Source organism: Zingiber officinale, chromosome 11B (genome assembly GCF_018446385.1).
Source record: "Zingiber officinale cultivar Zhangliang chromosome 11B, Zo_v1.1, whole genome shotgun sequence".
Taxonomy (NCBI): Eukaryota; Viridiplantae; Streptophyta; class Magnoliopsida; order Zingiberales; family Zingiberaceae; genus Zingiber; species Zingiber officinale.
The window spans coordinates 87083785-87152709 of record NC_056007.1 but is presented as its reverse complement, the minus strand read 5'-3'; the positions used below and the strand labels follow the sequence as shown (position 1 = coordinate 87152709).

General features: G+C 41.4%; 7 protein-coding genes across 14 annotated transcripts; 2 read left to right on the top strand and 5 right to left on the bottom strand.

Moving 5' to 3' along the window:
* The first annotated feature begins 3294 nt into the window (after positions 1–3294).
* LOC122035056 (E3 ubiquitin ligase PARAQUAT TOLERANCE 3-like) lies at positions 3295–10539 on the top strand. Of its 2 annotated transcripts, XM_042594425.1 has the most exons (16): positions 3295–3938; positions 4083–4274; positions 4538–4637; positions 4933–5014; positions 5191–5357; positions 5502–5581; positions 5823–5888; positions 5970–6126; positions 6202–6350; positions 6464–6628; positions 6715–7011; positions 7259–7300; positions 7469–7724; positions 7928–8056; positions 9193–9247; positions 9803–10539. In XM_042594425.1, the coding sequence occupies exons 2-16, from the start codon at positions 4109–4111 to the stop codon at positions 10415–10417; spliced, it is 2526 nt and encodes an 841-aa protein (XP_042450359.1). In that variant the 5' UTR covers positions 3295–3938; positions 4083–4108; the 3' UTR covers positions 10418–10539. The 2 variants fall into 2 exon arrangements, with proteins under 2 accessions (XP_042450359.1, XP_042450358.1); XM_042594424.1 differs by having other exon boundaries at positions 3295–4274.
* Positions 10540–20136: 9597 nt separating this feature from the next.
* LOC122034294 (YTH domain-containing protein ECT2-like) lies at positions 20137–23649 on the top strand. Of its 3 annotated transcripts, none has more exons than XR_006126675.1 (10): positions 20137–20290; positions 20642–20718; positions 20808–20961; positions 21041–21105; positions 21307–21795; positions 21954–22457; positions 22535–22747; positions 22827–22970; positions 23048–23364; positions 23557–23649. XR_006126675.1 is itself a non-coding variant. In XM_042593480.1 (9 exons), the coding sequence occupies exons 1-9, from the start codon at positions 20263–20265 to the stop codon at positions 23117–23119; spliced, it is 1746 nt and encodes a 581-aa protein (XP_042449414.1). In that variant the 5' UTR covers positions 20137–20262; the 3' UTR covers positions 23120–23649. The 3 variants fall into 3 exon arrangements, 1 of the variants encoding a protein (XP_042449414.1); XR_006126674.1 differs by having other exon boundaries at positions 23048–23372; XM_042593480.1 differs by having other exon boundaries at positions 23048–23649.
* A 347-nt stretch (positions 23650–23996) lies between these two features.
* Positions 23997–26520, bottom strand: LOC122034295 (probable NAD(P)H dehydrogenase (quinone) FQR1-like 2). 2 transcript variants are annotated; one of them, XM_042593481.1, is made up of 3 exons: positions 25992–26520; positions 25179–25920; positions 23997–24400 (listed from the first exon to the last, which is right to left on the bottom strand). In XM_042593481.1, exons 2-3 carry the CDS (start codon positions 25700–25702, stop codon positions 24172–24174), a joined length of 753 nt encoding a protein of 250 aa, XP_042449415.1. In that variant the 5' UTR covers positions 25703–25920; positions 25992–26520; the 3' UTR covers positions 23997–24171. The 2 variants fall into 2 exon arrangements, with proteins under 2 accessions (XP_042449415.1, XP_042449416.1); XM_042593482.1 differs by having other exon boundaries at positions 25179–26520.
* A 411-nt stretch (positions 26521–26931) lies between these two features.
* LOC122034424 (protein RRP6-like 2) lies at positions 26932–32099 on the bottom strand. Of its 2 annotated transcripts, none has more exons than XR_006126706.1 (12): positions 31375–32099; positions 30790–30942; positions 29822–29980; positions 29656–29739; positions 29226–29305; positions 29078–29128; positions 28836–28935; positions 28600–28682; positions 28450–28495; positions 27902–27989; positions 27644–27805; positions 26932–27109 (listed from the first exon to the last, which is right to left on the bottom strand). XR_006126706.1 is itself a non-coding variant. In XM_042593674.1 (12 exons), exons 1-12 carry the CDS (start codon positions 31924–31926, stop codon positions 27035–27037), a joined length of 1641 nt encoding a protein of 546 aa, XP_042449608.1. In that variant the 5' UTR covers positions 31927–32096; the 3' UTR covers positions 26932–27034. The 2 variants fall into 2 exon arrangements, 1 of the variants encoding a protein (XP_042449608.1); XM_042593674.1 differs by having other exon boundaries at positions 27644–27813; positions 31375–32096.
* A 463-nt stretch (positions 32100–32562) lies between these two features.
* On the bottom strand, positions 32563–44506 carry LOC122033544 (DExH-box ATP-dependent RNA helicase DExH3-like). Of its 3 annotated transcripts, none has more exons than XM_042592585.1 (19): positions 44006–44500; positions 43599–43753; positions 43406–43493; positions 43077–43313; positions 40752–40847; positions 39423–39611; positions 39147–39306; positions 38915–39045; positions 38179–38349; positions 37829–38101; positions 36628–36822; positions 35888–36091; positions 35039–35108; positions 34816–34964; positions 34209–34517; positions 34059–34118; positions 33645–33797; positions 33446–33556; positions 32563–33262 (listed from the first exon to the last, which is right to left on the bottom strand). In XM_042592585.1, exons 1-19 carry the CDS (start codon positions 44237–44239, stop codon positions 32777–32779), a joined length of 3471 nt encoding a protein of 1156 aa, XP_042448519.1. In that variant the 5' UTR covers positions 44240–44500; the 3' UTR covers positions 32563–32776. The 3 variants fall into 3 exon arrangements, 2 of the variants coding, with proteins under 2 accessions (XP_042448519.1, XP_042448520.1); XR_006126577.1 differs by having other exon boundaries at positions 33151–33262; positions 33446–33552; positions 44006–44506; XM_042592586.1 differs by lacking the exons at positions 34816–34964; positions 35039–35108.
* A 1681-nt stretch (positions 44507–46187) lies between these two features.
* LOC122035062 lies at positions 46188–46866 on the bottom strand. Its single transcript, XM_042594432.1, has 2 exons — positions 46686–46866; positions 46188–46598 (listed from the first exon to the last, which is right to left on the bottom strand). Exons 1-2 carry the CDS (start codon positions 46861–46863, stop codon positions 46261–46263), a joined length of 516 nt encoding a protein of 171 aa, XP_042450366.1. The 5' UTR covers positions 46864–46866; the 3' UTR covers positions 46188–46260.
* A 17860-nt stretch (positions 46867–64726) lies between these two features.
* LOC122034907 (inactive protein RESTRICTED TEV MOVEMENT 2-like) lies at positions 64727–65626 on the bottom strand. The gene is made up of 2 exons (XM_042594262.1): positions 65406–65626; positions 64727–65323 (listed from the first exon to the last, which is right to left on the bottom strand). The coding sequence occupies exons 1-2, from the start codon at positions 65515–65517 to the stop codon at positions 64830–64832; spliced, it is 606 nt and encodes a 201-aa protein (XP_042450196.1). The 5' UTR covers positions 65518–65626; the 3' UTR covers positions 64727–64829.
* Between the last annotated feature and the right edge of the window lie 3299 nt (positions 65627–68925).

Below are 68925 nucleotides of genomic sequence, written 5' to 3'. Positions count from 1 at the left end.
GAGGAACTTTTAAAATTAAAATTAGATGAATTATTTTATAAATTAGAGTTGTACGAACAAACTAACGCTACAAAGGTCGAGAAAGGAATTGCACTTCTTGTAAATACTTCAAAGGGAGCTAAATGTGAGGTGAAAATTGAGTCTGACTCGGAGTCAGATGAAGAAGAGCAACTAATAAACATGGTAAGAAAGATGTTCACCAGACGTAAGAAAAACTTCACTAAATGCGACATGAAGAAGATGCCCAAGTCTACATCCACCAACTCAAAGACGAACATCACATGTTACAGCTGCAACAAGAAGGGGTACTTCAAACATGAATGTTCGAATGAAGACAAAATCAAGAAGACAAAGCAAAAGAAAACACTAAAGACGACTTAGGAAGAGAAAAATAAAGTGCTAGAGGGGGGGGTGAATAGCGATTGATAAAAATCAAAAATTAAATCGAGTACGCAACGGAAAAGAAAAATAAGAACAATGCTAACAAACTAAGTTTTACTTGGTTCGGAGCCTTTGTCGACTCCTACTCCAAGACCCACACTTGTTGAGTGCTTTCGTTGGGCAATCCATTAATAGTTCGCAAAGAGGGTTACACAATAAGTACAAAAACTATAGTATAAAATTATTGACAACAAGGAAAATAAAAATCAGAATCGTAGGTGGTCGGAAAAGCTTCACATAGTCGCAGGAGCATCTTTGGAGCAGCGCACAAGAAGGCAATTGCATAAGAAAGTTGTGTTCTGTGCTCCTAGTGGAAGACTTCTTATATAGGTAGTTCTGGGCGCCTAGATCCCTTCCGGGCACCTAGACCGTGACATTAGCCAACCAATCAGTGTGCTCCAAGCTGGCGAGCATATAAGCCTTATTTGTCAACTTATTTGTTTGATATTATTTTCTATTTGTCTAACTCTATTTTGTAGGAAACTAACAATTCTACAGGGTCAGACTTAGCCTTGATCGGTTGACCGAACGGCTAGATCGGTCGACCAACCCCCAGTACAACAGGATCAAATTTTCAGATTGCAAACCGGGTCGATCGAGGGGTTGATCGACCGAACCGAGGATAAGAGTTGACTTGATCGAAGTCGGGGTGATCAGATCGGATGAGGAGGAGATCATCTGATCGGTCGACCGAACATGAGGATCGGTCGACTGATCCACTTTGGGTCAAACTTGATCTCGAGTTTCGAGGATCTGGATCATATCTAAAGAGGCTATAAAAGGAGCCTTGGGCAGTGCTTTGAAGACAACGAGAAACGGAACAACTTGTGCTCCTGTGCACTGCTCCGAACGCTCCAACTACGCTCTGCTGTTCCGACAATCGACGGCTACTTCCATCATCTTTGTATTTGTCGGTATAATTTTTTAAAGTTCAATACTTGTATTTACTTATTTGTAAAGATTCTCGAACTTATAGTGATTTTCCATCGAAAGCACTCTCACGTGCGGGCCTTAGAGTAGGAGTCGACATAGGCTCTGAACCAAGTAAAAGAAACTGTCTTAGCGTTTGTTTCTCTTTATTATTCTGCTGCATATTCTGTGTGTTTCATGAAACGAACATGAAAGTCACGAGCGTTATTCACCTCCCCCTACTAGCGCTTTCGATCCAACAGAACACCTGGTGAACCTAGTAAGAAATATATTCACCAAGAGAAAGAAGAACTTCACCAAAAGAGACCTGTAGAAGATCGACTCCACTTCAAACTCCAGCAACAACAAGACTAACGTCATGTGCTTTGGATGCAACAAGAAGGGATATTACAAGAACGACTATCCGAATCTTAAGAATAAGAAATCCCTTAAAGCAACGTGGGATGAATCATCCGCGGATCAATCGGACAGCGACAAACCAAAACACACCAACTACCTCACACTAATGGCATATGGACCAAGATCAGAAGGTAAACCTAGTGTACTTGTGAGATGCTCTGACTGAGAACTAGGGGTATATGCTTTCTAGGGGGTAAATACCTAGGCTAAGTCTAAATTTTGAAATACTAACAAACTTGGAATTTTGAAAATATTTTTCCTATAATTTTGAAACTTGTAACAGACTGAATTAGCATTTTGAAGAAGAATTAAGTTTGAAAGTAAACTCTATTATATCGAACACATTCTTATCTGTCTTCTAAGTGCACTGAACTCAAGTTCAAGTAAGAGTTTTGTGAAAATGTCAGCCAGGTTTGATTTAGACTTAACATAGTTAAGTACAATATCACCATTAGCTACATGATCCCTTACAAAGTGATGTTTTACTTCTATGTGTTTAATCCTTGAGTGGTGAATTGGATTTTTAGTTAAGTTAATTGATTAAATTAAATTAGATTAAATTAATTGATTTAATTAATTAATTAATTAAATTAAATTAAATTAAATTCAATTAATTGATTAAATTGGATTATTCTAATGGATTACCTGAAGTTCATCTCACTCCTTTTCTAAGTTATCAAGCAGGGAAGCTTATAGATTTTGTGAGATGATTTAATTTTATCTTTGATTTAGGTTATCATCTAAGGATTAATTTACATTTGAGTTAGACTTAGGTTTTACAATTAGTTAATTAAATATCTATTTCATGGATTTACTTCCAGGTTGTGGTGATGCACCATGACTTCTTGGGAATGAAATTATCCACCACTTCTAAACAAAGTCTTTTAAAGAAATTGGATATTTAATTTTCTTTTGAAACTCCTAGGTCTAACTAATCAAGTGTAAATCATGCCTTGATCCTTATATAACATAATCTAAGCATATATAATAAGGCCAAGGAAAAAAATATCAAATAATTATATTTATTAATAAAAATAGTCTTTCTATTGGCTCTCCTGGATCATAACCTCAATAAGATCTATTAAGGTAATGAATTTGATCCTTAAATACTCAATATTGTTTAAGTCCAATTTGATTAATCAAGTTTACTTGGAGATCCATGGACTATTTTTCTATAAAAGTTAATAATATTTTTATTTTTTTTAAAAAAAATATAAAACATAAAACAGTGTTCACGGATCAAACGAAACCACAAACATATATTATTCTATTTTAATTTGAATTTAATTTTTTTAGGCCTCAAGCGTCCACCCGTTGCCATGGCGAACCAACCCAATTACGCACCCAAATTGTTGGCCACCCTTCAATAATGACGCAGTATCCTCTCTGTGGGCCCAAGCGCTTCTTCCGGGACACCTTCCTGCGGTCCCACCAATTCATCTTCGACGGGGTGCGTCTTTTACGGTGCGTGTTTAGCCAACACCGATTCTTATCCCATACGATATAAAAATATCCCCCAAATCCAAAACCTATTCTCTCACTTTCCTTTTCTGCCCCTTCAACGCATTTCTTCTTCTCTTCCTCGCTCTTTCTCCGTTTCTCCATCGCTGCCCCCAAATCGCTGAGCCCGATCCAGTTCTCCAGAATCCCTACTTTTCTCCCAAGCGCTCCTCACCGCCCTAATTTCCCCCATCACCACCCGATTCCGGGAGGCAGATCTACGCGCTGCCTTCAACTCGTCCTGAGATTCGCCGGTCGAGGGGAACGATCTAGGGTTTTGTCTCCGCTGGAGTGGGGGGAACTTCGACCTACAAGGGCCCGACCTTCGAAATTTGCCGCCGATTCGACTAGAATTTAGCCGATCGATACCTTGCTGCCACCTCCCGCGTCCAGATTTTGGTTTGTTGGCGTCGGCCACTCGAGCGAAGGGGCTTTAGCTCGGCGAAGCTTGATTCGAAGCGGCGACCAGTGGAGATTGCGTCTTCCAGGAAGTGATATAGAGCTCTTCGCCATCATCTGCGAATAGTTGATTCTGCTGCGTCCACCATCCTGCCCGTACGAAGGAAGTCTTTTTGGGCTATTTTCCAGATGGATCTTGGAGATATTATTTAAAGACAGAGCCCGCCAGCCCTCCCTCTGGGAATCATTAGAAAGGAGATAAATCTACTGTATACAAGTCCATGATTTCTGTTGTTCTTGTTTAAAATCAGGCCTACTTCTTTATTCTGGCCTTTAATCAGTTTGCGGTTCATTTTTACTGCGAGAGTTTTGTTATTTTGGGAATTATTATTTTTTTTTTGATATTGGACCAGAAAGAAGAATAGAGAAAAAAAAAGTAATGGCCGTGTATTATAAGTTTAAAAGTGCCAAAGATTACGACTCAATTCCCATCGAGGGGCAATTTATATCTGTTGCCAATTTGAAAGAGAGAATTTTTGAAACCAAGCTATTTGGAAAGGGCACTGATTTCGACCTCATGATCTCTAATGCGCAGACTAATGAAGGTTGGTTCTTTTCCTGGAGTACTACTGTTGAATCTGGTTAATGAGTAGTCCGTTTTGGTAACTAGCAGTTAATAGATAAGGTGAAGCTATATCTTTTAGGTATAGGGAACATTGTCATTTAGTGACGTGGGTTGACTGTTTTCAGCCAGTTATGCTCAATTTAGTGGATATGCTTTTATTGGAATTTTCTCTGGGTTTGTGGAAGTTCAAATAATTTCTTTGGATTTTTATGAACTTTTTGTTCCTCCATTTTTCGGTTTCAGAATATGTAGATGAAGGAGCAATGATACCCAAAAACACTTCAGTTTTAATTCGTCGAGTGCCAGGACGACCTCGGAAGCCTATTCTTACTGAAAGAGACGAGTACTCTCTTGGACCTTATTACTTTAGTGCATCATCTCAGTGTTTTCCTTTATAGTATTAATCAGCAACAATTATTTTATGATGATAATGTTGTGATGATTAGTGTTTTGAAACTTGGACTGGCTAGTTAACCATTTTCCCTGCTGGTTCTCTGTTTTTCTGGTTGAACACGGGTGATAACAATAGAAGTTTTGAACTTTCCAAGTTTGCCCACGTTTAGATACAAGGCTTAAACTCATAATTATCCTTTCATGTCTAATTGGAAATGCTAAAAATATAATATACTAATATGCAGGCCTAAAGTTGTAGAGGACAAGGTAGAAGAGCTTCGACCAGCGAGCAGCATGCTGGTTGGGGATTCATCTACTAACAAATATGTAAGTTTATATATTTCTATGATGGACTAACAAGGTCACTGTAATATTTCTATCTCACTGAAACAGACTTTTAGGTTTTGTTTCATATGATTTTCTTGTGTTGGTTGTGGAGAGCTCAATAAAATATGTTTGGCCTCAAGGTAAAATGACTATAACATAATATTGGAATTTTGCAGCCTGATGAATATGAATGGGATGAGTTTGGAAATGATCTGTATGCCATTCCTGATGTAAACCAGTCACAAATCAGTATTCCTGTCGTCGATGTTCCTCCTGTAAACAATGTTGACGAGGAAAGCAAACTTAAGGCTTTAATTGATACACCAGCTCTTGACTGGAGTCGGTCAGTCATATTTCTTTGAAAATATTTATGTCCACTGGCTAAATCTTCTGATAGAGAATAGTAAAGTTACACTATATCCTTTGTTTAATCACAATTAGTATTCAGATTTCCCTTTCTAATTTATTTGATTTCTTTTTTTTTTAGCCAAACTCAAGAATCTTATGGCTCTGGAAGAGGTCATGGAAGAGGCATTGGTGGAAGGACTATGGGTGGCCGTGGTTTTGGTAAGTTGTACTTGTTATTTCCTTTAACCTTGAGAGGTTCTTGTTGCAATATTAATGATTACTTAATTGTATCAAATTAAGATAAAGAGACTCCAAATGGTAAACTCTGAGTCTCTTCCTGATATGCATATTTTGATTTGCAACAGAGAAGCCCTTCAGTTTATCTTGTTGTATCTAAATTATAGGTTTATATAGTTGATTAACATGTCCGCTGAAAATTTGTTTGTTTGGAAAAATAAAGGACGTGGTATGCTTGAACGAAAGACACCCCCAGCTGGTTATGTCTGTCATAGATGCAAAGTGCCAGGTACTATACAATTTCCTGGCTTTTGGTCTTCTTGGCAGTTAAAAACCACTTTCAAATTAAGCCAGTGACACTTGTGTGCAGGCCATTTTATCCAGCATTGCCCCACGAATGGAGACCCTAATTATGATATCAAGAGGGTGAGACCTCCAACAGGGATTCCAAAATCAATGTTGATGGCTACTCCTGATGGATCCTATGCTTTGCCAAGTGGTGCAGTTGCTGTTTTAAAGCCAAATGAGTAAGAAATTATTTGTACAGTATGTGTAGTTTGTCAAAATATATTGCATAACTCACAATAAATTTTGTTACCTAGAGCTGCATTTGAGAAAGAGATTGAGGGTTTACCGACCTCTCGTCCTGTTAGTGATCTTCCTCCTGAGCTGCGATGCCCATTATGTAAAGAGGTAATGAAAGATGCAGTGCTAACTAGCAAGTGCTGTTTCAGGAGTTTCTGTGATAAATGTGAGTCTCGTTGTTCCTGCACATTTGTTTTCTTATGTCATAATTTTTAGTTGAGATTTTTAACTAGTCAGCATATCATCGAGTAGTTTGAGTTTATTTGTTTTTGTAATAAGGTATTAGAGACTACATTATGTCAAAGTTGATGTGCATATGTGGTGCTACTAATATATTGGCGGATGACCTCCTTCCAAATAAAACACTCAGAGAAACAATTAATCGGATATTGGAATCAACAACCAGTAGCACAGAAAATGCCGGAAGCCTGGTTCATGTCCAAGGTATGTACTATAGACGAGCTCAATTTTTGGATTCACACTAGTTTTGTTGTATCGATCACAAAATGACAAAAAAATTGCATTTGCAGATATGGAATCAGCTCTTCCAGTACAGCCAAAAGTTCCGTCTCCTTCCCTTTCTGCTGCTTCAAAAGGCCAATGTAAGCACCCTCCTATGGATCAATCTTCCCATACGAAGGATGGGGAAGTTGCTAGTGAAATCAAAACAGCAGACAATGAGTTGAATTCTTTAGACAAGCAAGCTGCTGTAACTGCAAATGTATCTGAGGCAACACCAGAATCTCTTAGCAAGGGGCAAAAGTCACCAGAAAGTGCTCCAGTGGTGACTGAGGATGTCCAGGAAAAGCAACCTGCTGGAGAACAAGGTAAAAACATTTTTCTGACCATTAATTAGTCTATCTGTTCTTTTAGATACAATGTTGTTGTAGACTAGTAATTTAAATGGTTCAAAGTTTATTATCACCATCAAGCTGTTTATTCCTAACTATTTTGATCAGTTAAATGAATTTTATCACGTGCTATACATTTGTAATATTGGTTCTTTTGTTTGAGCATAAGTTGAATAGCAGAATTGATTTTTGATTTATTTTTCTACTGGTTTTGATTTTGCAGGAAAGAAGAAAAAGAAAAAGAAAGCTCGAGTACCTGCCCCAGGTTTGTCCTATTGCAGTGATGCGGTCCCTTAATTATATATTGCTTTTACTTCAAGGGTGACAACGTGAAATGCATTGCACTTTAGGCATTAGCTAACTACTGTTTTTTCAGGGGTCCAAACATCCTCAATGGTTTTCTTAACTCCATTCTTCTTCATCTAAACTGCAGTTACTGATATGCAATGGAGAGGCTACCCAGATGTTGGAGCTGAAAATTTTGGTATGCCTCTGGCAGCTTCAGGTTACAACCCTTACTGGGGAGGGGGGATGCCACTCGGAGTTGATGCCTCCTACATGGCTCCTTTTGGTGCTCCAATGCCATTCATGGGTTATCCACCTGGTCCCTTTGATGTTCCATACGGCGGAGGGATGTTTCCGCAAGATCCATTTGCAGCACAAGCTTATATGATGCCAACAATTCCAAGGTGCGCTATTGATTGTTGAAAGTTAATATAATGGTTGCTAGCATTCTTCTGTTGTTTTAGATCTAAAATGTTTGAAGTGCTATAACTAGATATGAAGAGTGAGTTCCATTGAAATTCTGTGTCCTTGTTTGCATGTTGTTATTTACTCTCCAGCGTGTTAATTATTTTAATAATGTGGTAGTCCGAATTTGGTCTTTGTGTAGGGATCTATCTGAGTTAGGCATGGGTAGCATGGGCATGGCTCAGGGGGCTCCAGGCATGAGCAGAGAAGAGATTGAGGCCAGGAAGGTTGATATAAAGCGCAAGCGAGAAATAGACCGACTCAATGAAAGGTAATTGTGCTCTGCGGTATCTATGTTTCAGTAGATACTCAGTTTGCCTTTTTTCCCTCTGTGATTAAAAAGTTTTCAGTTATTTAAGAAGGGGCAATTCTTTGTCTATTATAATACACCCAATCAGGCTGGGCAAGAGGGGATTAGACAAGTTGAACAGGCTGGAGGGATCAAATGGGTAGCTTCGACCATTGGCTGAGCGGTTGAGCGAGCCAGAGGAACCAATTAGGTCGAATGGGCTGAGCATGCCTTAGGGATTGGTTCAGTCAGGTTAGCTAGTTTTGGTCAGGTTAGCCAGTTGAGCTGGACAAGCAAGGAACGACAGGGACTGACTGATCAGGCTAGGCTGGTCAGGGCATGTGAGTTGGATGGGTTGGTTAGTTCGAACAGGATGGAAAAACTGATTTAGGCAGGCTTATTGGTCTGAATGGACAGACTAGGCTAAGTCGAGATGGGCTTTATTAACCAATCAATTGGGCTTGGTGTGTCATTCTAGTCGATTGGGTTAAGTTGATCGGATTGAACGGTGAGTCAATTGAGCCTAACAGACTTTTCGGACGGTCGAGTGAGTGGAGTGTGGATGGAGTTGAGTGGGTGGGCTGGGTCAAGTTGACTCCCCATCAAAGCTTGTAGACCAATTAGTGCAACTGAGTTGGGTGAGTTGCACAGGGCAAACAGGGGTTTGTGAGACCCAATAGGGCATTCAAAATTGGAGGTAGATTTGTAGCTTGGATTAGGTAGATTATGCGAGCTAGATGAGGCTGTCAAAATATTTGTTAACATATATTTTTTTTCCAATTACGAATATTATTTCTATACTTTTCTTTATAACATTCTCTGGAATCAAACATAAAATATTTATTTCATCAATCGAACAAATGGTTACCTTTTATATTCTGTTATTTCTATTCTGTTAATTTCTACTTCATTCCTCCAGAATAACTATTTGACTATTTCATTCCGTGGAATAGCTACGAGAAGCTAGTTTGATATACTACATGAAAGACAGGAAAATGCCCTCTTTAGTATATATCAAACTAGCTTCTCGTAGCTATATACTGCATGCTGCAAAGCACCTTTGTTTTTTTCTTATTGCTTTTGCTACCGTTGTCATTTAATGGTCCTCGATGAAACAGGGAGCCCAGGAGGGAGTCAAGCAGCATAAATGATGCTTCAATGAAACCAAAGCCTGTATGTTTCTTTCTGTCCATCATTGTTCGTACTCGTTTTTGGATCGATGGTTCTATTACCTTACCGTCATTAAACATAAACTATTGCAACGGCCTATCACAATACTAATAACAACCGATACACCACGTATTTATTTATTCCACTTTATGCATCCCCTCTACGAATGATGTAAACTTGTAACATCTTGGAGTTAAGATAGTGGCTGTGCCCTAGTCACTCCTCCATTCCGAGGGTGAATACTGGTACATAGCTATTGTTTATTGTTTATTTTTCTCATGTTTCAATTTGCTCCACAATTAAGAATTTTAATAATCAATTGGCATATTCATTGACAAGTAAATCAGTAATTAATTATTCTGATTAGTAAAAAGTGATAAGAAATTTCCGGTTGCCTGATAGGCCTGACCGTTAGATTAAAGGCCGCGAATAAAGGTAAAATGTCTTTAGTTATGGTGCCGGCTATGGACACGGTGGACCCCACTAACTAGTGGACTAAAACCGGTGTCACTTGTAGTCGAATTCTAAATTGTTTCCTTTCTTTGTTTTTTATTGCAGAGGCCGATGCCCCTCCCGCAGCGGTCTGACCGCGACCGTTCTGACCGTTCTGAGAAGTCTGCTGGCACGGACCGGCATGGATCGGTCCGCGAGCGCGAACCTACGCGGCATTCGCCGCCTCGCCCTCGCAAGAGGAAAGTCACAGACCACGAGCAGCCTTCCGAAGCCGCCGCCACGGCCGAGGCTGCTAAGGCGGACAGGAAACAGAAGGCCAGCGTTTTCTCCCGCATCAGCTTCCCCGAGCCTGGAGAGGGAAAGAAGAGGAAGGGCTCCTCCTCGTCCGACGCGGCGCCGAGGAACGGGGTGAAGGAGATTCCGGTGAGCCACAAGTCAGGCTCCGATGGGCACCGCGACGAGGTCAAGCGAACAGGGAGGAACTCGTCAGGGAGCGCGAGGAGGGGAAGCAGGGGGCACGACTGCGAGTCTAGCGAAGAGGACTACCATTTCAAGCGGAGGCCGTCGTCGAGGAGGGAAGCAACTGCGGACGCTGAGGAAGCGGCTACCAGGCCGCCGAGGCGTTCACGTGAGCGCGAGTCTCAGGAGCGGGGCGGAAGGGATCACGGTAACGACCACGGCCATGAGCGTGCTGCCAGCAAAAGAAGAAGAGAGAGATAGTACCTGGAATGAATCGGAGTCAATGGCGCTCTCCGGCCATCAGTCGATGTTATTACGTGATTATCGATGGATTAAGTCCACAATTTCATAAATGAGAATTCAATTATTAATACCCCTAAAAATTTTCTTTTTCTTTGCTGATGCTCATTAGTGCCGTGCCTTGGAATTTCGGTTTAGTATTGGAAAACAGCAGGTAGTTTGCTCGGCACCTCCATTTGCATTCCCGGCGCCATGCTACGAGTTGGCGCTACATGCGATCTTTTCTTCGCAACACCAGCCATTTATATCGTATTGCTATTCAAAACCTATTTTGTAAGAAAAAAAGAAAAAGTTCAAAATGCACAATATATAAAATCCGCTTATATCTACATCGAGTGCACAATGAATGAATTACAGTTACTGTACCAGTGCTTCACTGGAAACCGGCGCCGCACCTCTCGTTCCTCACCTCTACCGGCATTCGCCATCTCTTGTTCCTCCCCTGCCTCCCCCGTCGTCTTCAGGCACTTCAATTTCCTCTTCGATCCCGACGCGACAACGACGATGCTTCCGCTGTCCTGTTCAATTTCCTGCGACGGCGGGGGCGGCTGGGATCAACAGGGCACTGGCCACAGAAAATAGATTAGTGGAAGAAATAGTAGAATTGTCTCGGTTCACCAACAATGTTTAAAAATAATGAACAAAATAAAAAATTATAATTTTTAAACTAAATTGGCATTCCCCCAATCTTTTTTTAGTTTTTTTCGGATGAAGATAAATGCTTTACAAAATCAAAACGCAATCTTTTTTAGTGATTTGATACGTCATTGATGACGAAAACAGACTATTTTTCCCTCCCAGGTAATAATTATTTTTTTCACGATGATTAGTTTCCATAGAGCATCCACAGTCGAATATTTGGGGATATTTTTTTAAATATGTGAAATCACCCGTATAGAGTGAAAAAAATAATTGATTAAAATTACTATTCATGATCACAAACACATATCAAATCAATTGCTATATTATAGCAATTGATAAAAAAAATATAATTTATGTTTAAAAAATTATTATTACATTTGAAAATAATATTTGAGAAAATGAATATAATAGGAGAATTAGATGAATATATAAAATATTATTTTATGTAATTCTAAATTTTCTATGTTTATTTGTTTATCTATTAGGTTTATATTTATACTTTTAAACATCAATTCAATATATCAGAGCAACCAAATTTTTATTATAAAGACCTTTCAATCATAATTTTATTTTTTTAAACAAAAAATTATTGTTACAGTATAACAATAAATTAAATTTTTTTATCACATAAATGTACCAAATCGATTGCTACACTATAGCAATTTATTCAACGAAAGAAAGTAAATAAACGGACGAAATAAAGCAAATAAGCGGAGGGTTAAAATGGGAGTATCTAGTACGCAAGTTGGTTATTTTGAAAGTTGCCTAAGTGATTTAGATAATACTAAACTTAAACTAAGAAATCATGAAAAGGTTCATTATGCTAATCAATACATACTTAATTTTTTTCTAATCTGATTCTTATAACATCATAATTCAAATTATCTCATCTACTTGTAACAACCAAATGATTTATAAGAAATTAAAGTCCTATATATAACTGCTGCCGATATCATACATGCATGGTAACTCATAAAACTACGAAAATATTCATCGACCAAATCATATAATCTCAACTAAGAAATCAATTTTATTTTCAACTAACCTCCTTGTTTAATCCAAGCCATATTAATGTTAATTACTAAATGAGTTAAACTAACTACACCTATTTCTTGAATCAATTTCCAAAACATTAATGTTGGTGCAACATCCCTCAGGTCAAGGTTGACCTGGTTGACCAAGCTGAGTCTTGGTTTGAGTTTAGATGTTTGACAATAAGATATTGATTGAAGAAGAGTCAAGTAGGTCAAGGGAGTGACCGGATACTTGACTAGGAAGTCCTAGTGAGTGAAGCTAGGCAGATGGAAAGTCCTAGTGAGTGAAGCTAGGCAGATGGAAAGTCCTAGTGAGTGAAGCTAGGCAGATGGAAAATCCTAGTGAGTGAAATTAGGTGAAGTCCTAGTGAGTGAAGCTAGGCAGATGGAAAGTCCTAGTGAGTGAAGCTAGGCAGATGGAAAACCCTAGTGAGTAAAACTAGGTGAAAGTCCTGGTAAGTGAAGTCAGGCAAGGGAAAAACCAGATGGGTCAAGGTTGACCAGACATCTGGTGGAAGTCCAAGTAGGTCAAGGGAGTGACCGGATGCTTGGCACGACTAGAAAAGTCCAAGTGGGTCAAAGGGATTGACCAGACACTTGGTGGGAAGTCCTAGCAGGTCAAAGGAGTGACCAGATGCTAGGCATGATGTACCAACAGGTCAAGAATGACCGGATGTTGGTTTGGGAGTCTTGGAACTTGGTTTTGGGCAAAACCAAGTCTGGATCGATCGAGGATCGATCCAGGGATCGATCGTGGATCGATCCGCTTTTCAATCAGAAGCTCGGATCGATCCGTGGATCGATCCGGATGTCCCAATCGATCGATGGATCGATTGGGACGCGGCTTCTCGCGATAAGCGCCGGATCGATCCATGGATCGATCCGAGCTCTGAGCACGGCCGGATCGATCCGTGAATCGATCCAAAGCCTCCCCGATCGATTGGGAACATTCGAATCGATCGGGATCCGACCGTTGGCGTCGATAAAGGCCGCAGGCGCACGATTCCTTCGGTATCTCTTCACCGATTCACTCCAGATCTCTCGCCAACTCCTCCACAGCGCTCTCAAAGATCAGATCGCCAGTTCTTGAAGGATCTTGGAAGCTTTCCAAGTCAAGAGGCGGATCAAAGGCAAGAAGAGAAGCTAGGGTTAGGGTTTTCTGTACTCATTGTAAGCTTTGCGCTTGTATTTTGTTTCCCTTTCCTTTCTTCTTGTACTGAGAGTCTTGTAGGGCTTCTCCGCCCTCGGTAGTTACCGAAAAGGAGTGTTTTCATAGTGGAGGGTGCGTGCGTGGTGTGGATCCTTGGACTAGTCACCTCTTGTGAGGTGGATACCAAGTAAACCAACCTTGTTAGCGTTGTGTGATTTGTTTCTTTGTATTTTCCGCTGCACATCTTAGAAGAAACAAGCAACGCCGAGCAAAAGAGCACGCGACGAGCTATTCACCCCCTCTAGCTACTTGGCCGCTCTTCACCGGAATCATCGCCGGAAGGGTCAAGCATATCAAGAAAAGCTAGAGGGTGAAGAAGTTGGAGCAAATTCTTCAAGTTCAAGACTTTATCAAGCTCAACTTCAAGATGCAATTCCAAGATGGGCTTGGATTTGACACAAGGGTGGCTCCACCATACACTTCTACGAGTTTCGATTCTTGGAAATCAAGAATCGAAAATTTTCTTATGATGGAGATAGAGCAATGGTTTGCTCTAATGGAAGGCTTCAAGGCTCCAATAAATTCAAAGGGAAAAGTTTTAAAGAAAAGCAAATGGAGCCCGGAGCAAGTCCAAAGGTGCGAGGCAAATGACAAAGTGACCAAGCTTTTGGTCAATTTATTGCCAAGCACCATCCTTTGCAAAATTGGAGAATTTGAAGATGCAAAGGAATTATGGAGCAAATTGGCCAAGCTTCATGAAGAGATCCCCTCCACTGTACAAGAGCAAGAAGTATCCAGAGAGGGTGACTCTTTGGAGCAAGACCAAGAGGAGGACTCCGAGGTTGAGAGATGCTCAACCTCCGAAGAAGAGGAAATCCAAGAAGCTTCATCCTCAAAGGAATGCAACGAAGGGAACAAGGAGGGAGCATACTCCTTGTTTCATATTCAAGATGATGAAGCCTCCACCTCTAGGATTGAGGGGGAGCAATCCTTGGTGATGCCGGATCAAGAAGAAGGAGAAGTTTCTACATCCGGGTCAAGAGACGAAGAGGAGGAAGAAGATTCTACCTCCACAAGTCAAGAAAAATCAAATGGAGGAGAATCAAGGTCCGATCAAGAGGAAGCTTCTACCTCCGGATCCAAAGGAAAAGATGCCACCCCTACAAGCAAAGGTATAAATATTTCAATTAATAATAAAAGTCATATTATATGCTTTGAGTGTAGGGAACATGGGCACTACAAGAGCAAGTGCCCTAAATTGGCCAAGAAGAAGGGCCAAGTGGCACAAAAAGGTAAGGTGAAGCCCAAGGAGACCATCCCCGGAACAAAGAAGAGCAAGGAGCACATTGTGTGTTTCTCTTGCAATAAAAAGGGGCATTATCGGAGTCAATGCCCTAAGGGGAAGAAGATGGTCAAGGCTCAAGGAGGAGGCATTAGTCAAGGGGGAGCCTCCAAGGTAAAGAAGAAGGTAACATTTATTGAGCCTACTCCTTTACATTATGGTAAAAAGCATGATAGTTCTAATTTTTATCATTTTAATGCGATTTACCATAAGAATAGGAAGCATGAGGGCTTTAAGGAAAAGTATGTGGCCCTACATGCCAAAACTACTACACCTAAGGCTAGGAATGTAGGTAAAAGTCTAGGCAAGAACTCTAAGGATTGTAGCTACAAGCCTAGAAACAAAAATGCTCATGAACTTTATGGAAAATCAAAAACTAAGGACTTAGTGATGGAAAATCAAGTCTTGAGGTCAAGACTTGATAAAATTGAAAAGACCCTAAAAAGGATGGAAAATATCCTATTAGGGCAAAATGAGCATAACCTAGGTTTAGGGGTACAAAAGCCATCAAATGACCATAGAGGTTTGAGATACAAACCAAAGGCTAAGAAGGATGTGCCCTCTTACCATAGAGTTTCATATAGTTATGGAACAAACCCTAGGTCTAGTGGTCAAGCCAAAAATACTAGGGAAGTCATCCCTAAGAGTATTTTTGCAATAAATGTGACTAAGGCTTCTAAGAAGTCTAAGAAAGTCACAAACAAAGTCACAAGGGAGGCTATCCCTAGAGTTGACCTAGAAAGTGTAACCAAGGCCTCCAAGAAGCCAAACAAGGTCACTAGGAAGGTATCTAGGGAAGTTATCCCTAGTGAATACCTAGAGCATCCAAGGAGCACCAATAGGTGTTGGGTTCCTAGGAGCATCTTCTCTACCCCATAGATGGGTTAGAGAGTGTCAACTCCGATTAGAAGGGTAGTTAACCCAACTTTGAGGAAATTGACACTCAAGGAGCATTTTCAAGGTTTTTGTTAACCTTTGAAAATGAAATGGAATCATTATTTACTCCTTGAAAGAGTAAAATGTGCCTAATGGTGGAAAATTGATTTTATCTTAAAAAGGCATAAATTGGGAAAACCTAGAGAAATACCAAGTTGGGATTTTGATATGTTCTTAGGAAATTTAAGGCAATCCGGGCCTTAATTTAAAAGTGCTACTCTTGTGGAAAAATGAAATATGCCAACATTTGAGGATATGCTTACTTTCAATTGGCATACATTAATCAAGGGAATTAGAAATGCCAATTTAGGCTTTGGCATTTTCTTTAAGCACTTTAGGGCAATCTAGGTTTAAGTTTTAGGATTAGCTAAGATTAACGATACTTAGATAGGTAATCTAGGTATATCTTATTTATGCTAAACCTTGCCATGATTGATTGCTCATAATATGCCATGACATCATATTTTATCTTATGTGTATTTTGCATTCATGACTTATCATGAAAAATACAAAAATACCATGTCATGCCATACATACATCATGTAGTTATAGGAATCTTTCTTTTGAAAGCTATTTTATTTTGATGTATGCCATAACATTATCATGCATTATGTTTATTTCCTTTAAAATTAAGGACATATGGCATTAGTTAAACAAGTGACATTTGTTTACAACAAGTGGAATAAACAAGTGACATTTGTTTAACAAGTAAATCAACAAGTAACATCCTTTGTGGATGTCTACCTCTCAAAATGCCTAGATAGATATGCATGATCCTTAGTATAGGGCAAAACCAAAATCTTACATCTCACAAAGACCTATAAGATGACTTGTATGTGTTTCAGTGCACATTAGATACAAGTGAGATGTTAGGATGATGAACAAAACTCAAGATGTTGATTTAGTGCATTCTTTTGAGTTTTAGGTTCATCAAAACACATAGTTATGTGTTTTCCCATCATTGGGAAAGCTAATATACAAGTCATGTGCATTATGCCCAAGGAACATGATGGGATATTGGTTTTGAAAATGTTTTAAAATGTTTTTGGAAAACCTTGGTGAAGGCTATTTTTTTTATAGTAATCACCATTGAATAGTTAGACACAAACTTGAAGAAAACACTAAGTTTTTGCAAGTTTTCAAGTTTGTGTCAATCTTTGAAAATATGATGTATTTTCATAGAAAACTATTTTTCCATGATTAAGTATGCCCTAAATAATGTCTACACGAAATTTCATGATTTTTGGATTTTTGTAGAATTTTCTAGGGGTTTCTGAAGTTGGCTGGATTTAAAATTCAGCAACTATCAGAGGCTCCGATCGATCCATGGATCGATTGGAGTGCCTGAATCGATCCGTGGATCGATTCAGAAGGCAACTCTTGCGAGCAGAAGCTCGCTGGATCGATCAGCCGATCGATCCACACATCCTGAATCGATCAGTGGATCGATTCAAATAGGTTGAATCGATTGGAACCCAACTCCAATCGATCCAGGACGCTGATTTTGGCTGGGAATGTCTGATTTCAGCACTCTAAACCTATTTTAGTCTAGGTAACCATTCCAAACCCCTAAAAATACATTTGTGTACATAAAACGGGTGTTTTCGTGTGGAAAACAAGGATGGATTGGTTAAGGAAGACTTCATTGAAGTTTAGGTTGAGGTTTGTTTCAAATTTTGAACATTTGAACCTCAAAACTTCTAAATCTGGGTTTCCTAAAGGTTTAGGGATTCCAAGTCATTGTTGGTGCAATGACAGAAGTTACCACCATGTCTTTAGGGGGAGGGACTCTTTAAAGACATGAAAAATTATTTTTCATGAACCTTGGAAGGTGGTTAACCTTCTTTAAAGAAAATGCTCATGGACGAGCTTTTGAACTTGAAATGGGGAGTGGATATCCTCATTATTTCAAGTGGAAACTCAAGTGGTTAGAAAATGCTCAAGGTTGGGTATTTGTCTACATTGAGGGTGAAGTTAAGGATAAATGAAGGGTATGGGACCTTCATTGTCGTGTTGATCACAACGAGTGATGTTGTGAACAACGATGAGCAACTCTTCAGGGGGAGAGTTGTCAACAAATGGATTTGTTGATGTATACCCAAAATTGGGGCATGGGTTGATGTGTGCCCAAAGATGGGTTGATGTGTTTTATCAGTAGGGGGTTTGATGTGTGCCAATAGGGGGAGAATGAAAGGACTTGTGAATGGGAGTAAGTTAGGCTTTCATTACCTAGAGGGAGTTTGCCCTCTTAGGGGGAGAATGAAGAGTCTAACTTATGTGTTCATTACCTAGTGGCATGAAGAATGAGGCTATGGGATTAGCTTAACTTACATGTGGTATTGTAAGTGTTATTGTGGTATTGTCAAACATCAAAAAGGGGGAGATTGTTGGTGCAACATCCCTCAGGTCAAGGTTGACCTGGTTGACCAAGCTGAGTCTTGGTTTGAGTTTAGATGTTTGACAATAAGATATTGATTGAAGAAGAGTCAAGTAGGTCAAGGGAGTGACCGGATACTTGACTAGGAAGTCCTAGTGAGTGAAGCTAGGCAGATGGAAAGTCCTAGTGAGTGAAGCTAGGCAGATGGAAAGTCCTAGTGAGTGAAGCTAGGCAGATGGAAAGTCCTAGTGAGTGAAGCTAGGCAGATGGAAAATCCTAGTGAGTGAAACTAGGTGGAAGTCCTAGTGAGTGAAGCTAGGCAGATGGGAAGTCCTAGTGAGTGAAGCTAGGCAGATGGAAAACCCTAGTGAGTAAAACTAGGTGAAAGTCCTGGTGAGTGAAGCCAGGCAAGGGAAAAACCAGATGGGTCAAGGTTGACCAGACATCTGGTGGAAGTCCAAGTAGGTCAAGGGAGTGACCGGATGCTTGGCACGACTAGAAAAGTCCAAGTGGGTCAAAGGGATTGACCAGACACTTGGTGGGAAGTCCTAGCAGGTCAAAGGAGTGACCAGATGCTAGGCATGATGTACCAACAGGTCAAGAATGACCGAATGTTGGTTTGGGAGTCTTGGAACTTGGTTTTGGGCAAAAACCAAGTGCTGGATCGATCAGGGGATCGATCCAGGAGCTGGATCGATCAGTGGATCGATCCAGGCTTTTCCCAGCGAACAGAAAGCTTCTGGATCGATCCGTGGATCGATCCAGATGTCCCAATCGATCAATGGATCGATTGGGACGCGGCTGCTTCGCGCGATAAGCGCTGGATCGATCCATGGATCGATCCAGGCGTTTTTCCAGAGCACAGAGGCGCTCTAGATCGATCCGTGAATCGATCCAAAGCCTCCCCGATCGATTGGGAACATTTGAATCGATCGGGTTCCGACCGTTGGCGTCGATAAAGGCCGCAGGCGCACGATTCCTTCGGTATCTCTTCACCGATTCACTCCAGATCTCTCGCCAACTCCTCCACAGCGCTCTCAAAGATCAGATCGCCAGTTCTTGAAGGATCTTGGAAGCTTTCCAAGTCAAGAGGCGGATCAAAGGCAAGAAGAGAAGCTAGGGTTAGGGTTTTCTGTACTCATTGTAAGCTTTGCGCTTGTATTTTGTTTCCCTTTCCTTTCTTCTTGTACTGAGAGTCTTGTAGGGCTTCTCCGCCCTCGGTAGTTACCGAAAAGGAGTGTTTTCATAGTGGAGGGTGCGTGCGTGGTGTGGATCCTTGGACTAGTCACCTCTTGTGAGGTGGATACCAAGTAAACCAACCTTGTTAGCGTTGTGTGATTTGTTTCTTTGTATTTTCCGCTGCACATCTTAGAAGAAACAAGCAACGCCGAGCAAAGAGCACGCGACGAGCTATTCACCCCCCCTCTAGCTACTTTTAGTCCTAACAATTAACACCCTCCACACCAACTGAGGAAAAAAATATACATAAATATATATTTATGTTTATCGAAGAGCCAAATCGATAGGGCTGTATATATAAACGAACATGTTCACGAGCCTCTAAATGAGTATATTCGCGAGCTCATGAACTAAACATTGTTAAACTCGAGCTCAGCTCAATAATATTTTGAGTTTTAAATCAAACTTAAACTTGACTCGTTAATTTAATCAAACGAACTCAAATGAAATTTTTTTTTAAACCAAGATCTGATTCGAGTAAGAAAATAGGAGAGTCAAAACCCTTTCACATAGTTTACTGGCCATGCATGACAATGAAAGATGAATCCTTGTTCAAAGGGCCAGACTAAAAAAAAAAAAATGTACAGTTTGTACGCTGACCAGTCTTTGATCTCAATAATGATTTGTTGTTGTATTCTTTTGGATTTACATGATATCTTCCAAATTAAACTTCTAGATGAATAAGACATAAGATATTTCAAATGAAGAAATGAATATAGTGAAATTGATTTTAAATATGTATAAATTATATTTCAAATTTATAGAAGACGGTCTACATATTTAAAAATAAATAAATATTTAATTATATAATATTATTTATTTTAAGATATTCTCGATTTAATTAATTTAAAAAAGTTAAGCCAGCCAAGGACTCTATCGTCATTTCAAAAATATCTTTAGTATGTTTATTCAATTATTATTTATAGTTTTTGGAATCCCGCCTTAGCGTGCCCTAAACCAAAACCCTCTTCTTCTTCTTCTTCTTCTTCTTCTTTTTTTCGAGGCGGTTTCTTCTCGCTTCGTGTTGGATCGCTCGAAGCGTCGCCGCTCGATCGCACCCCCCTTTTCACAAGGAGATCATCGTCCATGGCGCCCGTCGCCCCCGCAGCGGAACGTATCCTTTCTTCATTCGATCGGTTCTTTTCACTAACGTTGTCTTTCAGTGTGGGCGATTCGAGGTTATACTATGAATGATTGATCTCTTTTCATTTCGTCTTTCTTCTTTCACTTTCGATGTGTATCCGGTTGAGGTTTTGGGGCTAGATGATCTGCCCGTTGATCTTTTTTTTTTTGTGTGTACATTATGGACTAGGGTTCTTATCTTGCATGGTGGAACTTCCAATGGGGAATCATTGGTTATGGAATATGACTTATTGTATCCACTTAGAGCTTCTTTCTTTGTGTGATCGATTTTGACGGATTTTCGGTTTGTCTGGTTCATATTATCCTTGACGCTTTTGGGCAGAAGCTTCAAATTTATTACAGAAACTGTCTTTGGATCCTCAGCAGAAGTTCAAAGGTGCTGTTGAGGCTACCAAACAGGTGATAGCGTTTACTCATCGATTTTTTTTTTCTTGGAGTGTTTCTGGATGCTCGAGTTTGTGTTGATAACTATTTTATCTGATTGTTAGGTTTCTTCAGTCCAAAATGGTTCAAGTAATACTGATGCCTCAAACATGCCGATTACTTCAGAACATTCATTGACACCTGTTCTCTCTGAATTCGTGGATTCTGGTAACTACTATGTGCCTGCTGGTTATGTGCATCCTGCTTATTTCTATGGAGGTAGTGAATTCTACTTTGAAATAGTTGTCACTTGAGTTAGTTGCTCTTATTTTACTGTTATATGTGATGCATTTTCCAGGCTATGACCATGCTATCAATGACTGGAAAGATTACCCCAGATATGTATATCAAGATGTTGGGCAGGTGACTAACATATAAGTGCCATTATAAGATGCATAATATCTCCACTAAGCAAAAAAATTTATATGCATTGACGGTGGGTTAGCTGTACTTAGTCTAGTTTACTCGTAGTAAGATGAGTTTCTTTAATTGCTAAAGAGAATTCAGTGCGTGTAACTAAATGCAAAGCACATTATTATTTGTTTTTTCTTTCATTTGTGGAAGGGATTCTATGGTGACTTGCATCGAGGATATGGATATGCTCGTTACAATGCTTATCCTTCTGATGGGTCAGCAGCTCTAACAACGGGGCATGATGGCCAACTTTATGGCAAGCGACGGCATCAATATCAAGTTCCCATTTTTGAGTCACACACTCCAACTAGTTCAACTGACCAAGGAGAAACTTCTACTGCTTGTTCTGTTGATCAGACCTCAATCTCTTTGGATGCACCTAAGAACCCCAGTGGAGTTACAAATGGAAATACTAATAATGGGAGGTCAAGCCACCAAAATTTGTCAAATGCTTCACGATGTAATGGAGGTTATCAGGACCTTTGTTATAGGTTTGATGGAATGTGGTCGTCTGTAGCATGGTATGCCAATGGGCATCCCAGGCCAGCTACAGCCAGACCTCTCTCAACTAGTACAGGGCACAATACTAATAACTGGTCTGCAAGAAATCAGTGCCAACAACCTACTGCCCGCGGCATGGTATGTATATTTAGCAATCATTATTTATGCTTTTTTAAGATATATTTGTTTCAGTAAAACTGTTTGCTTACCATTGTGATCTATTATTTTGCTCACCAAAAAAGACCAAATATCTCATTAATGCTTTCCTCATGGTACCATATTCATGCAATTTCCAGGAAATGAATGCCCATAGATCAGCATCTGGAATATTTCCAAGTGCACCTCTTGTTAGCAGAATGCATCAAACAAATCATATATGTGGATCGAGGAACAAATTTGGATACGGACAAGGGCGTATACTGATGGACAAGAAGCATGATGCTAGGAACCAAAGAAATGCCTTCAGTGATGCAAGCCAACGGGGATTCAATGAGCTAAACAGAGGTCCAAGAGCCAGTCACTACAATAATCAAAAGACTGGTCAGTCTACTATGGTTAAGTTGGGGAAGAGTCAAACTAGAGTGCCTCTGGACACAGAACAATACAATCGACAAGACTTTTCTGATAAATACTCCAGTGCAAAATTCTTTATCATAAAATCATACAGCGAGGATGATGTTCACAAAAGTATCAAATACAACGTGTGGGCCAGCACCCTCAATGGAAATAAGAAGTTGAATGCGGGATATCTGGAAGCTCAGGAAGGAGCTGACGATTGTCCCGTCTTTTTATTTTTTTCCGTAAGTATGAGAATCACACATAAGGAATATGCTTGTTTTTTCTTAGAAAATAACTCACTGGGTTGTTATTAACTCAGGTAAATGCGAGCGGGCAATTTGTTGGTGTTGCAGAGATGGTTGGCCCCGTCAATTTTAACAAGACTGTTGACTATTGGCAACATGATAAATGGATCGGGTGCTTCCCTCTGAAATGGCATATTATTAAGGATGTTCCAAATAGCATTATGAAGCATATCACTCTTGAGAACAATGAGAACAAACCAGTTACCAACAGCCGAGACACCCAGGAGGTAAATATTAATGCGAGATTATAATCTATATCTCTGCATGAATACCTAAGATTTTGATATTTTGAATTTTGTTGTGCAGGTGAAGCTAGAACAGGGTCTCCAGATGCTCAAGATCTTCAAGGAACACACAAACAACACATGTATTCTTGATGATTTTGACTTTTATGAAGATTGTCAGAATTCTTTGCTAGATAAAAGGGCAAACCAACACTTTCAGAAGCAGGTAAGTTGTTTTTCTATGTATTTAACTTGTGGAAACTGTATGTGAGCTAATTATCCATTACCTCTCCTGTGTTTCAGGTCTGGGATGTGAAGACTAGCCATCCACCCTCGAAGGGTGCAAGAGAAGTTGACAATGTGCTGGGATTGTAAACAACTTCTGTTCTGAAAAAAGGAAGCAGTATTAAAGGAACATCCTGTGGCTGTGGATGCTGGTGATGCGCCGAAGACTGAAGCTTGCATTTGATGATTATTCTCTCTTTGCTGCTGTAATGAGCTTCGATTATCAGTGCAGTCTCACTCAGGTGTTATTGGTTATGATGGATGATCGCAACTTAAATCCCGATAAGACTGCAGTTGATTCGGAAGCGTGAGGGGATTTTTACCAATGGAAGCCAGTAAGTTGGTATGGCTCCAACAGCCTGCTCCATTGCCGATCTTTTTTCTTCTTTCTGCCCGTAGGTTGATGCTTTGGTGCTGATTTGCAGAGGCAATACAACTTCAAGTTCTTTGCTGTCGTAGATAGGGCTTTTTTCCTTATTTTTTTTCTTTTTCTTCTTACATTTTGCTCTTCTTTTGTTTTGGAGCAGAAACAGATTATGAACTAGTGTCGAACTACGGATCAATCAGTGATGACTGATGTATGGAACACCGAAGGGCATCTTTGAACTTCTACAAAATTATCTTGGTTTTCACATATACCTTCTTTTAGCCCCTGAAAACTATATTATTAATATTTTTTAAATTAGCTTTTATAAGTTATATTACTTTTAAATACATTGCAAAAAAAAAAAACGTCTCATAAACTAAATTAATTGCGCACACTTACAAGGCAAAGGATTCACGAACTTGAGCCAAAGAACAATGCAATGGTGAATCAAAACACGTGATTCAGCTATTTATGGAAAGAAGTCAGCTGAAACAGAGTCGAGGACATCCAGAGGGGCACTAATCAACTCCAGATACTGCCAGTACAAGTTCTTATCACCCTAACTTTGCTATTTATGGAAGATGTTCCGACCAATACACGTGAACCAATAAAAAAAGTTGATAAAACCCCCAAGTTTTGACAAGTTCACAAGGAGAATAACTAAAAAAAAGAAGCATTCAGCAATTTGGTTCTTTCTTGGGAAAAAATTGGAAGAGATCAGAAGATACATGGGAAATCACAGCAGAAGCAAATGGATTTGGCAAGCACAAAAGAATCAATGATGTCCCAGAGTCTTGACTACATTAGCCATGTATCTCCCCTGGTGCTCAGCAAAAGCATACTCAACGTCACTTGGTGTTCTAGTGCCGTCGCCTGCGAAAACACCAGCACCATACGGAGAACCACCTCTGATCTCATCCATCTTGAACATGCCAGCCCCAAATGTGTATCCAATGGGAACGAAGAGCATTCCATGGTGTGCTAGTTGCGTTATGGCTGTCCAACTGTAATGTAAAAGTAAATTTACTAACAAACTAATGAACTCTAGTGTCCTAGCATTGTGTTGACAGATTTCAGAATCAGATTAAGGATATCTGTAGTTTCTCAACCAAGGATAGATACTGATCTACTGTCACCTAAAGAAAAAGCCATGCAATCAGGAATAAAGAAAGTCCACACTACTTTATACTAGATTGAGTTCTCAATCTTTCCATAAAAGGATTCATGCATGCACAATTTGACAATCAGAAACTGAAAGGATGCAGCATAACAGACAAAACTACATTCTTCTCAAAAATCTAATCCTCTGAAACTCATTTCAGTTGTATGTTTATCACAATAATGAAAAGCAATCAAAGAAAGCCACTCAAATATTTTAAAGCATGTCTCGGGAGGAAAAAACTTGGTCAAAGCTCCCTTCTCTCAATCTGGTGAAGGGTATCTTCACTGCATGATATTTGTTCCACAACAATCTCAAAACACATAATGGAGGGAGTCTTCACTCAAGTTCTATCCATATTTAATCTCAGTTTTTTAATTCCATGGCATTTTTCAGCATATCTAATGTTAATCCTTTTCATAACTATCACTAATTTCAACTTGATCTTGAATTTAATCACAGAAATGAAGCAATAAATCAAAATTCCTCATGAAACTGGAAACATAATAGTATGAAAAGATCATATTCGTGTTCCCTTTTTTTCCTTAATCACGAGACGGATGGTAATTTTAAACACTGCATTAGTAGGAAACGTAGTAGAAATTTAAGAGTAAAACTCTTACGCAGTAGTTTCTTGTCCGCCTCCTTGCGTTCCAGTGCTCACGAAGAAACCAGCTGGCTTTCCGGCCAGCTTCTGCTCCCTCCATAGCTGTCCCGTGGTATCAAAGAATGCCTTCATCTGCGCCGCCATGCTCCCGAACCTCGTCGGGAACCCGAACAAGATACCATCCGCCTCCACTAGCTCTGCAGCGGAAATCTCTGGGATACTCAGGTCATTCGGTGGAGCCTTCATTTGCTCCAGGATCTCCGCCGGAAGCGTCTCGGGAACGCGGTATAAGACCCCCTCGACGCCTTCGACGCCGTCCACCCCTGTCTTCATCCTCTTCGCGAGGCCCTCGACGTGGCCGTACATGGAGTAGAACACGATGAAAACCTTGAGCTTGGCCGGCGGCGGCGGCGCGGGGGTGGTCTCGACGCTGCTCCGGTCTTCGATGGGGATCGGAGCATCCCTCGCGGCAGCGGTTTTCTCCGAAGTCGCCGCTTGACGCCGTTTCTTGCTCGGGACGCAACCTCCACCTTTCCCCATTGCGTGTCTTCACCGCTAGTTGCGGAAACTGCAGTAGTAGATCAGGGAAATGCTTCCAGAGATCCGAAGAAGCCCAAAGCTTTTCAGATCTCTGGAGATTCGGCCCGTGAATGGAAACTTCTTCCTCGGCCGGCAGTTCTCTTCCAAAAAAACACGCTTTCCTATTGGGACTTCCTTGAATTACTCATCCCCGAAAGCTCCAATTTGACAACAGACACCTGGTGACTCTCAAATCTATCGTAAATGACAAGTAGACGAGCGAACACAATTTTCGCAAGTAAACAATTACCGATCAAATTGAGAAGCCAATGGAGTTCCTCCGATCTGAAAATTTCCCTCGATCGGAGCCTAAATTCCACTTGATCCTCGCTCGTAACTGAAGCAGACGCGAATAAAACGGATCTATCGGTGAAAATACTCACCGGTAGGGAAGGGAATGAAAAATTCGACGACGGGTGTTCCGGCAATCGATTTCGAGATCTGTGACTCTGCGAGCGGCTGCACAGGAAGGAGATGATCTCGAGGCAGGCGCACTGCTTCGCTGGCTTCAAATACGTCCAAAGAGAGATTCAATCTGCGGAAAATTCCTGATGAGCTCCACACGATATTCCGGTTCGGGTTCGACCCAATCATCTGTCCGCGACCGACAGCGTACATGAAATCTAGGCCATCCGATCCAATTGTGACTATCGTCCGGCCGAACCAATCTCCATTGGACCGGGTTCAACGCTCACAGACCGAGCAGTTATTTTTATCGTTCGGTGGCGACGGAGGGGGGATACCGGCGGGGATCGGACGGCGGTGCAGGTGATGGTGGAAAGCCGGGGTTTGGGGCGGAGGGCGCGACGACGAGTGGCTGTCTGCGGCGCAGGGAGGAAGGACGGAGGGGTTGCTGGAGGAGGAGAGCCTAGGGAGAGGAGGCAGCCATTTAAATACTCAGACTTTTCTGATAGTTAATTGCTAAATTAGGTAGGAATATTTAATGCCTACACTTTAATTTTTATAATTAATTTAACATATTATCATATTAATAGATGGCGTAGCATTTTTCTACAAAAATTTACAAGTGATACTGCATTTAATACTCATACAGAAAGTCACTAACACAATCTGTTTTTGCCCCAACCAATCTGTTTCATTTCACAGTTAGTGTCTATACAACAATCAAGCTAATGAAAAATAAGGGTCTATACCAATACAGAAAAAGCCACTAACACAAAAGTGCATCAGAAAATGTTATCAATCTTGATGATTGCTTGCAGAATTAATCAGGCCTCAATCGTACTATGGCTTAAGAAGAACATAAAAGACATTCAGTAGAAGGGGAAAACATCAATGGTATGGCATCCTTATGTTGCCTGAAGGAGAGGAAGCTCGAAGCCGCATCTGTCTAATTTGCTCCACTTGCTGGAGAAAGAGGGAAAAAGAAAAAAAAAATGTGAGGTACAATACTTTTTATGTTCATTTATGGATGACTACAAAACTATGGTACATATTTCTGCAGCAAGTAAAATCCTTCTTGTTATGAATCGGTTATCGGATTGGGCTAGTAAAATCCAATTCAGAAGGTTAGGGCAATGAGGTTCTCACTTATGACTTTAATTATAATGATCCAGAAATTGTGGATACCTACTTTCACCACTTTTGCCTCACTGAACCAACAATGATCAAAAGAATCTACAGCATTTTGTCAAATTAGATGGATGGTTCTTGTTACAAGGACAAGAAAAATAACTACTAGAATATAGGCGTCTTATGAATCTAACAGCATCTAAAAAGCTCAAACTGTTCAATTTTTAATACCTGGTAAGACCCACTTTATCAGAGGTGAGATATTTCTCAGAAGAATTGCTAAATAATGTTCAAATATATATAGTATCATCATGAATATGAATTCTGTAAACTGAATATCTCGTAATCTCCAGAAAGCTTATGACTTACTGCTTCGATTCGCTCCAGCTTTAGTTGTCTTGCGATCATCTCAAAAGAAAAAGCATTACCGATTGAATTCTTTATAATTTCAATGACTGTACTCAGATGCTGTTCAACTACTGGGTGTTTAAACATCACCAGCGGAATCAATGCTCCAGGAAGAGGAGGCATCTGCTTTGCTTTTCAATCAAACAGCATCAATCACATTGCATAAGTTGCCAAGTGCAAGAACCAAAAATAAAGACAACAAGAAAAATCATAATGTACCAATCTCAATTAGGGTTTTATTGGGTAATATGTAGCCAGTACTCTCATCCTGTTCACGTGCAATATAGTCTCTCCACTGATAAAGAGCCTGTTGAAGAAGCATGGTTGTGAATTGATATCAACTTGTGGAATAAGATCAGTCATGCACATGACAAGCAATAATACACATCTAAGAAAGCATATCACAAACTTCTAATTATGCGAGTCTCATACCCCAAACACAAGTCATTTAGCTGGTTCACTGTGTCTACATGTCTATGTGTCTCTTATATCAAATGCATGTACAATTTTTAGCACCAAAACAACCTACCTCTCTATATAAGCTATTGAACATATCCTTCTTTTAATTATGACCTTGAATAACAAAACAAATAACAAGTAGTTCTGTTTCTAGAGGAATTGAGGCCATGACTCGACAAACACAAAATTTCTAACATTTTATTAGTACCTAAAGCAGACCATGGATACTCATGATTCTCTATCCTACAGAAACTATTTCAATTGGAATCTTCAGATCAATCTTATACACAAGCTAGTAATATACTTACAGAAACAACAGCAAGCTGCGTAGCATTTAAATCAGCATCTCGCAACCTGTTGATAAGGTTGCAAAGAAGGTAAATTTGATTTATTTTGCATTAACACTACAAAAAGAAAGCAATTGCAAATTAAGAGAGGGTAGGAATTCTACTGCCAACCCATAAATGTTAAGAAATGATGTATTAGTAAAAATTTCTTTCTTGTAAAGTTGCAAGCAGATTGTACTACTACGCTTGTAGACCTGTTAAGTAGTCACAGTCAAATGAAGTATGTTAAACAAAGAACAATTTGAAACAAGTGACATATGATATATGACAGAAAAGTGTGCATGGATAAATCCTTAATAAACTAAGCATTAGTTCTCCAGGTACAAATGACTGCATAAAAAATATACCTCCAATATAAGATCATTTCCATCTGAGGATTCAGCTAACAATATTCTTTTCATATGGTCATATATATATAGAAGGTAATGTGTATCTTCTCTAGCATACCTACATGAAACAACTATGGTTAGAATTTTGAAATGATGATCTGAATGTCATATCCTGGTAAGCTCAAGTATACTTAAGTAAAAGATTGTCTGGAAAGATAAATTTCAAAAAATGGTATGGAAAGATAGACTTCATACTATACTTGAGCATTTCATGTGGAATAGGGCGTAATCTCCAATCAGCACTCTGGTAGCTGCATAGAAACAACTCTCATTTTATTTGTTTGATGTGAATGGTTAACTATCAATACTATGACATAAAATTTTTAAATAGAAGGCTAAAAAAACTACTCCTTGTTTGCCTCAACTCCACAGAAGTGACGCAAAAGATACTCCAAACTATTTCTTTCCATTTGCAATACCCTTGATGCCTGTATAAAGTGAAAGAGAGGAACAGCTTCGAGAGCAAGGACTTCATATACGTAATCATAAGCACATCTAACCTAGTACAACTCTAGTACCATAGTATCATAGTATCATACAAGTATTAATCATCTAGTAGGAGATTTACTGTCCTAAAAGCACTACGATAACACCTGAATGACAAATGACCATAAAGCTAACTAGGAAGGTTATGATCTTAACTAGGAAGCTAAACAAAGGTTGTGCATAGTTCTAATGAAAGACTTCAAATCCAATATGTAAGAAATAGTGGGTTGGAAAATCATAAAAACATAGACTTCAAATCTAGGCTAAGTGAAAGAAGTGGTAAAATGACTACCTGTCCAGTATCAAAAAGGTTGCATATATATATGCCAAAATCCCGTTGCAACCATATGATGTCACGATCAGCCCCATGCATTACCTAAAGGAAGAAAGGTAAAGACAACAGATAGGCTGACCAAGATGTTAAGTTTAATCAATTTTTGATGCAAAATATAAACTACCTTTCTCTTGGAAGGGTCCTTGAAAATTTCCCTCAAGTACATTCCAATATATATTCGTAACTTGAGGGTGTCAATTACAAAGTCTTCATCTCTTGTAGATATTTGCATCAGACAGGTTAGCCCCTGAAATGATCTGTAATGATTGTGTTCTAAATCCACCTGGAATTCAAAAGTTTGACCAGTAAAAGCAAAACATAGTACTGAATTTCAATTTTTAAAAGTAAAATTGTTTCTGAAGCATATGTTTGAACATATAATGCTAAAAACATCAGATAATCCCATATCATCTAGTGCATGGTTTCTTCAGTAAACTTGCCTTCAAAAGAGAAACAGTAACAACCGCTACATTTTTATACATTCAGAAAAAAGGAAGTAAAAGTAAACTATTCAAGCTGAGATGAAAGACAAACCAAGAAAGAAATCTTTCACTATCAGTCTAAACATTCCTCCAAGAATACTAAAATTATTTTCTAAAAAGGAAAGAAAACTAGGGCACGGAAGCAAGGATAAGTTTTCATATATGTCCCTTCAAAGCTAAGACATATAATCTTGCTTCAATTACCTAAACACAAACAAGCTAGAGATAGTTTGAGCTAGCTTTTCTCAGAAGAAGATAATATAACTCCAAGTTAAGTTATTTTCTTGGTAGAAATAACTAGAGGATAGAACCAATAACATGTTTTCATGTATGGCCTTTGAAGCTAAGTACACAATGCTAATATGCTAGGAAGAGTTAGATTGAGAAGGGACAATCCATAATTAATTAGCATGATTGAACTTTTAGCTGAGAAGGGACAGATTATTTGTGACAGTTGTCTACTAATTTTATCATCATCCTAAATGATAAAGAATATTGGCACTTTTAACACACATATGGATGAGAACTACAGCATACTGACCACCAAAAAAGAAAATTTCTTTTTCACAATAGGAAAGTACCACACTAAAAACTTCTGGCTGGTACTGACCGCCAATTCATCTACATGCCGAAGCTTAGCAACTACCATTTCGAAGTCATTCCAAGTTTCCACCAGCTTAAATGGGGTAGACTCGAGATGAAGCGGTTCTACCGGTTCACTTTCAGATTTTCTATCAACAAAGTCTGCAACAGATAACTTCAGCTGCATAGGGGAATAAAGTGAAACTATGAAGCAAAATATAGCTGGTAATTAACCACTAAAATATATTCGTGCAAATATTTACTAGTAGCAGGAATAGAACATAACAAAAAATGTTAGTTAAATAAGAATCAAAGTTTCAGTCACTTGAGTAAAACAACTAATACATTTATCTTAACTATCTGAACCTCACATGAATTATCCAAAGTAAGAAACTAAGACATTTGAAAGGACTTGGATTTTTTTTAAGGTTTATAAAGCACTCTAATATTTTTCAAAAAGAAAAAATCCCTGATGTAAGACTAGAAAGTTTTACTTCCAAACAATGAATAAGTAGTTGCTAAAATAAACTGATATTCATGAGTACATGTTAATTATCTAAGATGGAGAAGCGAAATATGGGGAAAAAAAAATACAAAATCCCAAATGACTAACCAGTGGATGAATCATATTTCCATCGCCCGTGTCCAACCACACATGATCAAACGGCTGGTTATTGTTATTCACTCGTATTTTATATACGTCCTGTGGACGTGGAATGGTGGGAATGTGAAATGGTACCCTCGGAGGAACCGCTATCATCCTCTTATCCTTCATGGTCACATTGACAGAAGAGCCTGATGCAGAGACGGTCTCATCTTTCGCACCTTCTGCTTCCTTTTCCTCCCTCGACCTCTTGAACTCGTCCATAGAGATCGCAAGACGACAAAGAAACTCGTCTTCGAGGACAGCTAGCGAGGCAGAGGCATCGTCAAGATCCTCAGGGAACCTTGGAGGCTTCTTGATCCCCAAAATAGTATCCAATGCAGCGATACCCCTCGAGAAGGACTCAGATTCCCCGATTCCCTTTAGAGAGGACTTGAAGTCACCAAAGTTGCTAAAGAAATGCAAGGACTCACCGGAGTAAGCGAGGGGTCCGGAGACCACCGCTCGTCGACTGTCCGCCTCTTCCTTCAGTGGGGAGCTGGAGGTCGGTTCTTCGCTCATGAACTGGAGATCGAGGGGAGAAAGAGGCGCATGATGGGCAAGGGTACGAATTCGTCGACAGCCGATGAAAAGAAATGGAGGAGGGAGGAGGAGGTTTCGCTTTCGTCGGAGCACCTGAACGCCGTTGGGGTTCTTAAAGCAGAGTGGGAAGTCGCCGACGTTGGCACGCTTTTTCTAGACTCCCCCCTAGTAATCAAAATAATTACTTTTTTATAATATTTTTTAAAACCATTTCAATATAATATAATTTTAGGCCTAATAAATAAATTTGGAAACCTGTCAAATTTGCAACCACACCAGCCATTTTCAATATAATATAATATTTTCCTTGAAATGTCCTCCTAGTTTTAAAATTTGCAACCATACCAGCCACTAGATCTCAAACTTTATTAAATACATTCCTATAAGTAAACTAATTTAAAAATATAATATTTTTTCATTAAATACAGACCGTATAAAAGTATTTTCTTTAATATTTAATTAATTTATATTAATGACATCATGATTATCATATAATTAATATGAAATTCACACCTCATACTTACTGAATTCTTTGGCGAAGTGATCAAGAATCTGGATGAGATAATGCAATTCATCTTGAAATTAATATGAAGATTTGCAATATGAAGCAGGTGATAAATACAAGATTTATCCATTTACTATCTCATTCTTGAAATACAAGATTTATCCGATAAATAATAAGACACTATAATGGACAAGAAAAATAAATAAATACATTGCCCTTCCAATTCTAATAATGATGGGGCAACCAAAGGTGAAAGGAACCTGGCAAATTTCACTTGTACATTGCATTTGTTTGTTATCAAGTGTAATGCAAACCATCACAGCCTTAGCGTTGATGCTTGGACTTCTTTCGCCTGGGTTTGCTTAAAAGCTTCAGCATATTGTCTGTGAGATCGATCTCGGAGTCTTCATCACCTACATGCTGGTGTCTCTTGTCAGTGTGTGTCAGCCATGTCAGACCTTCTATAGCAGCATCCCTCTCGGCAAACTGCTTGCATTTCTTTGGCTTTCCGATAAATTGCATCCCCTTGAATTCCACTATCGCGCGGAACTCGTTCGTCTTCAAGTGCTTCGTCTTGTACCTCGGCGGAGTGTGGCCGGCCCTCATCAGTAATGTCTGTAGCAACCCCTTTGGGTTTGTGACGTTCGTCAAGGGATCATGTTTGTTACTCTCATTGCTGCTAGACCTGACCCTTCTTGTTTCTCTTCCGAACACAAATCTTCCTTCGCACAGGTCTCCCGAAACAAGCTCCTGAACGGCAAGCATTAGGAACTTGCCTTCTTTGTGGATGTCAATTTTTGGATCTTCAAGCTGATGCATCGAATTGAAGATTTTAGGGACGCACCGGAGATATACCAGTAAATTTTTTGACGAATGACAAAATGCAATAATGTGAATAGTGATTGCATAAAAGAAAACATCTCGTCTATCAAGTTCTAATATAATAAACTATTATAAGCAACTAGACAAGCGGCTAAATTTGGGTTATTATACCTTTCTCAGAACAAGCTTATCGAGTTCCGTCTTGAGGTTCCAGTAGCAATTGATTAAATTTGGATCCATAAAAAAATCGATGTAGCCATCCAACATCTTTAAGTGCCCTGACTAGTTAGTCATAAAATTCCAATCAGCTAAAAAACAATTATAATAAACAGTCGCTCAAAAAAGAATTTCGATCCAGGAAGAGAAATACCACTTCTCCTCTCACAAGAGATCCACCAAATAAGATCAATATTGAGTCGGACACGCCTGTTGAATCACGAATAAAAACAGTGTTGACTTTCATCTTCTCGCCAAAGACCAACCAGGGATATGGGATTGTCTGATACTTTGCATTCACAGAGTTCTGTGTAACGATTTTAGATTCCATAAGCAAGCACATGACATTCAAAAGAAAATAATGTCTAAGGTCAATAGAACAAAAAGGTTCATAATAAAAAACTTGCTTATTTATAGTCAACAATAACAAGCATTAGTATGTTGCATTTTAGTTTATATCTGAATGCACATGAGTACTTAAATACGTCAAAGCCAAACTTATGAAGCTGAAAGAATTGGATTTATCATGTGCTTAAAAATGATTAATTAATTAAATCTTTGTACTTACAGCATAAAGTAACACCTGGCCATCATCCATGGTTTTGAAAGACATAGACTTCTCTCTGTGCTGCATGAGCATAACAAGACGACAAAGATCTGAAGCTTAAATAGGAGAAAATTGCATAAACATCTACCAAAGAAGTGATCATTTATTTACCACTACGGAAGCTATCCCTGGGAACAGCCCGGAGCATATAATAGCTCGAACCAGTGACTGGTTATGGCTCAAGCTGTTACTGATGCTGGAGTCTGTATCTACTAGACCAGCATCTTTTAGAATAAAGCTAAATTGCTTCCTCAGAGAATGAATTGCTTGAAGAGTCTGTGTTGAAAGAAAGTTCCTCCAGCAGTATTCATATGTTGATCCTTCTCTCTCTGCATCTTTCCATCCCTCGTATGCACGAACAAGAGCCATATGATCACTGTAATCCTTTCCTGAGAATCGTGATTTTGCAGTTCCAGCCAACTGAAGAAAAGAAGCTAAATGACCATTCGTGCGACCATGAATAATCCATTTTTCATGTGTACTAAGAAAAAGTCATGGAGGACTAAATATCTTTCCCCTATGCACAGGGGTAATAACAATTTTTATAAAATTAGCAAAAGTAAAACCAATCAATGTGCTTATAGAATAATGCAGAATCGATAAGATTTGACAAAATCATTGTTTCAAGGATTAGTTGAATTCCAAAAATAGCTGAAATATAAAACATGAAACCAAATAATCATAATCTTTGGTCATCCCACTAGAGAAGTGAACTCACATCCTTCTTGTCCTGTGGTAATAAGAAAGGGTCTCTAACACTTAGACCAGATACTACTGTAAGAACTGGGTCAACACACCGAAAAATGGCACCCATAATAAGCATCTTTCCTAGCTTCGGATCAACTGGAAGCATTGATAGATATCGACCTACATGATACAAAAATGAAAAACTGAATTTCAAGAGATTTGGAATCTCAAGATAATGCCATTTTACTTCATACCAAGATTTGTAAGATTCTCTTGCTCATCTAGAGCTCCAATCTTCTTCAGGAATTCAACAGCATTTTGGACCTGTATTAATCCAGAATTTTAACTCACTTCTGTACTGACCTAGAAGGAACCATAGTCTTATATTGGAAAGCAAGAGCATTAACCACCAGATCAAGACATGACACTAAGTAGTACAAACATTGTTCAAACCTTCTGAAAATAGACAAAACAAAAAGAAAAAAAAGGATAACATTGCTCCACTTTCATCATGGTACAGAGTACAGATTATCTTGGTAAAAGCCATGCCTGAACTCAGAACCATGAAACTTTGCAGAAGCAAGTAAAACCATTCATGATTTGTCAGAGCACAAAAAATACACGTCTTCAATAAGATTATATTTTAAAAAGGCAAAACAGGGGAAATCATCACAGAGTGCCATGTAGTCTCTGTACTTTTGGTCCATGCAGGACTCTATTACTCTAAATGAACACTCAATGTGCACAGGATTTGGGGACCATGTATATGATCTAGATAAACACAAAATGAAGCTGACAATTCAGTTGGGCGATCAAACATAGCAGGCTTCTAAGTTTGAAATTTGTGGAGGACAGGTCTTAAGTATAGTTCAGTGATCTTCAAAAATAATATAATTAATATGATTGCACACTAATTTTTCTGAATCTCAGCATTTAAAAACTAATCAAATGTAGTAGATTTTGCAAGTGAGAGTTTTAATTTTTTGAACTAGTATTTGCAAATAACTTCAGAAGAATAATGAAAGGAAAAGAAAGGCTTCCGGCTAAAATGCAGGTTTCACCTGTTTAGTTCCAGTAACTAAGTTGCAAATTGCAATACTTACAGAGAGAGATTCTGGGGGCTGCAAAGAAGCTGACAAGAACTCTCCTATGCTACCAACTTGCAAACTTTTTATTTGCAAACATAATGAATTCAATGGAGTTCGCAGCAGCTCAGGAAGTTGATATTCTGCAAAGGCATCATATACACATCTAGGATAGAGATGATAGCACTCCCCTGGTTGCACGCGTCCAGCCCGACCTCTTCTCTGAAAGGAAAGTACATATTAGAGTGAGCAGAACACAATACAAGTGACAATTTAAATGTCTCATGAATTAAATGACAGCTAATATAGGTGGGGAGTTTTAAAACCAAGTCCAAGTGGTATATTCTATGCTGTCATTTTAAAATTCAAATGTTCCTGATAAGCAGTTTTAATGAATTCAAGATTAGGATGCGAATCATCAAATCTAACCAATAACAATCAAGCCTTATCACACTAGGCGGGGACAACTAGTGACGAATCTAACCCACTGAAAAAAATAAATAAAAAAGAGATAAGAGATGTAAAATGACAAAACTTGAAGTGGGATATCTCGTTTGATGGGCATAAACATGGAAATCCAGGTCCAAGTGGAACATTATATGCTATCATTCAAAATTCAAATTTGCTGATCGATAAATAATTTAATTCATTCAAGAATAAATTGGAAATTAATACAAACATAATCTGAACTTTAAAAACATTAAATAAAACATATCCAAGAGACATAAAATGATAAATGCTGAAGGAAAGTATCTCACTTGATGGGCAGAAGCTTTAGAAATCCAGGATGGCAGCAAGCAAGGTGTATTGTTCAAAGCATCATATGTAGTCTCCTTTGCTTTGCCACAGTCTACAACAAAGACGATATCATTTATGGTAATACTTGCTTCTGCCATGTTTGTAGCCAGGACTACCTTTCGCACATTTGGTGGAGGCTTTTCAAAAATGAGTTTCTAGAAATATCAATAAAGAATAAGATATTAGAAGAGAAATGAAGCATCAAAATGAGATGGGAATCTTCTCTTAATTTAATAAAACCAATTAAGAGGAAAGAATTGCAAACATGTAACTGATTGATCAGTCAATTCTAGACAAAGGGTCAAATATCATCTCCTAGTTTTCTATTGGAAAACTATGTTACATTAGGAGACCAATAGAAGCACATAAGGCTTTCCTGGTAAACTTCAATAAGGGTGTCATTAAGACTCCCTGAGATAATTCAATCCAACCAAGACATTCCTGCAAGTCTTCTTTCTTTAACAATTACTTTTCTAGCTTGCTTCACATTTGCCAGAATATTGGGCAGAATTATAAGTGAAGGCCTATGTGCAGAGAGTTCATAAAAAGTTAAAAAAACATGAGAGAATTGACTTAAGCTGGATGGCTTATCATACAATTACCTCAATTTCTCATTTCCAACCCAATTCTGAACCAATAGTTGCATCACTATCAAGACAATATATACACACGTTGCATGAACACACACAGAAAAATGCAGAAACAGAAATTAAGTTGCAGTAATGTTCATTTTAAAGAAATAAAAATTCTCATATATGGTAAAATTATTGGTGTTGAATTCAACTGACTGACCATTGACAACTTAGAAGACTATACATTTATAATCTTAATACTCTCCTCCAGTCCAAGTTGATGGGCCTGAGTGAACTGGGCCAAGCCCAACATGTTGACTAACTCAACTTAATAGGAGATCTATTACTAACATAGCACAATCCAAACACAAGAACTCTTTTCCAATACCATGTCAATTGTGATTGATCTATGAAAAAGTTTGTTCAGCAAGAACTGAGTCTACACACAATGCATTTACATTCTTAACACCTTGACAATGAAGTGAATAATTACTCAGATAAGACATAATGAAAATAATATGTACATTTTACAAGGAGCAAAACAGAAAAAAAAAAATTAAGAGAGACAAAATCATGTCACAAAAATCACCTGCTCAGAAGTGGCCATTGAACCATGACATGCAATTACCAACACTCTGTTTGGATCTCCTAAAAGAGGATGAGCCCTTAGCTGATCCCTCAAGCAACTAATGTCGTCCCAGCCAGTCATAAACACAAGCACGGCACCTGGCTGCTCCTTCCGGCATATATAACATAGAACAGCCTCAATAAGGTTAAAACCTATACAATCTGGTGTCCAGGAGGCCAAAGAATCACGTGCTCTAGAACTGTAGTCCTCAAAATTTGAATTTTTAAGAGCATCCTGCAAACAGAATGTAGCAACATGTAAGAGTAAGAACTGTATTTGCTTAAGATTTGCAAACAGTAGTAGTGTAGTACCTCAACAAGAGAAGTAATCTGATTTTTCCTTTTCCGCGGCATTAGCTGCCTCTGCATCTTCCACAATTTTTCTTGGCCATAGTCATCAATTTGGTTGAAAGAAGTCAGCTTGTATCCAGTCTTCTCAAGAATATCTTCAAGAAAGTGTGCCCTTACAGGATAGGTGAAGCCCTAAGCAGAATTTGGTTTTGAAAGACAAAGCAAACATGATGTTCCTTGAAAATGTCATGAGGAGTATGTTTTGATATAAGTATTTATCCACAGCTGATGAACTTATGAAGTAGAAAATAATTGGCAACATCCTTAAAAAAAAGAAAATATTTGCATTTAGAAAAGGATAGGTTTATAAATACTAAATGCTGGACAATTTTCGATTTGCAGAAACTACCATGTGCACATTTTCTGATACACTTCGTAAAGTTTTTCAACAAAAATAAAACAATTAAACTCAGTTTCTTGCTAATATTTAGTACACTTATGGAATACTAATGAAAACAATTCTATATAAAATGCCATAAAGAATCTACTTAATTTTTATGGTGCTGAAAGTTGAGTATGCAATATTTTCCATCTTCACTTCACAACAGTTCTCTTAAATCATCGCCTCAGAATGAATCACAATTCAGAGTAAGGGAGACAAAGAAAGTTTCAGCAGTATGAGTATTTTGCAATTCTTCAAGGAGATAAAGAGAATGATGGACATTCAAAAATCAAAGATTAACACAACACAGCTTACAGGAATGTGGATTGTTGGTGCCCCACCAAAGTAACTTGAAAATAATTCAGCATTTAGAGTTGCGCTCATCAAAATCAACCTCAAATCACGACGACGTCGAAGAAGGTCCTTTAACACGATCAACAAAAAATCTGCACATGTCAAATAAGTACATGCAATCTTGCAACAAACAACTGAAATAGCTTGTACAAAAGACAAAAGCCTTTGCATTTGTATAATGTGGAAAGCACACCTTCATTCATGCCTCGTTCATGAATTTCATCAACAAAAACATGAGTTACACCATTCAAATTTCGGTCCCCCAGCAATCTTCTTAGCAAAATACCACTGGTACAAAAAAGTAGATGTGTATTTTTTCCTTTGATCCCCTCTAATCGAACTTTGTAACCAACCTATCACAAAAACTAATGTCTAGAACAAAGCTTGGAAAGGAATTTTCAAAATAAGCACAATAATCATTAAATATCTCTTGCCAAAGCAAACCAGGGAAGTATGGAGAAAGACTTACTGTCTCACCAAGATTCTCCCCTCTTTCAGTTGAAACTCTTTCTGCAACAGCCATAGCAGATATCCTTCGTGGCTGAGTGCAGATGATATTACAAAATGCTCCACGGCCAGATTCTATCTCAGACTCTAGTACATATTGAGGAAGTTGAGTTGTTTTACCACAACCAGTTTCCCCAGAAATCACCATCACCTGATAGATAAGCACCAAATGATGAGTACACACCTTATTCTTCAAAAATTCATTTGTCAATAAACTTATGGCTAATAATTGAGAGGTAGCATAAGTGCATTGAGTGATAAAATAAAAGACAGATAGACATACTGATGCAGCATATTATATGTTTGTGTTACAAATTTTAATTCTCTATTTGAAATTTTGAAATCCAATGCTCAAAAATATCTTCCAGTTTTAGTTAAATCTGAGTTTTATGTTTAAAATTCAAATGTTGGAGTTTCATGATTATTAAGCTTTCTATATTTAATTGAATTTAAATTCAAAATTTGGACTCTAAATGGTTAAATGTTTATATTTCTAATTTATTTCGAATTTTATAATCAAGTTCAAATTTTGGAGCCTAAATGATTAAAATATTTTTATTTTTAGTTATTTTGAAATTTAAATTTATTTAATACATGGTACTTAATACAATTTAATGTTTAACTAGTAGAAAAACTACTTTGTTCTAAGACCTTGTATTATAAATAAAGCCAATCTCCCTCTTTCAAGATAAACTAGTATTCATAGGAAGAAGAGGGAAATTGATTTCAAATTTCAAGCTGGATTTCTCCACTTTTCTTTTTGGCGGTGCACTATTTGACCTCCATTATTCTTCTATCTGTTTTTTTAGATTGTTGGCATCAATTGTTTTATATGTTTTTGTGACATCAATTTACGCTATAAAAAGTGATTAAAAAATGTGTCAAATATGAAATATCTTAATGGTCTATAAAGAAATAATTCTATTTTTTGCTTTAAAAAATTAAAATGGAATGACATGATAGTCATTAAGAGAAATGTTCCAGCAAATAACAATTACAATTATGGGCTATCATAAAACATAGTGATAACTGTCATTGATTTGGCAATGTTTGTATTTGCGTGCAATTGCTACTTGTAAGCAAGAAGCCGGTGCAAACCAACTAAATGCAACGAACATCTTTTTCAAAGTTTCCTTTTATTCACAGAACCCACACAGAATCCACACAGTTTTTTAGTACAAAGTTTTCCTTTTATTCACCAAACCCAAACATGAGAAAATGAAACAAGTTAAACTGCAGAACATTTAGATGGGAAAAGTTTCTATCATGCACATTAACCAAAAATTCAAACCTGGTTGTGGGCGATAGCAGCCAGTAATCTGTCCTTCTCCTTGAATGATGGAAGGGATTTTCTAAAATTCAGCATCTTTACACCTTCCGGTGATTCCTGTCAAAAATTGGTCATCACATCATTTATCTGATGCGCGTAAAACTAATTTCTATACATAATGCAATAAATTAAATGAATTGGATGTTAAGTTTGTGTAGATGAAACTCCATGTCTAATATAAACCAATTGTTTTTCTATCCACAATATATGAAAACTTTAGTTTTAAGAAATGGATACAGTTTTAGCTACAATAAAGTCAGATAAACTACCACAAAATGGAATCATATTTATCAGCAATGAAAATTTAGATGTCCGATAAAATTTCAGCATATTCAATGAGGGCCTGCATGATATCCACTTATGGTTACATAAGATCATACAAAATAAACCATTTGTAAATATTAATTAGGTTAAAACAACTTTGCTAAATAAGAAACTATTCATACATAGTTCTTAAATCAACGTGTAACTTTTCTAACAATTGGTTGGCTTGCAGTGTTATCTGATGTTTGTTTCTTTTATGTATCACTTAGATGTATACAAGAAATATTTCTATGAGCTTATGGATTTGTTAGAATGCTTAATTCAATTACTAACGATAGCTGTAAATTTTGTCTATATTGATTGTTTAAGTTGGTTGACTGGATGTATATACAGCAGATCCAATCTCAGCACAGGATTTATACATTATTTTCAATAACTAATGATATTAAAAATAAAGACTGCCCGGTGCACGAAACTCCCGCCAATGCAAGTCCCATGTAAGGGTCTATTGTACGCAACCTTACCTTGCAAAATGCAAGAAGATGTTTCCGCAACTCGAACTCATGACCTCAAGGTCACATGGCAGCAACTTTACAATTGTGCCAAGGCTCCCCTTCTTCAATAAGTAATGATATATTAAAAAAAAAAAAAGTGGACTGCATGTGCACTTGAATATGTATCATATTGTATATATGTTATGCAGTTGCTCGGCTACATGCATGCAAGGATTGAAATCCCGACCAGAGCCGTGATGACGGTGTAGTCATTGTTGTATTTGTGCGAGATGTGTGCTAAAGGAGAAGAAAAGGGAAGGAAAGGAGGAACCAAGGAAGAATGTCAGTGTTGGTGTCCAAGGAAGAGGAGTAGAAGAAGAAAAAGAGTTGAGACAGTGCTTATATGTCAGTTTCAACTTGATTTCAAGAAGTCTAAAAGGTAGCTTGGGTATCGATGCAACTGCAAAGGAAGAGCTGACACCAAGGGAGGATGAGCCAACACTCCATGAGATAACGATGTGATGCCGAAGGTGCTCACAAGATGACGATTCCACGAGACAAAGATGCAATGTTGATGATTATTGTGCAACAATAGAGGTCTAAAAGGTGCTCACATGGAGAAGGGGGGAAGGAGAAGAGGCTTCATTTGTGTGCCACTATGAGAAGGAGAAGGGGGAGGAGGGGACATGTGTCATGTGCGCGAAGGTGTTTGTGAGTGTCTTCTATTCTACGTGACATTGGCAGGTGGAATGAATCCAACCATAACGGAATAGGACGTTTAACTATGCTTGCATACGATTTTTAAAAACTTGACACAACTCAAAAGAAGAATAACTATACTTCTATTTCAAGTGAAACAATTAGTGTTATAGACTCCTAAAGAAGTAAATATCTAATCATGCTTGAGAATAGTTATTATACCCATGGTTTGAAATCTCATTTTAAGTTAGTGTCTCAATCCCCGAGCCAGTTTCATGTTGTACTGGAGCTTGCCAAGATCCTGTGTTAACAGCATTGAGGAAGAAAAGGAAGAGAGGCAAAAGGGGAAGGAGAGGAGAAAGAGATTATCTTCTCCATTTCAGAAGACAAACAAGAGATTTCAGTATTCAAAGGAAGAGGAGAAGCTCATGAGATCTTGCCAAACCCTTGCTCGACATTGTGAAACCTTGATAACACTTGTGTGATCCTCTTGAGTGCAAAGTCAGAACACGAAGAAGCCTTGCAAAAGTCAAAATATGTAAGTGATCATTGACAAGGTTGTAGGATGCTCGCAATCTTGCCAACACTGCAGAAACCCATACATGACGTTCACCTATTGCTGTATTGAGAATGTTTTGTGTGTGCAAGCAATACAATAAATTCCACCAAGGTCGACCGGCTCAACATTGTAAATCATGATCACACCCTCTGTACTGGACAAGAATATTCTGAAAAAACACAAGATAAATACAATGGTGGCAGAAAATATCTTCTTCTAAGATAAAGAAACAATTTTATATGGCAGACATGCTAAGAGGAAATGATCAACCTGCCAAGTTATCTGCATGTTTCTCATTCGGTTACTCTTTCTCTGTAGAATCTTTTCCATAACCGACCCGTCAACCAAAGATTCTTGTCTTTCATATGGTTCATCATCCTCCACCACTTTGCTGGAAGAGTTGTTTTCCAATTCACCGCTGACCTTGTTAGATGTTAACAATATCTTATCAACATGGTCTTGCAGGAGGCCCTCAACCCTCCTCTGCAAGCTAAGAGGAATGACCACCTGCATTACAAGCACAGATATTGTCTGAGAACAGTGAGTTAGATAGTTCAGACACAAGAAAATCTGTTTCTAAGCAATGCTACAGCACCTACTTCTCTTTGTGGTCTTTTATCATCAAGATCAGGTCTATAATTAGGTAGAGGGACCTTGCTGGCAACCACTACCTTTCCGTATAGTTCACTGTGTGAATGAAAAGGCACGCATTAGCAACAACATAGTGATGTGTCATTGTTTTGTCAACATACAAAGAATACTAGGGAAAATGTCATGAATAACATTTCTAACCTGTAAAGACCCAATATTTTTGCAAGATTGGATATTTGTTCATAATCTCGCCGATCTCTTTTGTCTCTGGAAACAATCTCTTGCTCTTCTGGGTTACGTAAAAGCAAACCAAGTTTCCATCTCCATTCATCAATGTTAGCCATTGAAGAAGAACGCTGTAGATAATAGATAATTGTAGTTTCTTAGTAACTATATCAAAAATTTCAATAGAATTTTTTTTTTTCTAGTCAAGTCTCCAGTACTAGTTAAATTAAACAAGTCGAAATTTAACTGCCTGTGTATGTTATACACCCTAGATTCCATCAGAAAATGACATCAAGTAGGCAAACTGATCAACTTTACCAATACTTTAAGCAAGTAAATTAACCGAAATCATTCAAAGCTTCCTCATTCACTGCAATTCTTACCTGTTGGTTATCGAATTCGCACTCATATTCGTCGTCAGAGAACTGCTCCACTGCATAGCTGCAGAAACCCCTCTCCCACCGAATACAGCATTTAGAAGTAACATCCCCAGCACTCGCACAGATCGAGTGCCGTAAGAGGAAAGATAAAGCTCCGAACTTGAGATTCAGTAGTGTTGCTCCACACCGCTCACGCCTCAGAAGCAAACCGACACCATACCCTATTCCGCGATACATTATTTCATGGGGTCATGGCGACCAACCTTAGCACTGACGGAACCCCGATGTCGGAAAATTGGCACAAAGGAAAAGATAGGAGTCCCCCAGTTAGGGTTTAGCGGTTCCGGCGAGAGAGTCCCTATAACCCCAAAACGTAGATTCGGACCGGACGGACTCGATTTTGAGTCCCATTTATATTAATAAAATATAAATAATAATGAGTAAAAAATTCGATAACTAACTCCTCCAATGAAATCACGGCCACGGAGGTCACGAACTCGCGGCCGGGCCGCGGCGGGAATTACCGCCGCCGAGGCTGCTAGCTAGCAGCCTGGACGCCACTTGCGACCTGGCCGTGACTTGCGGCGGAGACCGTAATCTAGCCGTTGGGATCGAAGGATATTCTCTATAATGACCACTTTAGACCTAGTTTGTTCTTGGCTCTATCCAAACAATCTTCCTACTCATGATTTTTTTTAAAATCTTTTCAATATTAGATTTTAATCAAATCTCAACAATCCTCTTCTAAAATGAATGATCATTATTACACTCATAGCCCGGGTCTCTCTGTGAACATCCGATCATCCTGACCTATTTTTGGTGAACATCTGCGTCAGTCACTCTTCACCTATTTCAGGTCTCCTCTCAAGCATTCTGTCATCTTGACCTGTCTCGGGTCTCCCTACGAGCATTTGGTCATCCTGACTTTGTTCGAGCCTCCTCACAAGCATCAGGTCACCCTAACTTACTCCATGCTTTCCTTGTGAGAATTTGCTTCGGCCCTTGCCACCAGTATCCGGTCATCCTGACTTGCTTTTAGCTCACCCTCAACTTCGTTCAAGGTCACCCACATATAACATCTGGTCTGGACCATGGCTATGTTATCATAATTTCGTTCAAAGTCACTGCGCATAACATATCTCCACAATGACATAATATTGTCAACTTTAGATCTAAGCTCTCATGACTTTATTCTTGGGCTTTATCCAAAAGGTCTCATACCAATGAAGATATCATACATCTTTCGGTCCTAGAGTCATGGTCTAAACCAGATGCTATGTGAGGTGACCTTGAATGAAGTTGAGGGTAGGTCCGGAGTAGGTTAGTTAATCGGATGCTTGCGGGGAGGTCTCGGAACAAGTCAGAATGACCAGGTGTTCATGGGGAGACCCAGAGCAAGTTAGGTTGACTAGATGCTTGCGGGGATGTCCGAAGCAGTCAGGGTGACCGGATGCTTGCGGGTAGGCCCGAACCAAGTTAAGAGTGATCGAATGTGGATACTTGCAGACAGGCCTAAAACAAGTCAGAATTACTAGATACTCATGGGGAGACCCGAAGCAGGTCAAAAGTGACAAGATCCTTGAGGGCGGACCATGAGAGTAATGGTAATCTTTAGTTTGAGGGGAGAATTGTTATGATTCAATTAAAGTCTCTCATTGGAAAGATTTAGAAAAGATATGTATCATATATCTATTAACATGAAAACTTTGGATAAAAAAGGTAGAAAGTGGATAATATTATATCATTATGGAAATATCTGAATATACTTTAGGCACAACACTATGTAGCTGCAATAGCCGTAAGCTCGCCCGTCGTCCTTATTTTTCGTTCATCCATCCACTGTTTCAGTGTACTCAATTTGCTTTAATTCGCCCCTGGGACTATGGTGCAGCGGTAGAGTATCCAGGTTATCACCCAAGTATCCGCGCGCGGTTCGAGCCCCAGATATGATGAATTTGTAGAAATTTTTCCTCCAAATGGGGCACGCAACTAAAGGATGCTGGAATTTTGGGCTGTCCGCTGCGAGCGTTTCCCGATTTACCCTGGTGGCGAGAAATTTCCGTGAGACTGGGTCGGTCATCTCAGACTCGACGTTACCCAGTCTGATTAATCATTTTTTTTCAATTTGCTTTAATTCAATCGTATTCGATGGATTAATGTTGAGGAATTAACATTGATACATGAGGATTAATATTCGTTTCGTCACAAGCAATTCAGAGATTCAATTCATGAACAGAGACACAAATATGCAATTTTTATCACAATAACTTGGAGGCAATGTAACTTCCCAGCCCTGCTACGAGCACGATGACCAGAACCGTGCTAAGAATCAACGTCTTACGCTTCCTCGGATCCCTCAAAACGCCTCCACCTCCTCTCTCTTTCACCATTTTATCTGCAGGTTTCGGCAGAACCACGTAGAGAGTCTCCTTGTCCAGGTTGGCCTCGATCACTCTCACGTTGCAATCCTTGGGAAGTTGGAAGGTCTTCAGGAACCGACGCCATCGATTGCCTTCTACAGCGCACTCTCCGCTCACAGTCAGCTTCCCTGATGTGTCAGCTTGAACCTTGAGGTCTTCCTTCTTGAATCCCAGACCTGAATTGGAACATGGAGAAGTGTCGAAAAAAAGTTCATGAATAACAAAGGAGAGACGATGCATGGAGAACAGTGTAATATAATTGCCTGAGACGTCGACGAGCAGCGCGTCGAGCTCTCCCAATTTAATCCATCTGCAGGGAGGAAAGCACTGGGTGAAAGTACGCAGAGATGATTTGGCTTCCATTTGTGCAACTTTGGCGATCGAGCTCTTGGAGGTTGTTGATGTTTGAAAGCTGAAGCCTGTTGATAAGGCTGCGTGCATGGAATGAAGGGCTTTGCTTGGCAGAAGGAAGATATATTCCCTTTTGGTTGATTTTCAAGTACTTTAGGTCACCTGAAACTTCCATGTGTGGAAGTACCTTAGCTGGTGTTCACTTTACTGTAGGAATAAAGTTCCCTTAACGTGTTTGGATACTTATTTTCTGTGTAAGTTTCATCCCCAACAAACTCGTGAAATGAAAATAGCAAGAAGATCAAGTCTCTAGCAGACTTATTATAATAGGATACTGAATCAATTCAGTATAATCTTTTACTATAATTTACTATCATAATAAAAGAAAAATCAAATTATATATATGAAAGATACTAACTAAAATGGATTTTAACAAAATTCACTTGTGAATAAAATTGGGGATCTCCTAATCTATATATGGTGGCAAAAGGTGAATACGTTCGTCCTTAGCGTCCTTATCAATTCGTTCTAGGGCTAATACGGAGAAGGTAACTAGCCTTTCACTATGTGAAAATCGTTAATAGACTTCAGATATTATCCGAAGTAATAGGTAGTTAATTACCGAAGTAGACGCACGTGAAGTAAAAGGGTAAATTTTTTACTTCACCACATATTACCGAAGTCTATTACTGATTCAAAACCGGTTCAAAATCGGACCGTTTTCGAAGTAAAAAAGCTCTATTACTTCATCAAGACCAATAAAAATACCGAAGTAATTGATGATATATTACTTCATAGGTTACGTTATTTGATGAAGTAAAATATGTATACGACTTCACATTTATTGAATTTTGGTATAGTAAATATTTTATTTTACTTCCGTATAATTTGACTTAATCGAAGTAATTGATACAAACTACTTCCCAAATTTGATCAGTAGTGAAGTAAATAGTTTCTTTAATTACGCCACTATTTAAATTTATTGAAGTCTTTTTTGTTGTATTACTCCATCATTTATTCGTACCGTCGAAGTAATTGACAATATTTTACTACAATACAATTTTAATTGACCAAAAGAGTATATGATAATGTGTTACTACGACACAATATTTTTCACTATCAAAATTGAATAAATATATCATAAATATGTATCAAATACAATCCAAAAGTGTATTCATAAAATACACATTTAACCATAACCCAAAAGTTTTTGTATCCATAAATCTCTAAATACAATCCAAAATTTATATCATAATCTACACTCAAGCACCTTTATAGAAGTAGGCGAATTCGCTCCATTCACTTCTGACTTTATCATACTGAGATTGACTGTAATACTATTTTTTTTATGTTGCAAACTGAAACATAAACAGAAGTTTGAGAGTCAATTTAAAATGATTCAATATTTCATAAAGAAGATATTTTATAAAGAAGAAATTCACCTTCATCTCCAATTGGGGATATTCATCCAAGACTATCTCTTTTATGTATCGCATTATATAGTATCCACATTCAACACCAGCTTTTTGTTTTAGATTACCCTAATCAAATTGAAAACGTCATCAATAAGTTATAATCCAAATAATAAGAATTATTAACTGATATCTAAATACATAGTCACAATACTTACCGTCAAGTGTTTAAAACCAGTTCCTTTTGAAATACCCCTTGATGCATTGTATAACTTGACCCCACTACATTGTAAAAAATAGAAAGTTAATTTTTTCAACTTCTAATGAATTTAATGTATATATTCACAATCAACATAATCTACTACCTACTTGGTCACAATAGTTTGCCAAGCATGATCTCGGTTCCTATTCATCAAAGAGTCCAATAAATATATCTTATTTTTATCTTCATTAATTATAGTCAGGATCCAATGGCACCTGGACAAATGAAAATATAACATTGACTAATATGTAGTAGGAATTGACAAATAATTAAAATCTTACCCAGTGTTGTATGGAATGAAGCAGATACTATCTCTGTTTGATGCTCTCAACTGCTCAGTAATATGTTGTGACAATTTACTGTCTTCTTAGCCCATACCACATGTTGGTATGTGACCAGGATCCACAAATGAGACATACTCAGCTCTGTTTTCTTTCTTCAAGTATTTGTAAAGGTAACTGCAAGATAATTGCAAGGTAATGATAAAGTAATGACAAATCTAAATATACCTCATGTAAACCAAAACAAAAGTATGTGAATAAATATTGCAAACAAAGTATATCATTTGAATAAATATTGTATTTAAGACATAACATACCCCATGTAAACCAAAATTTACCTAGCACCTATCTCTTTCATCTCCATAAAGCACAAGATATTTTCTCTTAGCAACCATACACTTTTAGGACATCCAAACATAGCTTCATCAAATTCTATGTGTATACTCTCATCTTCCGGCATCAATTTGACAACATATGAATAGATATACTTGCATGTCATCGGTAATGTTTTTCCAATTTCCTTGTACTTGTCCTGATGACCATGAATATCCAATAGAGTAAATAATTGTGGTTGCACATTCTTCTACAATAATTTAAAATATTCATATGAGTATTCAAATGATAATTAAGATTTTTTTTCAAATACCAATTATTCATAGAAACTGAAAGTACCTTTTTCGTTGGTAAAATTACCAACTCTTTAAGCCAAGCAACAATTGTGGATACTTTGAAAGTCGTTGTATTCTATTCCCATGCCATAAAACAAAGACGATACTTTGAAACCAAACTAATGTACTAACTGTTTTGAGCAAGATTCAGTAACAAAAATAAACTAAATCCCTTATAGATCGATACAGGCCTAAGGTGTCAGACATAATTAATTAGATTCTCAAGTGTGGATCAACAGCTCAATTATGGGTATAATCCTGATTCCAAATATAGTCTGGAACTAACTACACCAAACACCACATATCTCTATGAAGGACAGGTAGAAGACCCAAAGAATTAGTACCAGTTAGTACCAACTTAGTCATCATCTTGCATTTGATCCTGCATGGCATTTAGATGTATCCCATACATTATATAGCCCAAACGAACCTAAGCATAGGATCTATGTGATATACATAAGCTTGAGACCATCTTCCTTGATCCAACTTGAAATATGCAAAAGCATCCATCAGGAATTTACGGTAATCAACTTCAAAGAATCAGCTTAATATGAAAAAAAAATAATAAATATGCTATCAAATTTCTACATATGTTCCCTAGAAACTGATATTTCCATGTGTCCCATTCTAATGGATTTGTACAATGCCCTGAATTATATAACACACATCTGCATATATTTTAAACTATACGACATCATTGGGTAAGATTTTGTAACCTATAATAAAATCTGTATCTATTTAACTAATTTGTCTTCAAAACATGTAGGGAACAAAACTGAAATTATATGTTAGACACAAGGCATAGCATGTACATGTTTTCTGTTTCTATATTGAGAACATTGATATCATGGTGCATGCCTTTTGTTTGATTCTTATGCCAACAATACCTTAGGGGGTTTGAAGGGATAATCTGCAGGAAAGTGGATAGTGACGACAAAAACTCCCCCTGCATACGGACTGTCAGGTGGACCCATAATTGTTGCTTGCCAATGAAACATATCTTCAGCAACTGGTCCTACAGGACAATAAAATTTCTGAAACTGATTGTACAAAACAACAAATTAAGGTTAGATAAGCATGATTCAGACGCTTGAGAAGTTAACCAAAACCAAACCAACATTAGAAATACACAAGCAACTCAAATCTTTGGTATATTGAATTGAGAACTTCATTAGCTGAACACTAAACTAGCAAGAATGTTTCCTAAAAGAGCAGCATAATCTTGCTTATTCTGTATGTACCTGGGTCATTCTTAAGGTGCCATGTTCTATATTTTTCCATGAAATTGGTTGCTTTACCATGCAATAAAGTTTATAGGAAATATAATGGAATTAGCAACTATAAGCAACTTGGTAACATGGATAAGTGGATAAAGAAGATACATGACATGGGTAAAATTATCCATCAATTCTAAAAGTCTCTTAGATGGATGGCACATATTCTTTGAGAAAGCCAACGGGGAATGATCTAAGTTCTATAGACTCAACATACAAACATAGGAAACCTGGGAAGAACATTAATGGCACAACATAGGAGAGAAGGGGTCGAGAAGGAACAAACCTAGTGTCGGGTGACTCTCAGCGTCAAGGAGAAAATGCCGAAGGAGAAGCTGTCGTCTCGTGTCGGGGAGAAACGCCAAAGGAGGAGGTAGCCTTCGGGGGGAGGGGCACGAAGGAGAAGGTTGGTGTCGAGTGGCTGTCGCGCGTCAGGGAGAAACTGCGACGAGTGGCCATCGCGCGTCGGGGAGAAAGCAATGAAGAGAAAACACGAGAAGAAAAGGGCAGATCTAAGGTTTAGGGTTCGGTGAAAAATCCTTATAATAAACCAATTCAACTTTTAACCAAATATAACACCAATATTAATTCATTTAACTTATTACTTCATCAATTATCCATATAAACTTTATTTTATAACTTATTACTTCTCTGAATATATATTATGAAGTAAAAAGTCAAGTAAAATTAGAAGTGAGGTCCGCGTTTTTAAACCTATAAAGTATAAAATTATATTTACTACATCAAATTTATTATCGAAGTTGATTATCATATATTACTTCGCAATTTCTGATTGCCGAAGTAACAGTGGCGAAGTCTATTGTCCATTTTCACATAGTGTTTGGAATAATGACTAGCACATAAGGGAGACAATTACCTCGATTTTGCCGAGATTCGAACCCCAAATCTTATGGTGGTAACACCTCATGTGCTAGTCACTAGACCGTTCCGAGAGGACAGGATCTCCTGGTCCATATTTTTATAAACCATGGTGATACGGTTAGCATTGGAGGGGCCCAGGAGGAAAGGGTGAGAAAGGTCACGGCCATATAGCGGTGAAAAGTCAAGAGGACGTGGCGGTCAATAGTCAAGCTGACTAGGCAGTCAAAAGGCTAGCCTATGGAATAGGCAAAGGTCAGGCAGACTGGTTGTTCAAGCAGGCGAGGCCGCGGGAAAACAAAGGAAGTCGGCGAGCGGAACCTGGGGTACAGGTTGGGATCGGCAAAGCTGGGCCGAGGCAGCTCAAACTGCAGGCCTATGGTCGAGGGACAGGACACAAATCACAGGTCGGACGCGGCAGAGCCGCGTAGAGACAGCTCGGTATGTAGGTCTGCGACTCGAAGGCCCGGAAGTGCAAGCCACAAATCACAGGTCGGACGCGGTAGAACCGCGTAGAGACGGCTCGGTATGCAGGTCTGCGACTCGAAGATCCAGGAGTGCAAGTCACAAATCACAGGTCGGACGCGGCAGAGCTGTGTAGAGACGGCTCGATATTCAGGTCTGTGACTCGAAGATCCGGAAGTGCAAGCCACCAGTCACAGATCGGAAGCGACAGGGCTGTGTGAAGACAACCCGATCTACGGGCTTACAGTCGAGGGTCGGCAAATACAGGGTACAGAATACAGACCGTGATCGACAGGGCTGTTCAGGGTTAGTCCGACTAACAAGTAACGCATAGAGGCGAGATCTGGTCGACGGGTGTGAGGTAGGTGCAAACCGCGATAAATAGGACGAGTTAAGCTGTGCAGGAGTCGGAGGATCACAACTGTTCGTCAAGAGTAATCATTGCATACCAGGGAGATGTGCGGAAGCGGAGGTTCCTAAGCGAGAGGATGCTCTCATAACCAATGGGAGCCTGACAGATGTCCTTCACTACGAGACAAAACCCCTGTGTAAAGGCGAAGGTTCCTAAACAAGAAGATGCCTTCCGGACCAATAGCAGCACGACATGTGTCGGGGATATACGACAAAGCCCAGCGTCTAACGTTTTCTGACAGGTTGGCAGGTTCTGGAAGCAAGGCGGGTGCATAAAAAGGAGGAGATTCCTCGTACGCGGGTACGCGCACTCTCGTCATTTTTTCCTTTCACAACTTTTCATTTTTGGTCTCTCTCTGTTTCTTCTGGGGAAAAAGGGACCTGACTTGAGCGTCGGAGGGCCTGATCCGTGGACTTTTCCCCTGGGTTTTTGGTCTCTAACGTGAGGGGGGGATTGTCTGAGTGTGCGTAGGGTCCTGCAACAGCGTCAGCCACCCGTGGGAGCCGGAGCGCCTACGACCTTCCGTCAACAACCAGGCCACCGCGACCAGCCTCCGTCCGACTCAGCCTTCGGACGGGATCAAATTTGGCGCCATCTGTAGGAAACACAATAGCCTGATCCGAAGCGTGAAGATGGAGGACTCTGGCCGAAGTTCAAGCAGAAGGATTAATGTCACCATGACTGCGGGGGAGTACGAGCTCTTCAAGGAGGTCAGGAAGCAAGCTGCCTCTGAAAAACAAGGAACGGTTTCACGACCTCGCTTAGCGCCCGAAGCGTCTAAAGAACCAGCTCCTGCCTCCGACAGGGGCTCAAAGAGAAAGCAGCAGGAAGAACTCCCTCGTACTTCATTCCGAGAGCCTCGCCGCAACTATCATCAGCCTGGACCTCGCGAGCATAGTCCGAAGAAAGAAGAGTCACAAGCGTCGGTGGCAGAGAGCTCTCTACATCCACCCCGGGATGCAGGGAAGGGAAAAGCTATAACCTCTGCCAGAGATCTGCCTGAAGATCCGGACGACAAGGTACCTTTCTCGGCTCAGATCCTGAGGGAAAGCCTGCCTAGGGGTTACCGGGCCCCGAACATTGGAGAATATGATGGGAGCAAGGATCCGGAAGAGCACCTGCGGAAGTTCAAGAACGCGGCTATTTTGTATCAATACAGCGATGCTGTCAAATGCCAAGTATTCCTACACACCCTGTCCGGGTCGACGCAGAAGTGGTTCGATGGGTTGCCCCCGGAGTCCATCAATCGCTTCATGGATTTCAAAACGGCCTTCCTATGTCGTTTCACCAGTAGCCGCAAATATCAAAAAACCGACCACTGTCTTTTTGCTCTCAAGCAGGATTCGACTGAGCCCTTGCGAAGCTACATCAACCGATTCAGTTAGGTGGCCAATGACGTCCCCTCCGCCACCCCAGAAATATTGATGAGTGCTTTCTCCCATGGATTGCGAGAAGGGGAGTTCTTTAGGGACCTCATCAAGAACCTCGCCTGGAGTTTTGATGATATGGTGGAGAAAGCTTCTTGCTACATCAAGGTGGAGGAAGCTCAGGCCGCTAGGCGGAAGGCTGAAAAGACGGTGACTCCTGGCAACCGACCTGAAAGGAGAGCACCACAGCCAGCTCAGCCCTTCCAGCGCATTCAACCCAGGCCTGCCCCTCAGCCCACTCAGGGAGGTAGGCCAGCTCCGCGAGTCGCTGCCATACACGTCCCCAGGCTTGGACCAAGGGGAGCACCATATTGCACGTATCATCGGTCCAGGACGCATGATCTCAGTAACTGCTTCCAATTCGCCCGTGACTCCAGGCGAGCTGCAGAGCAGGGCATGCCTCCCCCGGAGTTGGCGCCCCAAATACAAAGAATGGAAGAAGAACGGGCTGCAGCTGGGCGTGCTCGGCAGACTCGGCCCGACCTAGCCGACCCAGCTAACCCAACTGGCCTCGGGGAAGATCGAAGAGATGCCTGAGAACTGGAGAACCGGGGCAACGCTGTTGTGCGAGAGATCGGTATGATTTCAGGATGGCCCACTGACGGGGACTCAGGCCGAGCCCGTAAGTCACATGGTCGGCGATTGTATGTGGGAGCTGTGGGGTGCAGCCACGAGCAGGCATCTGGCCCTGTCATTAGCTTTGGGCCACAAGATTTGGAGGGTCTGGAACTGCCCCACGACGACGCCCTCATAATCAAGGCCGTTATTGCTAACAGCCGAGTGGCTCGGGTCTTTGTGGATACCGGGAGCTCGGTCAACATTTTATTCAGAGCTGCGTTCGAGGAGATGCAGATTAACGCCGCTGAGCTCCAACCCGTAACCACTTCTTTGTACGGGTTCACAGGCAACGAAGTTAAGCCCATGGGTCAGATAAAGCTGGCCATATCCATGGGCACTGAGCCACTGGTGCGCACCCGAAGGAGTACCTTTATAGTGGTGGATTCGCCTTCCTCCTACAACGTCATCCTGGGAAGGCCAGCTCTGCATGAGTTCCGGGCTGTCGTCTCCACTTTTCACCAAAAGATCAAGTTTCCGGTCGGCGAGCAGGTCGGGGAAGTCAAGGGAGAGCAGAAGGTGTCCCGCAGCTGCTACATTGACATGGTCCGTGTGGAGGCGCGCAAGAGCCGGAGGACGCAGGACGGGGGAGTACACGCTATCCAAGAGGAGCCTCTGCCTATTGTCGAGGAGCCTATCCCCTGGGAAGAAATTCGGTTGCATGCGGATAGAGTAGAGAGTCTCACTCGCGTTGCCAGTGACTTACCACCGGAGCTTAAGTTGGAGCTGATACAGTGTCTGATCCGCAATAGGGATGTTTTTCCTTGGTCACCGGAAGAGCTGCCTGGGGTCAAACCAGAAGTAGCTGAGCACAAGCTGCATATTATACCCAAGGCCAAGCCAGTCAAGCAGAAGAAGAGAAACTTCTCTGCTGACCAGAACAAGATTATCCGAGCTGAAGTGGATCAGCTCAGGAAGGCAGGACATGTTCGAGAGGTGCAATTCCCGTCCTGGCTTTCTAACGTTGTATTGGTGAAGAAGCCTAACAACAAGTGGAGGGTGTGCATAGACTTTCGCGATCTCAACAGGGCCACCCCTAAAGACTGTTATCCTCTCTCGCGGATCGATCAGGTGGTGAATTCAACAGCTGGCTGTGAGAGGATATGCATGATGGGCGCTTATCAAGGATATCATCAGATACCCTTGGCTAGGGAGGATCAGGAGAAAGTCAGCTTCATAACAGCCGACGGTACCTTTTGCTATACGGTCATGCCATTTGGACTCCGGAACGCTGGGGCTAACTACCAAAGGATGATGGACAAAGTCTTTCGGAGTCAGATCGGGCAAAACGTAGAGGTCTATGTTGATGACATCCTGATCAAGTCCCCCCTGGCGTCCAGTCTAATAAAAGATGTAGAAGAAACCTGTGGGACTCTGAGGCAATATGGGGTGAAGCTGAATCCCCTGAAATGTCTGTTCGGGGCCAAAGGAGGAAAGTTTCTGGGCTACCTGGTGACTGAACAAGGGATAGAAGCCAATCCTGAGAAGGTTCAAACACTTCGGAACATGCAGATCCCTCAGAATCTGAAGGAAACACAGAAGCTGGTCGGCAGGATAACAGCACTGTCTCGATTCATCTCCAGATCTGTAGATCGAGCGACGCCCTTCTTCAAAGTGCTCAGGAAAGCGGCCAAGTTTCAGTGGACAGAAGAATACACACAGGCCTTTGAGGAGCTAAAGCAATACCTGGAGTTCTTGCCATCACTGTTCAAGCCTGTTGTGGGAGAGCCCCTTTGGGTCTACTTGTCAGCCACCCCCGAGGCCGTGGGGGCCGTGCTGGTTAAAGAACAGGACAGTGTATAACAGCCAGTGTATTTTTTCAGTCATCTATTGAAGGGGGCTAAGTCTCGGTACACGGCCCTGGAAAAGTTGGTTTACGAACTTGTTCTAATGGCTCGGCGCCTCCGACCGTATTTTTTGGCGCATCCCATCACTGTCCTGACAAACAGTACAATGGGCCGAGCTCTCACCAAGGTGGAGGTAGCGGGTAGGCTTATCAAATGGGCGACCGAGCTAGGGGAATATGATATACAGTACCAGCCCTGAACCGCGATTAAAGGACAGGCTTTGGCGGATTTCTTGACAGAAGTTTATCAAGCAGACTCGGAGGAGGTCTGGAAAATCTATGTAGACGGATCAGCTACCCAGCGGGGAAGTGGTGTAGGTGTACTTCTAATATCTCCGCAGGGAGACATTATGCAGCTGGCTGTACGGCTAAATTTCAGAGCTACCAACAATGAAGCAGAGTATGAAGCCCTATTAGCAGGTTTGCAAGCAGCTCGGCATGTGGGGGCAAACCGAGTCGTAATATACTCGGATTCGCAGCTAGTAACTCAGCAGGTGGCCGGACATTTTGAAGCAAACAATGAAAAGATGCAAGTTTACAAGGAAGCCTATGAGAAGATGAGGAAAGATTTAAAGAAGTCACAGTCACCAAGATTCCTAGGTCGGAAAATGAAAGGGCAGATGAACTAGCTAAAATGGCCAGTTCCCTGACTACTTGGGTACTTGACCGATCTATAGCGTAGACTTTCCTTGTAGCTCAGATAGATCTACAAAATAACCTGGAAGAAGTAATTGATTGGAGGGCACCCATAATAAGTTTCCTCCAGCAAGGAATTGTACCTACCAACTTAGAAGAGGCACGCATGCTCAGGAGACAGGCACATTCTTATGTTATGATCGGAGAGCAGCTGTACAAAAAATCTTTCTTCAGACCTTTGCTCAAGTGCTTGAATATGGAAGAAGCGAATCAGGCCTTGCGGGAGATACATTTGGGATGTTGTGGCAACCATGCAGGTGGAAGAACGCTGGCTCGGAAGGTGCTATTGGCCGGATATTTCTGGCCTACCTTGCAGAGGGACGCACAGAAGCTGGTGAATACTTGTTTGTCATGCCAAAGGTACCAGAACCTGACGCACCGACCCACAGAGCTGCTGAGAACTTCCATAGTGTCTTGCCCTTTTGACCAGTGGGGTATGGACATCGTAGGACCTTTCCCGATGGCCACGGGGCAGAGACGTTTCTTGCTGGTAGCAGTGGATTACTTCTCCAAGTGGGTGGAAGCGGAAGCTCTGGCCAGAATCACTGAAGATGCGGTGATCCAGTTCTTATGGAAAAATATCTTTTGCAGATTCGGCTTGCCTCACAAATTGGTGTCGGACAATGGCAGATAATTTCAAGGACGCAAAATACAAAATTGGTGCAAGGGGTTTGGCATAACTCAGGCCTTCACTTCGGTGGCTCATCCGCAAAGCAACGGTCAGACAGAGGTAGTCAATCGAGAAATAGTACGGGGGCTCAAAGTCAAGCTGGATCACACGGGAGGCAGTTGGGTGGACGAGCTGCCGAGCATTTTGTGGGCCTATCGTACGACACCCCGAGAAAGTACAGGTCTGACACCATTCCATTTAGTATATGGCAATGAAGCAGTGGTACCTCTGGAGGTCGGGATACCATCCGTGAGAAGAATGATGTATGACGAAGGGAACGCAGAGCGATGGCTGGCTGAGCTAGATTTCGTCAGTGAAATCCGTGAACAAACAGCTGCCAGGTTGGAGGCCTATAGACAGAGAATGAGGCAAAACTATAATAGAAGAGTGATCCCTCGATTCTTCGGAGAAGGAGATCTCGTCTGGAAGCAGATGAAGCCCTTAGGGGAAGTGACGAAGTTGACTCCTCAATGGGACGGACCATACAAAGTTATCAAGAAATTGGCATCGGGGGCCTATTATTTGCAAGACGCTCAAGGAAGGAAGCTAAACCGACCTTGGAGTGCTAACTACCTACAGCTCTATCGGGTGTGAGGGATGCCAACCCTGTTGCTGTAAGCCAGGTCGGCCGAGGGTTCCGGAGACGGTAGGATAGTCAAGAAAAAACTCAAAGATACGTATGTACATGTAAAAATTTCATCAGTTTTAAGCAGTTGGAACAAATCATTTGAAAGGAGCAAAGATCTCATCCGGAAAGCCTTGAATGATCTGGCCCTGATCTAAGAAGTTTGCGGGAGGGATGGAGCTCAAGAAGTCCTGTGCATGCAATTGTCTGATAACTCCAGCCGCTGTGTATGGTACGGTCGCAGCAAAGCGTGCCCCGGTCTGAGATAAAAATTCAGGAGAGCTCAAATAAGACCTTCGACTCCGCAGGCAACGATCACCCTCGCCTTCTTGATAGACCGCCAGGGCCGCGGACACTCCTGTCAAAGCCGTCCGAGACTGGGATAGTTTCGCCCTCAGGGCCTCCAGCTCAACCCCTTGAGTCTCCAACTGTGCCGCCTGAACCTCCAGTTTATTGTTCTTTTCCTGCAGAAGAGTATCCTTGGACTGTATTTCCTGAGCCTGATGGGCTAGCTGTTGCTGATACCCTGCCTCAGATGCAGCTCTCTCCTCCCTCATAGCTCGGAGCTCATCTTTCACCTGTATCAGGGATCGTTTCTGACGGTCGGTCTGATTGGTTAGGGCTTGAATCTCCGCCCGCAAAACATAACTGGCTTGGGCAGGGTCGTTCAGCTGCAGCTCCAATACGGAGACTCTCTCCCGGAGTTCTTTGCTTTCATGATGGAGGGTGTGGAAGGATTGGTTCAGCACCAAAGATTCAGCGTGAGTCTGGGCGGAAGATATAACCTTCAGTTAAGGCAATGCAATAGCACGGGTAAGGTGAGGAGTACGTACTTTGGCCCAGGACTTCGAGAACCTATCCATCTGGACTAACGGCGGCGCGTTACCCATTTGATCCATGCTCTCTGCCCACAAACTGCCAAGGCAGCCTTTCATCATCAGAAGGCTCGTAGGGGCGTCGGACCGCCGAGCTAAAGCAGCTTCAGAGGGGATGGTGGTCCTGTAACGATGGCGAGTGGAGGAGGAAGGTTGAGAAGGGCCGGCGTCAGCACCAGGAGGAGCGGGAGGTGGCTCGGGAACGGGTTCAGTTGGCACGGGGTCGTGACGATTGCCTGGGCTATCTTCCTCTGCAGTAGTAGGGGCAGAGCGGAATGCAGCTGGTCTTCCCCTGTAAGGGTTGGGGGAGGCTGCCAGATAGACAAAGCAAGAATGACAAGGGGAATGGTGGCGGAGCTAGTCACGGTGGCAGCGGGGGACAATTGGGTAGTAGAAGAAATTGAATCAAGCGTTTGTGAAGTCAGACCTGGTCTTCGGCGACGCCTGTGAAGCAGGGGCTGGTTATCAGAGTCAGAGTCATCAGAGCGAGGCTGACCCTGTGAAGAGGCTGCAGCACCCCTGTCTATGGCGCTCTGACCGGATGAGCTTCGACCTGCGCGATGAAGGGCTGCGCGACCACGCCTGGAGGCCCGGGAGGCTCCTTGAAAGACGCGTCTGGCCAGACTGCCGGCTGGAGCACTACCCCGATCTCGGCTCATGGGCGCAGGTGAAGGAGAAGCGTCGTGTGAGGCGGGGTTGGAAGTAGGCTGGGTCGCTGCCCCAAATGAGGCGGATCCAAGATGAGGGAGCGACCTCCTCTCCAAGATTGCCCGACCTCACCGCAGTATTTCCAGGTCATCGAGGGGCAGAGGCAGAACCTCCGAGGCGCGATGCAGAACCTCAGCTATAGGCACCAACACGAAAGGTTATTCTAGCGAAGAATATGATCGCAAGGGAGGTGGAGCTCAGCGTGAACTTACCCAAGGAGTGCGATGTTTCAGAGGAAACGAAGCTCAGCCGGAAAAAGGAAAGTAGGTCTTCAGACAACAGTCTCGTCAGATTCAAGCGCCAATCCTTCATGCGAGTCGTAGCCACAGTATATGGGAGATCCATATGGAAGTCTTGCAACGCCGGAGGCATAGGCAGCGCAGATTGCCATCGCAGAGGCCAGTCTACTTCTTCGGGAAATCGGAGAAAAAAGAATTTTTTTCCTCCAGTTAGCAGTGGGGGGAGGAAGAGGAGAGAAGAAAGCGGTATGACTGCGAGCTTGGAAGTCAAAAAGACCATCAGCGTGTCGAGAAAGAGCAAAGAAGCAGTGAAAGAGGGGAGCGGACCAGGAAACCTCGCAAACTTCGCAGAGTATTACAAAGCCACACAAAATCTTTATGAAATTGGGAGTTAGCTGACCTAAGGGGATCTTAAAGTAGCGGCACACTCTAGACAGAAAAGGATGCGGGGGTAGACGAAGACCAGATACAAATTGCTCAGTAAAGAAAGTACAAAAACCAGGCGGGGGATCGAAGTACAAGTTCACACCAGTAGGGATGATGGGTCGAAAGCTAGTAGGGATTTCGTAAATGTACCGTAGGTCATCCCAATCCAACTCAGCGAAAGTTGAAGCGCCGGGGAAGTGCTCCGCCAACAAGGAAACCCAAGAAGGAGAGGCCATTGCAAGGGAGATTTTCTCAGGAGGTAGAAGGAGCAAACGAAAAGAGGGGGCTAGGAAAAAAGAAAGGAGCGCGGCGTGATCTCGGAGAAAGCCAGTCGGTGGCGGCGGCGTTTGAGTGCTCCGTGGTAATGACGAAGCATAACAGAAGGGAGAGAGGAATAAGATACTTATAGGTATGGTGGAGGAAGGATATCCTCGTACGTTAACAACGGATGGTGGATATAGGGGCGGAAATAGACAAGGAGCGCTCTACGATGAGCCTCGAGAATATAACCAGAGGGCATTATAGGAAAGGTAAAGGCTCGAAGTACGAGGCGCCTCATGAGGTATGGAAAAAGAGGAAAGAGAAAAAAGGGGGAAAAGGGGGACACTCAGCTCATCCAACTTTTCGCCAAACAGGTGATTGCCTCGTAAGGACAAAGGTGGGCGGAAGCGGCCTTCAGAGAGAAAGGTGGAGCAGATCAGCGAGCTTCATGGACATGCGTCAAGGACAGAAAGTAAAAGCTGACCCTCACCAGGCTCGGTATAAAAGCTACTATTCGGAGGAGAGCAACATAACAAAGACAAAATAAGCAAGGGCAAGCTAAGTACAACCATCCAAAGTTTAGTAAGACCACGCGAATAAATACAATCACGAAAGGTTCAGCATCAATACATAAAAGGTGAACAATACAACATATCGCCAACTACACAACATCTGAAGAAGAGGGGGCAGGGTCACTGGAGCCAACGGAAGGAGCCCGGGGTCGGCCAGCACTATGGGGAGAGCCACAGGATCAGCGGACGCATCGGGTGCAACAACAGGAGGAGCCAGGGCAGAAATATCCCCGGGAGCGGGATCGGCCGCAGGGGGAGGAGCCTCCAAGAGGAAAAGTCCCTCATCCGCTTAGAAGGAAGGGAAGGTTTCCTGCGGCAATTCCCTGGTTAGGCGAGCTGTGTCCAAGAAGGTGGCAAGAGGTGCCGAGCGTAGGAAACCTTGCTCAAAGGCCTGTCTGACCCCACCAGCGGCCCCGTGACAGAGCAGCAAGACCATCCAGCCTCCCAGCTTATGGAGGAAGAAGGAAGAGCGGACGTAGGCTAGTCTGTACGCCTTTAACCGCTCTGACTCGTCAGCCCGGTACACCTCCAAACTATTCCGGCTCTCCGCAGCCTCGGCGCGGGCCACGGACAAATCACTCTGGCCTTGAGACACCGCTTCCTGGGCCTTCGATAACTCCGCTCGCAAGAATTAGAGAGTGGCTTGGCAAGCTTCCCACTGAGTCCGCATGGCTGCTTCCTGGCTAGCGGCAGCACTAGCCAGGGCTTGGGCATCGACCAACCCCATTTGCAAGAGCTCATGACCTTGCCGTAGCAGCGTCAACTCCTCTGATTGGGAGAGCAGCTCTGCCTCTCTGGCTTTCAGCTCAGAAACTGTCGTCTGCTGACGATCCGCTTCAGAAGCCAAGGAAGACTCACTCGTCTTCAGAGCCGCCTCCAACTGTTGAAGTTTAGCGAAGGCAGCATGGGAAATGGCCCGAGCAGAGGTCGCCGACTCCCCGGCGGCGCGCAGATAAGCATCCAAGCTTCCAAGAGAATGCTCAGGAGAAGTTGAGGAAGCCGCAGGGTGCTCTAGTTCCTGAAAACGTGCCTTGAGCGCCGCGTTTTCTCGCTGAAGCTCGGCCGCTTGTTGAACGGCGCTCAGACTCGCGGAGCAGGTCTGTCAGTAGCCGGAGGAAGGGAAAGGAGGTTACAGAAACACACGGATACTAGGAAGAAGAAGAGAAAGAGCTTACTGCTACCAGGGAGCGAGCAATTTGATCGAACTCCTCCAAGGGGGAACTGCTCTCCCAGAACTGCCGATTGGCTGATTGCCAGGAGATGGCCAAGTCCCCATAGAAATCGACCCTACCAAAGATAGGCGATAGGTCGGCAGCGGGTACGTAGGCCGGGTCGGTCTCTGAAGGAAGCCTCCAAGAAGACTCAAAGGCCAGGTCCGCAGATGGCAGTTCCAGAGTCGGCACAGCTGAGCTCATAGGCACGAGAGGAGGAGAAGTTGAGCGAGCTAGTGAGTCCGGGGGCTGATCGCCAGAGGACGAAGGGCTGTGATACGGTTAGCATTGGAGGGGCCCAGGAGAAAGGTGAGAAAGGTCACGACCATATAGCGGTGAAAAGTCAAGAGGACGTGGCGGTCAATAGTCAAGCTGACTAGGCAGTCAAAAGGCTAGCCTATGGAATAGGCAGAGGTCAGGCAGACTGGTTGTTCAAGCAGGCGAGGCCGCGGGAAAACAAAGGAAGTCGTCGAGCGGAACCTGGGGTACAGGTTGGGATCGGCAAAGCTGGGCCGAGGCAGCTCAAACTACAGGCCTATGGTCGAGGGACAGGACACAAATCACAGGTCGGACGCGGTAGAGCCGCGTAGAGACAGCTCGGTATGCAGGTCTGCGACTCGAAGGCCCGGAAGTGCAAGTCACAAATCACAGGTCGGACGCGGCAGAGCCGTGTAGAGACGGCTCGGTATGCAGGTCTGCGACTCGAAGATCCAGGAGTGCAAGTCACAAATCACAGGTCGGACGCGGCAGAGCTGTGTAGAGACGACTCGGTATGCAGGTCTGTGACTCGAAGATCCGGAAGTGCAAGCCACCAGTCACAGATCGGAAGCGACAGGGCTGTGTGAAGACAACCCGATCTACGGGCTTACAGTCGAGGGTCGGCAAATACAGGGTACAGAATACAGACCGTGATCGACAGGGCTGTTCAGGGTTAGTCCGACTAACAAGTAAAGCATAGAGGCGAGATCTGGTCGACGGGTGTGAGGTAGGTGCAGACCGCGATAAATAGGACGAGTTAAGCTGTGCAGGAGTCGGAGGATCACAACTGTTCGTCAAGAGTAATCATTGCATACCAGGGAGATGTGCGGAAGCGGAGGTTCCTAAGCGAGAGGATGCTCTCATAACCAATGGGAGCCTGACAGATGTCCTTCACTACGAGACAAAACCCCTGTGTAAAGGCGAAGGTTCCTAAACAAGAAGATGCCTTCCGGACCAATAGCAGCACGACATGTGTCGGGGATATACGACAAAGCCCAGCGTCTAACGTTTTCTGACAGGTTGGCAGGTTCTGGAAGCAAGGCGGGTGCATAAAAAGGAGGAGATTCCTCGTACGCGGGTACGCGCACTCTCGTCATTTTTTCCTTTCACAACTTTTCATTTTTGGTCTCTCTCTGTTTCTTCTGGGGAAAAAGGGATCTGACTTGAGCGTCGGAGGGCCTGATCCGGGGACTTTTTCCGTGGGTTTTTGGTCTCTAACGTGAGGGGGGATTGTCTGAGTGTGCGTAGGGTCCTGCAACAGCGTCAGCCACCCGTGGGAGCCGGAGCGCCTACGACCTTCCGTCAACAACCAGGCCACCGCGACCAGCCTCCGTCCGACTCAGCCTTCGGACGGGATCACATGGGATGGACCATATGAAATTACGGTCGGATCATGGTGGCGATCCGATCACAATTGATTGTGATCCTTAATTAGGTCCATTGTCTCCCCCAAGGTTATACTTTAGGTCGGGGTGGATGGCTGAAAGCCGCCCGAAGGCCACCCCGCTTGGCGACTAGCGACCTGATCACTTGTCCACCATCGACGACATTCGGATGGTCTCAGTCACACACTCCGATCCAAACTATAACTTAGGAGGACGGTGGCAAAAAAATTACAATCTATTGCGGTCAAATAATCATGATAATCGGGCCGTAATTCTTTATGATCCATTTCCTGACTCTGGACCGGAAAGTATCTAGGTGAATTTTGATTAGATTGAAGATTTAATTAACAAGTGACAACATATATATAACGTACAAACAATGTCGAACGATACTGTGGAACAAGGGCACGAGATCTTGACGATATTTCTCTTGAATTCTTCTTTCTTTTGTTTTCTTTCTAAGAGTTCTAAGGCATTACAAATTTATTAGGTCTCGTAAATTTAACAAGAACACAATTACCTTCTTATTCTCGATGTCCTTTCTGTTCAATCAAATTGCATTCGATACAAGTAATTTAAATTTAATTTTTCATTCTCTCGATCGGTTTATAATACACACATAGATTCCTGTTCCCACCAAGGCCGCGATGACCAGAATTCCAATGATCGTCATCCTGCTGCGGCTGCGGAATTCACATTGCAATTTCTTTCCCGTTTCTGCCATTTCTTCGCGCTTCTCTTCTGTCTTCTTCTTTTCTTCCATTAATGGCTGACCGATGCTGCCAACGGGCTCCGTCGTTCTCGACTTGGTCCTCTGTCGCAGACCACTTTCCCGGCCATCATCTCTAGTCTCCGGCGAAGCTTCCGGTCTTGCGGTGTCACCTTGGGTGCCAAATTTCGGAAGTTCGATCCGGAGGAGGCCGTTCTCAAGCGCGGCCTTGATCTCACTGGCGTTACAGTGATCCGGCACTTGGAACTCCTTGACGAAGCGGCTCCATCGGTTTCCGACCAGTGGGCGTTCTCCGGTGATCTTCAGGTTGCCGAAGTCGTTGATGCGGATACTGATATGCTCCTTCCTAAAACCTGCGCGTAGAATTAAGGAGATCGAAAGATGACCAAGTACGTACTTGAAGAACAGATAAAAGGAGTATAATGCATGCATTGCCTGGGAGTTCAACAACAAAGAACTCTGCTTCATTTGATGAAACCACTCGATCTAAAGGAACAAAATCCACGAAGAGGCGCTGTTCGGGGACGGAAGACGGCGATCTCTCCATTGGGCTTTCTTTTTCACCTTCGAATGATTCGACTGACGGATGAAATCATATATATATATATATATAATTATATACGGATAGAGAGGAGTGCCTTCTTTGGATGTGTGTGATGATCAAAGTAAGTTATTCCTTTTCGCGTGGTTCTTGAGAGGAAGGTGTGCCTTCTTCAATCTGCTCTTGGCTTGCGCAGGTCACCTCAGAGGAGAGGAAACTGAGGTTCCTTGTTTCCTCTGCACGCTTCGCTGCTTTTCGCATCTGTTCCACTGAAAGTTTCAGAAAATTGCATAGAAAAATACGTTAAAACAGAGCAATAACTAGCAGAGTGCATGGTCATTGATACGGTATGTAACGATGGAGTCCGATGAAATCATGACCGTCATAAGTAAAAGAAATGTGATAGTCAAAAGTCAAGTAGATGTGATAGTTAAAAATTAAAGGGACGTAGCCGTCAACAGCTAGGGAAAGAAGAAGACTGTGTGACGACAGCAACATGGTTCCCGATCGAGTTTTCATAGATCAGGACCCCAGGTCCGAGACACTATGGTCTAAGACATGGGGGGCAGTTGGAGTAATATCTGACTTGGATCTGATTGGTCGGGTTCTCACAACTCAATTACATCCAAGCCTGGTTCTCTCAGTGAGCTAAATCCTGATCAGTTAACTCCCGGTCGGCTCTTGAACGATTTTACCACAACTCCCGGCCCCTCAAGGTTTGGGACAGGTGTTATACCCGACAGATCGGCTTGAGCTGTTCTATTCATACTCGGTCGGGCCAGAAGGTCGGGACAGAAGGTGCTACACGACAATAAGGTCAGGGAATCGTAATTGTCTGTCAGAAAATATCTGCTGAGTGTCAGAGAATATTCCAACGATCTGCGGTCATCTGCGAATAGAATCTTCCTTCAATCTATAGGAGGACGACACGTGTCCTTCATCACCCGACAGGACCTGCCACCCGACATTATCTGACATCGGTCAGCCTCCAGAGGTATGCACTGTCATATAAAAAGGGAGGTCCTCTCCCTTGCGTATGTACGCTCTCTCGCACATTCGCACTTATCTTCTACATTTCTTTCTCCTTCGTACACTATTATTTTTGGGAGAAAGTACCCGACTTGAGCATCAGAGGGTCTGCTTCGAGGATTTTTCTCTGATTTTTGGCCTCTAACGTTCCGGGTGCTTGTCTAAGTGTACACAGAGCTCAAGTATCGCCGGCTCAGTCATCGTCGTCCGTTAGCATCACGTGGAGGTCCATTCTTGTGGGCGTATACGAGAACGGTGTCTCAGTCGTCCCTCCATCAACGCCAACAACAACTCATCTGATTTTTATCTGACTCAGATTCCAAACAAAATCGATCATTATTCCTCGTCAACTCTCAATCAACAGCAAATGGTTCATTTACCTTGCTCGGCACTGAGTTCCTTCTAGATCGAGATCAGGTTCTTGTCTAGTATATTCACACTGTATCCTTATAGATTGAGATAAGTACTTTCCTTGTTCTTCGATTCGGAGCTGCAAGTGCCTCTGCACCTCCATCTGTTGCCGGAGCTTGTTCTGCATAGTTAGCATAGTTCTGCGACACAGACAACACTGTTTTTGTAAGGAGATCAAATTTTTAAGCGAGGATCAGCAGCAGAAAGAAGTTTAATTTTGCTTCCTAATCGCACTCTGCTCGAGCTCCATTCTCCTGGTCATGGCTGGATAACACATCTGTTAAATCAATCATTAGAATGGTCATGGCTGGATAACACATCTGTTAAATCAATCATTTATACTCATCGATGAGCTGCTTTGATCACACCATGCACTTCTTTTCTCCATTTTATTGTGCCTCATTAATTGCTGCTATCAGTTGATGTCAAAGTAAGAAGGTAAGTTGGGTACACAGAGGGCCGCTCTATTGGACGAAGAATTTCGTGATTTATCTTCCTTCAATGAGTGTCGAGAGGAGTCCCTGGAATGAGGATTACCACCGTTATGCCCCGAAGAAGGTAAGTTGTGTTAGGACCAAGGAGAGCTAAAGGAGTGATGAATAACTTCTCTCATTTCGACAAAGATAAGTTACAGCCAAATACTCAAAAACGAAAGATTCTTTAATGCTGACACAAAGATTTTCTTAGTATACATCTCATTAATGTGACTAATCCAAGGATACGATTCTCTCTCACACAAACACTATAAAAGAGCTCATTTTTTAAAACAATTCGGAGGCGGAGAAGCCTTGTATAAGCTCACTCACGAAGAAATACAAGAAGAAAAGGATGATAAGTTAACACAAATGAAATCTTACAAGATTACAACAATGAAACCTTAGCTTGCTCTCTTTTTGCTTGATAAACCATCTTTTGATCAACTTGGAAATGCACTAGCACTTCACTCTAAATCTGCAATAACTTGTCATGTGTGGTTGAGAAACTGTGAGTGAGAGATGTTTTGAGAACGGTCATGAAAAAAATCCTTTTCTAGGGTTAACTCAACGCCTCTAAATGATTAGGTTTTTCCCTAATCGATTGTCACGTTATCCAACCATCCAATACCTATAGAATGACTTTTTTTTTTAACCCTAATCGATTGGTGAGTGATAACGAGCATTTTTATACATTATTTTGATTCTTATACTTAGTATTTTTATCATCTCGTGTACTTAAATATTGTTTTAGATCATATTTTATGAATTGATATATATTTAGTATCTTGATATAGTTTTTCCTATATTTTCTAAGATTTTATCTAAAAGATGCATCTTGTTTTGTAGGGAAATAATCTGAGTCGTTAATCAGGATCAAATAATCCAAGGGTTCATCAAGAAGTGAAGCTCCAAATCAATATGATTCCAAGTCCAATTTCATAAAACCCAATCTAATCCTCAAGCACACTCTTAAAGCCCAATTTCATAACCCAATTTCACTCCTTATCAAATTCAGATTCCTCTTCAACCCTTTTCTTCAACCCAAAACCCGATCCACTAAAAAAACTCTTCCCTTCCGCTCTCACGCGAATAGCACGGTAGTCATTCCCTCTTCTTCGAGTCTTCGCTAGGGTTCGCGACAACCCTTCATGCGCTGGCTCCGACCATTTCTTCTTCCTCACCACCGACCGACGGCCTCTTCTCTTCCCTTGCCGCCGGTCGGCCATCCCTTTCCACCTTCTTCTTCTATATCCTAATCGGCGACGACAACAAGCATCCTTGGCAGAAGCTGTGAGTGATGGCAACGACAACAAGCATCCTTGGCAGAAGCTGTGAGTGATGGCAACGACAACAAGCATCCACTTTGTCGGAGGGGTTCTCTAAAAATATCCTTCACCTTCCGACATTCTTCCTTCACTCCTGCCTTCTGGGGTTCAGGCGGCAAGGGCAGAGGAGCGGTGGCAGTTCATTCCATTTCACAGCCCATTCTCATAGCCGG

Bases quoted from the DNA above. Each gene is read 5' to 3' on its own strand.
- LOC122034295 (XM_042593482.1), bottom strand. From the start codon at position 25,702: ATGGGGAAAGGTGGAGGTTGCGTCCCGAGCAAGAAACGGCGTCAAGCG. The intron at 24,401-25,178 runs GTAAGAGTTTTA...TTTACATTACAG, and splicing joins GGCGGACAAGAAACTACTGC to TTGGACAGCCATAACGCAAC.
- LOC122035062 (XM_042594432.1), bottom strand. From the start codon at position 46,863: ATGCACGCAGCCTTATCAACAGGCTTCAGCTTTCAAACATCAACAACC. The intron at 46,599-46,685 runs GCAATTATATTA...GTTCCAATTCAG, and splicing joins GCTGCTCGTCGACGTCTCAG to GTCTGGGATTCAAGAAGGAA.
- LOC122034424 (XM_042593674.1), bottom strand. From the start codon at position 31,926: ATGAGCGAAGAACCGACCTCCAGCTCCCCACTGAAGGAAGAGGCGGAC. The intron at 29,981-30,789 runs GTCAGTACCAGC...TTTGAATTCCAG, and splicing joins GGCATGTAGATGAATTGGCG to GTGGATTTAGAACACAATCA. The intron at 28,683-28,835 runs GTATATTTTTTA...ACTACTTAACAG, and splicing joins GAAATGATCTTATATTGGAG to GTCTACAAGCGTAGTAGTAC.
- LOC122034907 (XM_042594262.1), bottom strand. From the start codon at position 65,517: ATGGAGAGATCGCCGTCTTCCGTCCCCGAACAGCGCCTCTTCGTGGAT. The intron at 65,324-65,405 runs GCAATGCATGCA...TTCTACGCGCAG, and splicing joins CTTTGTTGTTGAACTCCCAG to GTTTTAGGAAGGAGCATATC.
- LOC122033544 (XM_042592585.1), bottom strand. From the start codon at position 44,239: ATGTATCGCGGAATAGGGTATGGTGTCGGTTTGCTTCTGAGGCGTGAG. The intron at 39,612-40,751 runs GTTTGAATTTTT...CTTATCTATCAG, and splicing joins CTGCTATCGCCCACAACCAG to GTGATGGTGATTTCTGGGGA. The intron at 33,798-34,058 runs GTAAGTACAAAG...ATCGTTACACAG, and splicing joins GCCAGGTGTTACTTTATGCT to AACTCTGTGAATGCAAAGTA.
- LOC122035056 (XM_042594425.1), top strand. From the start codon at position 4,109: ATGGCCGTGTATTATAAGTTTAAAAGTGCCAAAGATTACGACTCAATT. The intron at 5,358-5,501 runs GTCAGTCATATT...TTTTTTTTTTAG, and splicing joins CCAGCTCTTGACTGGAGTCG to CCAAACTCAAGAATCTTATG. The intron at 9,248-9,802 runs GTATGTTTCTTT...TTTTTATTGCAG, and splicing joins CTTCAATGAAACCAAAGCCT to AGGCCGATGCCCCTCCCGCA.
- LOC122034294 (XM_042593480.1), top strand. From the start codon at position 20,263: ATGGCGCCCGTCGCCCCCGCAGCGGAAC. The intron at 20,291-20,641 runs GTATCCTTTCTT...GCTTTTGGGCAG, and splicing joins CGTCGCCCCCGCAGCGGAAC to AAGCTTCAAATTTATTACAG. The intron at 22,748-22,826 runs GTAAATATTAAT...TTTGTTGTGCAG, and splicing joins ACAGCCGAGACACCCAGGAG to GTGAAGCTAGAACAGGGTCT.